Source organism: Humulus lupulus, chromosome 8, assembly GCF_963169125.1.
Source record: "Humulus lupulus chromosome 8, drHumLupu1.1, whole genome shotgun sequence".
NCBI classification, from domain to species: Eukaryota; Viridiplantae; Streptophyta; class Magnoliopsida; order Rosales; family Cannabaceae; genus Humulus; species Humulus lupulus.
In genome coordinates, this window is record NC_084800.1 from 28,159,940 (window position 1) to 28,232,028 (window position 72,089).

At 35.9% G+C, this 72,089-nt stretch overlaps 5 protein-coding genes and 1 non-coding gene across 6 annotated transcripts; 4 read left to right on the forward strand and 2 right to left on the reverse strand.

The window, feature by feature from the left end:
- The first annotated feature begins 405 nt into the window (after nucleotides 1-405).
- Nucleotides 406-2,046, forward strand: LOC133796537 (endochitinase EP3-like). The gene is made up of 2 exons (XM_062234091.1): nucleotides 406-882; nucleotides 1,401-2,046. Exons 1-2 carry the CDS (start codon nucleotides 450-452, stop codon nucleotides 1,811-1,813), a joined length of 846 nt encoding a protein of 281 aa, XP_062090075.1. The 5' UTR covers nucleotides 406-449; the 3' UTR covers nucleotides 1,814-2,046.
- Nucleotides 2,047-11,374: 9,328 nt separating this feature from the next.
- On the reverse strand, nucleotides 11,375-12,518 carry LOC133796538 (endochitinase PR4-like). Its single transcript, XM_062234092.1, has 2 exons — nucleotides 12,053-12,518; nucleotides 11,375-11,951 (listed from the first exon to the last, which is right to left on the reverse strand). Exons 1-2 carry the CDS (start codon nucleotides 12,462-12,464, stop codon nucleotides 11,545-11,547), a joined length of 819 nt encoding a protein of 272 aa, XP_062090076.1. The 5' UTR covers nucleotides 12,465-12,518; the 3' UTR covers nucleotides 11,375-11,544.
- Nucleotides 12,519-18,990: 6,472 nt separating this feature from the next.
- On the reverse strand, nucleotides 18,991-25,325 carry LOC133793621 (endochitinase PR4-like). Its single transcript, XM_062230934.1, has 3 exons — nucleotides 24,896-25,325; nucleotides 24,575-24,800; nucleotides 18,991-19,329 (listed from the first exon to the last, which is right to left on the reverse strand). Exons 1-3 carry the CDS (start codon nucleotides 25,311-25,313, stop codon nucleotides 19,149-19,151), a joined length of 825 nt encoding a protein of 274 aa, XP_062086918.1. The 5' UTR covers nucleotides 25,314-25,325; the 3' UTR covers nucleotides 18,991-19,148.
- Nucleotides 25,326-38,931: 13,606 nt separating this feature from the next.
- LOC133798829 (small nucleolar RNA R71) lies at nucleotides 38,932-39,038 on the forward strand. The gene has a single exon (XR_009876047.1). It is a non-coding gene; the product is annotated as a small nucleolar RNA R71 (small nucleolar RNA).
- Nucleotides 39,039-52,047: 13,009 nt separating this feature from the next.
- LOC133796539 (uncharacterized) lies at nucleotides 52,048-54,345 on the forward strand. Its single transcript, XM_062234094.1, has 2 exons — nucleotides 52,048-52,503; nucleotides 52,944-54,345. The coding sequence occupies exons 1-2, from the start codon at nucleotides 52,336-52,338 to the stop codon at nucleotides 53,151-53,153; spliced, it is 378 nt and encodes a 125-aa protein (XP_062090078.1). The 5' UTR covers nucleotides 52,048-52,335; the 3' UTR covers nucleotides 53,154-54,345.
- Nucleotides 54,346-55,353: 1,008 nt separating this feature from the next.
- On the forward strand, nucleotides 55,354-56,841 carry LOC133796540 (uncharacterized). The gene is made up of 2 exons (XM_062234095.1): nucleotides 55,354-55,935; nucleotides 56,650-56,841. Exons 1-2 carry the CDS (start codon nucleotides 55,579-55,581, stop codon nucleotides 56,677-56,679), a joined length of 387 nt encoding a protein of 128 aa, XP_062090079.1. The 5' UTR covers nucleotides 55,354-55,578; the 3' UTR covers nucleotides 56,680-56,841.
- Nucleotides 56,842-72,089: the final 15,248 nt, after the last annotated feature.

Genomic DNA, 72,089 nt, shown 5'->3' on the forward strand with positions numbered 1-72,089 from the left:
ACTACATTAATATCTTGTAGATTATACTTATGCATGTTTGCATAGCGATTCAGCTAACAACCAATTTGTTTAGAGATATACTAAAAGGCGTCATACTTAAAAAAAAAAAATGTGACATATTATTATTGATGTAATTTAATATCAAATCTTATATATTTAAATTTAATAAATATTATAAATTATCAGTAATAAATAGCACTTATGATTTATTTATCACAATTTCAGAGATTTTAAGTAACCCAAAAGTCACGCAACGTAACTAATGCATTAATTAGAGACGACAATATTTGAACATCGTGAAAACGTAGTCAAGAAGAAACCGTGTGTTGACTCTTGACTCGTGACTCTTGACAAGTCGGAGTACAAATCAGAGAGTACTATATAAATAATATTAATTAGCTCACGTTCATGATCATGATCAGCCACTTTATTCATTAATCTCTGCTAAGATGGCTTCTCTCAAAGCACAAAACAATGTAACATTAACCTTGTTGTTGTTGGGAATCATAGGCTTATTAGGCCTCTCCAAAACTTGCAAGGCTCAAACACCCTGCGGATCAAGCACATGCGCCGCAAACGAATGTTGCAGCAAAAGTGGCTTCTGCGGCACAGATGAAGCCTACTGCGGCGCCGACTGCCGAGGAGGTGCTTGTTCCACGAACGGCTTCTCCGTGGGCGATATAGTGACCCCAGAATTCTTCAGTGACATATTGAACAATGGAATAGCTAACAATCAAGCGTGCCCTGGCCAGAGCTTCTACTCTCGGGACATTTTTCTCGAAGCTCTCAACTCTTACCCTCCCTTTGGCAAAAGTGGCTCTGTCGATGACTCCAAACGTGAGATTGCAGCCTTCTTTGCTCATGTCACCCACGAGACTGGCTGTAAGTAACATCCATTCTACTTGTTAAGTATTTTTTGTTTGTTCCACTTATTGAAGAAAGAGAGATTTATAGTATTTAAATTTTATGTTTCTATTTAAAGATTTTGTTTTTGTTGAACTCTTGGAAAAATGATATTTAGAACCGCTGCAATCGATAATTATTGAAAATTTGATATTTTTCAATTTGTATTTCATATATTTCTATATATGCATATACTTGATGATAACTTTATATATACATATATATATCTCAATTATTAATGAATTTTAATAGCATAAATTTTATACATTTCAATAGATTTCGATGTATTTTTTTTTAAATCCATGCTCAATGATTTTGGATAAATCTCGGCAATCTTCAAAATTTTAAAGCATATTAGGTGTAAGAAATAATATTATTTAGCGTGTTTGATGGATTTTGATGATAACATTTCTTCATCATTTTATTTCTACTAATTAAGCATTTATTTATTTCCATTAAAGAAATGACTAACATTGCATGCGTGCATGCATGTGCAGCTTTATGCTTTATAGAAGAGACTGATAACCAAGCAAAAGTCTACTGTGATGAAGAGAGAGCAGCAGAGTATCCATGCAACCCAAGTAAAAGATACTACGGACGTGGCCCTCTGCAACTCACATGGAATTACAACTATGGAGCAGCTGGTAAAGCTAACGGCTTCAATGGCCTAGAATTCCCTGAGACTGTGGCCACTGACCCTCTTACTTCGTTTAAAGCCTCCTTGTGGTACTGGATGGACAATGTTCATTCTGTCTTGGACCAAGGCTTTGGAGAAACCATTCGGAAAATTAATGGCGATCGCGAGTGTGGTGGTAAAGAGCCTGAGAAAGTTCAAAGTCGCATCCAATTCTACCAAAACTATTGTCAGAGATTCAATGTTGATGTTGGAAATCCTAATCTCTCTTGCTAATTAAGAATAATCAGTTCCAATAACAATGTTGTTGTTGTTTAGTTTTATAAATTCCAATCTATTTATTCTAGTGATCAGCTATTGCTGGTCAATGTTGGTGAGAAGAAATAAGTGAATCAATGTATGTTACTTTTTTCATTTATCTTTATAAAATCATTGGATTTAAATCAAGTTTCGTGTAAAATCCTGATTTGATCTAAATCATTTATTAAACATGCTTATTATTGGCACTACGGATTGATACTTCATTACTAATTAACCTAGTAATTATTGTATTATTATTGAGATGTGTTGCAGGACGAGTAGGCTAAATAGTCTATTATCATTGGATTTTGTTAAAAAAAAATACTGTCATTCAATCAGTCCACTACAAAGTACAAAAAAATGCCACTTCAACCCTGTATTAAAAAATTTATCAAGACATAAAACAATTTTCATAATTATTTTGTCTTGTAATTATTAACCTACTAATTACACTGTATTTTAAATTAGAGAAATTTACATAAATATGGGAAAAATAAACATAATTTCTATATTCATGGAGAAAAAAATAATTATACAAAATATGGTAAGTTTTGAAAAAAAATAGTTTAAAATATGGTAATTCCATAGAATATAAAAAATAGAATTACCATAATCATAAATACATAAAACTCTTTCAATCTCTCATTTCTCTCCCTCACGACATATCTTTCTCTCTTTTCTCATTTCTTCCTCTCTCCTCTCCCATTGGGTTCTCTCTCAGCCCTCCGCCGACGATGCTACCTCCGCCCCCGCCCCTAACGACGACGACGTACCTCCACCCCCGCCCCTGATTGCGACGTACCTCCGCCCCTCTTCTTCTTCATATCTAGTTTTATTTTTATTCTCTTTGTTCTTGTTCTTCTTTTCACATTTGGTTTTGCCATTTCAAATATGATTTTCCACTTCATATTTTTTTTTTACTTCTAATCATAATTGTAACCGGTTACAGTCACGATCTGTTACAATTTCTGGGTTTTCTTTTTCCAAATCTATTTAAGTAACCGAGTACAATGGCGTCTAATTATTTTTATTCATATCTAATTTTTTTTAGATCTAGCTGTAACTAGTTACAATAACGATTAATTTAGATTTGTTTGTTTAGATTTGATTTTTTTTTTCACACCTGACTAAGTAACCATGTACCATGATGATTGATTCTTTTTTTTAGATCTGAACATGTAATAAGTTACGATTATGACAAGTTTATCTTTTTGGTTTGTGATCCTCTTTGTTTTCAGGTCTGGCTAAGTAATTGATTACCATCTCAACTGGTTCTTTTTTTTTTTATATCTATTTTGTTTTTCAGACCTAACTGTAACCAGTTATCTTCACGAACAATTTAGTTTATTTTTTACATATCAGTTTTTTTTTTCCAAATCTCACTAAGTAACTAGTTACAATTCAGTTGATATTTTGATAATGGTACATTACTAAAAAATCAAAATTATTTTTATAGTTGTAACTAGTTAATACAACACCACTTAAAAATAAAACTGATTTTTATTGTTATAACCAGCTACCACACATTACTAAAAAAAATTAACAGTGGCATAGGATTACTATCAAAAAAAAAAATCAAAATTGTTTTGATAGTGGTAACCAGTTACTGCAGATAAAATGTTGATTGAGAAAGATAAAAAATGAAAGAAAAGAAGAAGAAATGATAATAAAATATATGGTGATGAAAGTCTCAGATTTTTTTCTTCAAAGAATTATGTAAAAATATATTTTATAAAATATGAATGATAAAAAATAATACAAATAGATTAAAATTATAAAAATAATCTCAAAAACATATCAAAACTATTTTCTAAAAATGTATAAAAGATAAAATATGGTATACAAATAAAATTTTATAAATATATGGGAAAAAACTCTCAAAAACATGTAAACAAAAAAAATATACCATAAAAAAAACTGTCATATTTTCCAAAGTTTAACAATAAATAACATATATGGTGTAATTTCCTCAATAAAATTACACCTTAAATGATACGGGTTCGGAGAAAGAAGGTAAAAATGGATCTAAAATTAGGCCCAAAACTATTGGTTTTCGAAGAGGGTGACATAGTCCATAGTTCAGGCCCATCTAAAGATGGTCTACTTGGGCCGAGGGATCCAATACAGGCAAAGCCACAGCCAGCCAGCCATCCATTCCGCTCCTTTTCTGAAATTTTCGGCCAGAGAATCAAATTGTGAGATGTGAGTTCTCTGTCACATTTTTCTTCGGAATCTGAGGATTTATATGAATACATGCATATTTATGTTAGAATTGAGTGGTTAGAATTCTGTTAGGTTGATAGAAAAGTTAGTTTGTTTCAGTTACTTATAACTAAGTGAGCTGGTTTTAGTAACTGTTGGTTACTGAAATTATGGACTCTATTAACATTGTTTCATTGTAATTGTTCAAGGCTGATGAATAAGAATTTCCTCTCTTACATTCTCTAAAACTAATATGGTATCAAAGCGCAGTGATTCGTAAGTCCCTTGTTGTTCGTTCATTTTTTTTCTCTGTTCTTTTACTCTTACTGCCATGGCCAGAGGTGGAGGAGTTCAGACACGACGCAATGCTGCTCGATCAAATTCAACTGACGACAACTTAAATGAAGATTCTAATCTGTTTTCTGTTCTTGATGATCATTCTCGATCTCACACTGACGATCCTCGGAGCCCTTATTATCTTTCCCATGGCGATCATCCTGGTGCCACTCTGGTTCCCAAAATCCTTACAGGCAGTACAAATTACAGTTCTTGGAGAATATCGATGATGGTGGCATTACTTGCTAGAAACAAAGTGCAATTCGTCAATGGAAAGCTTCCTCCACTAGATGAAGACAATGAAGACTTCGACATGTGGAATCGATGTAATAGTCTTGCGATTTCTTAGATACTCCATGTTGTCACACCTGATATTGCTAATAGTATCATGTACATGGAGAATGCCTCTGCCATTTGGGATGAACTTCAAGAAAGATTTCATCAAAAGAATGCTCCAAGAATCTTTGAAGCTAAACGGTGTATGCAAATTCTTACTCAGGGATCGAATGATGTTACCACTTACTACACTCGTCGAAAAGCTTTATGGGATCAGATCCAATAATATAGACCTACACCTGTTTGTATATGTGGGGCAATGAAGACTATTCTGGCTTATCAAGAAGAAGATCGTGTTCTTGAATTTCTGGTTGGTTTGAATGAGTCCTATACTAATGCCAGATCTCAGATTCTTTTACAAGATCCCTTACCTAGCATTAACAAGGTTTATGCATCGATTATCCAAGAAGAGAGACAACGTGGCATTACACATACTCACACTGAAGTTACCCAGTCTGTTTCAGCTCTTCAAGGTTCGTTTACCCTTGGACAATTTGCTAGATCTAGTCACTACAACAGACCTCGCCTAACTTGTACTCATTGTGGCATGACTGGTCACACTGTGGCAAAATGTTATAAGATACATGGATATCCACCAGGACATAAATTTCATGGAAGATTACCAAATAAACACAATGGTAATGCTGGTCCTCCTATTTCTAAGCCTACTGCCAATTTCTCAGGATGTCCTGATGCTTCTGGCCCCAGATTGGCACATGATCAGGAGCTGATATCCAACTTGACTGCTCAATGTCAAAGGTTGATGGAGTTGTTTAGACAGAAAGGTCAAGAGTCATCACTTACCTCATCCAATTCTTCTAATTCTGATCCTCCCATTGTGTCTCATTTCTCTGGTAAGGATTTCCCTATTCCCAAGTCTTGATGGATAATTGATACAGGAGCAACACATCATGTGTGCCCTGATATTTCTTTATTTCATCACACCTGTCCCAGCTTGAATATGACATATGTTCATTTACCTAATGGGTCTAGAGCAAAAATCACTTGTCTTGGTACTGTTTATGTTTCATCATATATCATCTTGACAGATATGCTTTGTGTCCCTGAATTTCAATATAATTTGCTCTCTGTCAATTCACTAATCCAATCTGCTTCATGTTCCTTTCATTTTTTCCCTGATTCTTGTATTATTCAAGATCCTATGAAGACACAGCAGATTGGGACGGCTGACAGATTAGGGAATCTATACTATTTGAATGCTTCTTGCAATTCTAGTACTCTCCACCATTCTGCTCAAATTTTTTCTTTTTCTGAGTCAAAAATCAGTGATAACATTGTATGACACTACATACTAGGCCATCCTTCTTGTATAAAAGAACATCCTCTGAATAAAGATTTGCAATTCAGACATTATTCTTGTCCTCATTTTCATTGCATTGTCTGTCATTATGCCAAACAAAAGAAATTGCCTTTTATTTCTTTGCTGAACATTGTTTTGACCTTATTCATATTGACATTTGGGGCCCTTTTCATACTTTAACAACCGAAGGATATAAATATTTCATCACTATTGTAGATGATTGTTCTAGATTTACTTGGGTCCATCTTATTAAACAAAAGTCTGAAGCACAAACTGTTATTCCAACTTTTATTCAGCTCATTAAAACTCAGTTTGGTGCTCAAATCAAAGGCATTCGGTCTGATAATGCCAAAGAGTTACAGTTTCCAGAATTATTTCACACTCTTGGTATTGTCCACTATCATTCCTGTGTTCAAAGGCCACAACAAAATTCTGTTGTGGAGCAAAAACATCAGCACTTGCTTAACGTAGCCAGAGCTCTTCTATTTCAGTCTTATATTCCCTTATGCTATTGGGGTGACTGTATATCCACTGCTGCCTATTTGATTAATCGGATTCCTAGTCCTAATTTGAAACACAAAAGTTCTTTTGAGGTTATTTATTCTAAGGTCCCTAGCTATGAGCATTTGAAAGCTTTTGGTTATTTAGCTTATGCTTCTACATTATCTGCATCCCGAACAAAATTTTCCCCTAGAGTTGTTCCTTGTGTTTTCTTAGGATATCCTGTAGGCATGAAAGCTTACAAAGTGTTAGATCTCAACACCAATAAAAAAAATTCTTCTAGAGATGTGCATTTTCATGAACATATCTTTCCTTTTGTTCAAAATGCTGAGTTACCAAATGGATATCATGAATTTTTCTCTAATGTGCCATTTCCCTCTCTGTCATCTCCATCCCAATTGTCAGCTCCCAAATCTGCAGCTCCTGCTCCCACTTCTCTATCCCCCAGTGGCAGACCAGCTCGAGTTTCACAAAAACCTTCTTATTTGAATGCTTATCATTGTTTTTTGTCCACTAATCCTTCTCTTGCTATACCACACGTGTCACTCTCAATTACTTCACATCCTTTGTCTCATGTTATTGACTATAGCAGATTTTCACCTTCATTTCGAGCTACTGTTTTGTCTATTTCTAGTCATCAGGAACCTGAATTTTTCAGTCAGGCTCATGGGATTCCAAAATGGGATGCGGCTATGGCATCTGAAATAGCAGCTTTGGAAGCCAACAATACTTGGTCTATTGTTAGTTTGCCTCCTAATCATCATGCCATAGGATGCAAATGGGTGTACAAGATCAAGTATCATGCCGATGGCACCATTGAAAGACACAAGGCCAGATTAGTTGCCAAAGGCTATAGTCAACAAGATGGGATTGATTACACAAACACTTTTGCTCCTGTGACAAAACTGGTTACTGTCAAACTAGTTTTAGCTTTGGCTACTGTTCGAGGATGGCATTTGCATCAATTAGATGTTAATAATGTTTTCCTCCATGGTGATTTGCATGAGGAAGTGTTTATGACTATACCTCAAGGGTATTGTCCTAAGGGGGAGATACCAGTCAATGCTGTTTGTAAACTTCAGAAATCCTTATACGGTCTCAAGCAGGCTTCTAGGCAATGGTTTGCCAAATTTTCAAGTGCTTTAGTTGATGAAGGATTCCATCATTCTGCTACTGATCATTCTCTTTTTATGCGACAGTTTGGCAACAGTTTCATCATCTTGTTAGTTTATGTAGATGATGTGATTTTGGCAAGTAATGATCTGGAAGAGTTAGATACTTTAAAGGCAAGATTGAATAACAAGTTTAAGTTGAAAGACTTGGGAAAACTAAAATATTTTCTTGGGTTAGAGATTGCTAGATCTGACAGAGGAATTTTTGTATCTCAAAGGCCATATGCTCTTCAGGTTCTTGAAGATTTAGGGTATCTTGGGTGCAAACCACTAAGTACTCCTATGGAAGCAAATCTGAAACTTAGTCAAGATGGCAACCAAGATGGGAAAGATAATCTGGCAAATCCTACTTTGTATAGAAGAATAGTTGGGAAACTACAATATTTGACTATAACCAGACCTGATTTATCTTATTCAGTCAATAGGTTAAGTCAATTTTTAGCTAGTCCAAGAAACAGTCACATGAAAGCAGCTCAGAGAGTCCTACATTATGTTAAAGGATGCCCAGGTCAAGGTATTTTCATGTCAGCTAATTCTCAGATCAAATTGGAAGCCTATACAGACTCGAATTGGGCAGCTTGTCCTGATACTAGAAGATCAACAACATGTTTTTGTATTTTCCTTGGAGAATCTATTATCTCTTGGAAAAGTAAGAAACAACATACTGTTTCTAGGTCCTCTGTTGAGGCCGAATACAGGGCCATGGCCAACACAACCTGTGAATTGATTTGGATTCTTTCTGTATTAGAGGAGTTGAAGATCAAACATGAAGGCCCTGCAATTCTGCATTGTGACAACAAAGCTGCTCAACACATAGCAGCAAATCCTATTTTTCATGAGAGTACTAAACACATTGAAATTGACTGCCATTTGGTTAGAGAGAAAGTTCAGAAAGGGATCATCCAAACCAGTCATATTTCAAGCAAGGAACAACTTGCAGATATTCTAACAAAGCCATTGTTTCCAAATCAGTTCAAGCTTCTCAAAGACAAGATGAAATTGGAAAACATATATATTTCATCTTGAGGGGGAGTGTTAGAATTGAGTGGTTAGAATTCTGTTAGGTTGTTAGAAAAGTTAGTTTGTTTCAATTACTTGTAACTAAGTGAGCTGGTTTTAGTAACTGTTGGTTACTAAAATTATGAACTCTATTAATACTGTTTGTTGATCCCAAAAGAGGGTGTTTTAATATTTAAACTCGCAAGTGCACGAATCGTTTCGGAATATAATGTTCATGTAAGTACGAGGTCGAACCCATGGGAGTTGACTAACATCAAAAGAAACTATTTCAAACAAAGCAATAATATTCTAACCTAGTTCCAAATATTTGATGAGATTTTGTTTTAGAAAAATAAAAGACAAGTAATAAAAAGATTTAAGATCAAATAGAAAATTGGTTTTCAAATGATATATGTAAAATAAGATTATTAAGATGTTAGAATCCACAAAATGCAAGTTCAATAGTATTTATAAGTATATTGATTCCCAAGTTTAGATATAGTTGAAAAAAATCACACTATATGTTTTTCAAGATACATTTTCTATTCAAGCACAAATTACTTTCAAAAAGGTAGGATTTTTCTTCACTTATAAAAGATATAATTTCTAAGCATTAGTTGTGTTACAACCTAATGAAACTACAATAAATCAAAGAGATTATGTTTAGGCAAAATATGATACTTATGCTCTAAGAATTAGATGTGAACAATTTAATGAAAAACATTTAATCAAAGAATATCATATTTTTGCATAATGAAGAACTAAGTGTAATATGCTTTAACACTCAATAATAGATTAAAAATGCATATCTTTGATAGAAAAATCCATAAACAATGTTGTACAAATGGGAAATCAACATACAACAAAAAAAATACTATCTAGTTACATTTTGCTTCATCATCATCTTAATAACCTTTGAAAAAGATTAGAAGCTCATAACTAGATAAAAATTACAAAATAACATACTTGACATGCTCTTCAAAAGATGAAAATGGTAGAGAAAATAGTGAAAAGAAGAGAGAAAAATATGTGTAGAAGATGTTGAAAAGATGAAAAAGAAGAGCTCCCCAAATGGTCTTACAAGACTCTATTTATAGGCAAAATATGGAGATTAAATTAATCAAATTAAAATAAATAAATTGATTAATTTAATTGTGTTGGGAAGTGGTAGGATAAATAGAGTAAGTGTAAGAGTATTGGAAAGATGAAATGTTTGGTTGGGTAAAATATTAGTGAAAAGCTAGGGTAAAAAAAATGAATTATGAATGTTTATTTATGTAAGAAAAATAGGAAAGAGTAAATTGATATTTGAGTGAAAAATATTGGGAATAAAAATGTAAGTTTTGGTCTTATTTTTGTGGCTGGGTTGACTTGGGGGCAGTTGGTGTGTGATTGGGCCATGCGGCAATGTGGTGTTTGGAGCAGCTGCTGGCTCTTGGAGATGCATCTTGGGCCTTGGCTTCATGCGTGGAGGAGCTTTGGAGGCTGGTTCATTATGTGAAGGCTGGTTAAGCTTCAGGATGATGCATATGGGACAGTTGGCGGCATGATATGCTGAAGGAAGCTGATTGACTAAAGATGAGGAAGTGGCATTGGGCCTGAGGTGGAGGAAGGCAGCACTTGGGCCTTTGAAAAATGCCATAATCTTCTTGTCTTTCTCACAAAATTATCACTTTTCTCTTCTTTTCTCTTCTTTATTTTCAAGCATAAAAATTTCCCTACAAAATAAATTATAATAAAATATTTTCAATTACAAAATAAATCATAATAAAATATTTTCAATTATAAAATAAATCAAATTAATTCTTTGAAAATATTAATTATAACTTAATTTATATTTAATATTTAAGCTCAACATTACATCTTTTTACTCCTAACTTAACAATATTAATTTTAAATAATTTAAACTATAACATTTTACAATAATATAACTATAAAAATACACAAAAATCTATAAAATTAAAATAAACCTAATAAATTCAAAATTACTTAAAAAAACTTAATAAATCAATTAAGAACTCAAGAACTAAGCAACAATTAACACATAAAAAGTAGTAAAATAACTCTATTTTGTTGAATTATCACTGTTTCATTGTAATTGTTCAAGGTTGATGAATAAGAATTTCCTCTCTTACATTCTCTAAAACTAATAATTTATATTTATATATATATATATATATACACACTAGGTACGTAGAAGCAACATGTGGAAACATGTATTTCCGGTACAGTTCAGGTATTTCCGACATCTTTGCTCCTTTTGTTCGAGTTTAAATAGGTTTGTTTGATGCATGTGGAAACATGGCTGAGATTGTCATTGTTTTTGCAGCATTATTATCCTCTATGTGATGTAAAAGGCAGTTATGAATCTCAGTTTGAACATACAATCTTACTCAAAGGGATTAAATTTGCCCTTGCATGGCGGCTGTACAACATATTGCCTTACCTGAAATAAAATTTGAACTTTATCCTTTAAAATTTTATATTTTATTTATGTTTGTTTCAAATTGAGTTTTGGTAAAATACTCTTTCTTCCAGTAATGGAAATGTTTAATTATTTCTGATTGGAGGAGTTTACAGATTTTCTGACAAATTGATTCATCTGTTCTTCATTGCATATTGAAAAAAAAAAAAAAAAAAAGCATGATAATAATAGAAGTAACTGGTGAGTAATGGGAATATATAAGCTCTTTATTTCCTTCTTAGGTAGATAGAAGCGATCAGTACTCCTAGCTTATTAGTAGAGTACTAAGACTATAACAATTTATAGTAAGAAACCATATTCTAACAATTTTGTTTTCCCTTCTTTATATATCTAGCAGTCTCAACACAAGGAGATCCTAGCAGAAGAGATTTCTTCCAGTACCAACACCGAATTGGCGGCAATAGTTGCGGTACAAGTCGACCCGAGCTTTGACTTTGGTAGGCTGTTTACCACCACATTCAAATTCACCATTGATTTTTTTAATGGTTGCTCCAAAGCCTTGGTCTATGACCGGACTAACATTCTCCACCCAGAACCACAAAGCTGCTTTAAACGAAATAACAGGGTCATTGGCCACTGTTTCAGGGGAGTTTAACCCATCAAAGTTGTTGGCTTTCCCAGCTCCTCCATAGTTGTAGTTCCATGACAGTTGGAGCGGACCACGCCCATTGTACCTCTTCTTGGGGTTGCATGGATACTGTTTATAACTCGTATCACAGTACTTTTCATTTTGGTTTCCAGTCTCTTCCTTGAAGCAAAAATCTGCCCACAAAGTAAAAATGACTTGATCAGTAAGTATTTCAATACACAGAAAGAGGAGGAAGTAAGGAAGAGAAGAAGAAGAAGAAGAAGAAGTTTCTTACATCCAGTCTCATGAGTGACATGGGCAAAGAAGGCTGCAATCTCACGTTTGGAGTCATCGACAGAGCCGGTCTTGGCGAAACGACGGTATGAGTTTAGAGCGTTGAGAAAAGCCTGTCGAGTGTAGAAGTCCTTGCCGGGACAGTTTGGATTAGTGGCCTTATTCTTTATCCCATTGAAGAATTGTGGTGTCACAATGTTAGCAACTGAAACTCCATTTGTTGTACAGGCGCCTGCTTTGCAATTTGCACCGCAGTAGTCATTCCCTGTGCCGCAGAAGCCGTATTTGCTGCAACACTCGCCGGTGGCACATGTGTTTGATCCACATGGTGTTTGAGCCATCACACTTGCAGCTTCAATTGCCAACAGGGTTAGGCTTAGTAGTAGTATATTTCTCACTTTTAGGATAGCCATTTTAGAGACTGTGTAGTGATGAAACTTAGCTTCTGTTGAGCTGATATTTATAGCAGGAATTGAAATAAATGCTCAATGGAAATTTGAAATTCTATACCCTGTTTGTCATATAATTTCTAATTTTTTTCTATGAATTTTAAATATATGAAATTTTTATGGTACTATCATTTTTATACGAGGTTATATTTGTTTGGACGATATATTTGGTTATACTACCGATTCCTGTGTTTTAATAATTATTTTTTTGTATTTTATTATTTGTAAAATTATTCAATTAGACCAAAACAAAAAATTGAATATTACAATATAACGGTCAAACAGAATATATGAATTTTTGTTCTAAGTTGTTAATTCGCTTAATTATTTGTAATTTAAGTTCAAATTTTTTTAATTAAAATCGAATTTATAATCTATTTAAATCATTTTACAAATCAAAAAATAATTTATCAAAATATAAAATTCAAATAAATAATGAGACAAAATACAATGTGTGTAAAATGATATAATCTTTTTTATATTAACAAATTTGTATTCTCTTATACTTTTATTTTTGTAAAATAATATCACATAAGATATTAAAATACTGTGAAATATTTACAATTGTATTCAAGGTTATTGATGTAATGTTACATACTTTTATTACTTTTATTTTCTTTCTCCTTCTTCTCTTTTAACAATATTCTGCAAAATATATATCTAATGAGAGTATTGTCGATAATGTTCTGGTGATGCGATTTAATAACAGATCTTATACACTCTAATTTAACTTAAGTTAAATTATATATTAAAATATACAAAACTCAATATTATATGTAGAAGTAGTTTTGGAAACCCATAGATAGCAACATTCGTATAAATAAGTTTAGGAATAACACACCTAATTATAGAGTGAGTAATTAATTTGTCTTTTTTGAAATATAATATTCAATCCGTAATTATATCAAAAAAATTATATTTTTCACAAAAAAAAAATTAGAGAGAATGATGGAATAAAATTGGATAATGTTTTTTTTTAATTAAATAGCATATTAAAAAAATTAATCCAATAACCTAAATAATTTTTAGTATGGATAATTTAATTATATTGAAAAATTTAAGATAATTTGATCCTATAAAATCCATACAAACTGATTAGGGAGAGAGTAACAAACTTTTCAATCACATTCAATAAAGGGTTTTTTGCTCCACAACTCGTAAAGAAAATGGGAAACACAGACACTTGGTTGAAAAGCGAAACTGCCTCATCTCTTCTTGCTCAAGCTAATAAGAATTAGGCTTAAGACTAATTATTCCTCCCCCAATATAAAGTTCTAGAAAAACTCTCATTAAAGTCCGCCACCAAAGTCCACGGAGAGATCAAGACGATCTATCGTCGTAAGGTGCAGTGACTTTGTTTTTTTTTTTTTGTCATGAGAATATGAGAATAGAGTTGGTAAAATATCTAATTATTTATAATATAAAAAAAATTATTAAATAGTTTTTTAATGAGTGATGTAAAATTATATTTTTTACTTAATTGAATAATATTTTTCTATATGTAGTGAAACACTATTCATCAAGCTATAAATATATATATTTTTTTATAAACTTTTGTATATATATGAGTGTGATATTATTATATTTAATTATTTTATTTTTTAAAATGAATAAAATATTTTTTAAAAATATAATATTTAAATGATGTAGAGAAAAACTAGAGAAGCTGATGTAAAGTATAATGTAAAAGTTTGAGGTAAAATATAAAAAAAATATGTTTTGGTAGTGTATTTTGTAATACACTTTCTCTATAATATTTAGCTAAAACTCACAAAAACATCTTCCATCAGCTCATTTATACATATATTTATAATAGTTATGCACAAACTTCAATTAATCAATATCTACATTTACATTTTCTTTAAATAATATTTTAATATTATTATTTTTCTTTATAAGCTTTCTCTCTCTTATTTAGTATATATATTTATTATTTCTTTTTTCTTTTTTAATTATTTTATTTTATTTTACTTTAATTAATAAAATATGTTCAAAGATATAATATTTAAATGATGTAGAGAAATATATAGAGAAGCTGATGTATGTTATAATAATGTAAAACTTAAAGGTAAAATAGAAAAATGTATGTTTTGGAGAAATATTTTAAAAAATGGAATAAAGTATCCATTCGAATGCTCTTAGAGCAGTGATGGTAGACTTGACTAAGTAAAATAACTAATTAGCTAAAATAAAAATAGCTAAGAAAATTCTAAAAAAATCTAAAAATAATCATGCATCAGATGAGGTCAAATGCATATGTATTTTACATATGTACTTTTTTATTTAATTTCTCACTCTTCTCTCATCTCTTTCTTATATTATATGTTTTGTTTTTTTATTTTATGAATAAAAAATGGGAAAATACCAAGTTGGTGCCAGTATTTTTTTCGAATATTCGATTGGCCCATATATTTTATTAAATGACAATTCAGACTTTTTAGTTTACAAAATAGTATCATTGACCTGATTTTGATCAAAATATTTTCAAATATAACATTTCTTTCTTAGCTCCTCGACCACTTTCTCTGCTACTGTGAACTCATCGCATCTCTAACGATCCAAAAATTGATCTTATAATTGAAAATATTTTGACAAAAATTAATTGGGTTTATGGTACTATTTTGTTCAATTTTGTAAAATACGGTGTCTAAATTGTCATTTAATAAAATAGAGGGGTTGTTTGCGCATTCAGAAAAAATATATAATATTTAAATGATGTAGAGAAAAAAAATAGAGAATATAATGTATTGTAAAATGTTGAGGTAAAATAAATATAAAAGAGTAAATTTTTGTAAAGTAATTTAAAAAATAGAATAGAAAAACTAGTCAGTGCTCTTTGATTTAATATCTAAAATTTAGCTAAGAGTTATGTTTTTTTTTAGCTAAAAGTAAAAGTAAAATGTAAATTTTCCACAAAAGAAATAGACTTGACTTAGACTTTTGAAACGCATGCTATCAGGTGAATTGAATTGACTTGGTAGAAATTAGGATTGTGCAGAAACAATTCGATCCAATAATAAACTGATCGATCTAATGTCAACCGACCGCTAAAAATTGGATATCCAATCATGATTGGATTGGATCGGATGACATTTTTAAAAATCCAATATTGGATCGGTCGATTCTTGGATGACATGTGAATCCAATGGATCCAACCGACCGATCAAATCCAATAATGATCCAATACCATCCAATTAATATTTAAATAATATTTATATTATATATTTTTTTTAAAAATCAAGTTTAACTAAAAATAAGGATCGGATTGGATGGATCCAATCAATCCAATTAATATTGGATGGATCCAATCCGATCTAATAAATATTGGATCAAAAATATTGGATGGATCCGATCCAATACAGGGATTCATATCCATTGGATGGAACCGATCCAATCCAATAACTTATTGGATCGGTTCGGTTCGGTTGAGCATACAGTATTGGATTGGATCGGTTGGAGAAATCCAACATCCAATATATAATTTGATTGAATCTGAATTGGTCCAAAAATATTGGATATGATCCAATAAACAGCCCTACCCAAAATCATGGCCATTGACAACAATATTTTTCTTAATAGATTGAGTGGAGAACGCAGTAATAAATCTTTGGTTTTCCAATCAAAAAGGGCAGGCAGTGCATATTTTCCACAATCACAGCTAATTAATTAGACTTGTCAACAAAAAAAAAATAATGGTAACGTTTGTCAAGTTTCTCAATCATGCCATCGGGCTAATTTTTTTATTTAAATCAAATCAGCATATTACATGAATATTTTGACTTATAATATAATTACTACACTCATTTGTAGTATTTGTTTCTTCTTCTCTCTCACCAAGCAAAATGAGGAGACTAACATATATCCACTTATTTATTTTCACCAACCAACAACAATAATGATCATTACTAGTGCCAATCGTTGTAAAACTAAATATTCAGTAATTCATTTTATTTATTAAACACTATTCATCTTCTAAACACTTTTAATTAATATCTTTCTCTTTTTCATCAGCCCTTTAAAAATATTATATTTAAAATGAATAAGAAAGATAAAAATATATATATTTAAATGATTCAAAAATAAATAAATAAATCTAAGTAATTAAATTGATTTTATAGTGATGTAGTTTAAATAATATAATAAATGAGTCATTGTGAGTATTCTTAAAAGTAAAACATTCTTAACGTTATTATGTATAAAAGGATAAACTCTATTTTTCCCAAAATTATAATATTTGTAGATTTTTGCCATTTGAATTTGTTTGTTTGGCAAAAATACTCCTCGAATTATAATATTTGTAAACTTTTTCTCATTCCGTCCAAAATAATAATGGTTTGGTGAAAGTTAAAAAAAATATTTAAAAAATTATTTTTTTATTAATTAATTGATTTTAAAAATAAAAACGCATTTTTAAATTTATTAAATTATATAAAATCCAATAAATAAAAAATCAATAAGCATAAATAATTTTTAATCTAAATATCATTTTCGAAAAATTAAACATAATATTTCTAAACTGAATTAAATTAAAATCTTTAATTTTTTACTTGATTATTTTCTAAATGTTTAATCATCTACATTTGGTTGAGATTTTAATTTAATTTACTTTAAATTATTTAAGGGATATTTGTAGCATAAATACCTAATATGTACACTTATTACAGTTAAATACCCAATATTTTATTTTTACGGCAAAAATATTAAATGTTCAATATATGTTAAAGATAAATACTTTTTTTTTTTTTATTTGTGGCAAAAATACATAAAGTTGATAAATATTACTTTTTTCAGTACCTCCTCTGTTGGAGTTGTTAACTGTTGACTCATCAAATATGTATCACTTGGTAATTTAGATATTTTTGTCATCAAAATATGTATTTTTTAAAATTTGTATTAATTTAAAATGTCTTTTTAATTAATTTTTCTATTTTAAAATGAAATTGACCAATTAAAGAATGACAAATATATGCTTAGTCAACATGCTTAACTGTCCCAACATAGGAGATGCAGACAAAAATAATGTTTTAGCAACTTTAGGTATTTTTGCGGCAAAGAAAAAATAATTAGGTATTTATCTTTAACATATATTGAACATTGAGTATTTTTGCCGTAAAAATAAAAGATTAGGTATTTAACTATAACAAGTGTGAAACATTAGGTATTTATGGCGCAAATACCTCATTATTTAATTTTAGTTTAGAAATATTAATTTTATATTTTTTTAAAATTATATTTGAATAAAAAAATATATGTTTATTGATTTTTTATTATTGGATTTTATATAATTTAATAAATTTTAAAAATAAGTTCTTATTGATTTTTATTCTTAAAATAATTTTTATTTATTGTTTCTAATTTAAAATAAATAAATTAATTAAAAAAATATTTTTTTAACAGCTATGTTAGCAAATTGTTACTATTTTGAGCAAAAGTCTATGAGTGCTATAGTTTGGGGGTATTTTTGCCAGCAAAAAAAAATTAAGGGGCAAAAGTCTTAAGTACTATAATTTGAGAGAGAAAAAAATTGTCATATAAAAATAATTCTCCTGTAGTCATAAAAAAGATCAAATCTTACATAATAAATTCCGTTTTGTAATAAATTAAAAAAAATTTAAATCTTATGTTAATAACTTACCTTCAAAAGTTACAATTATCTGAAGATTAGAAAATATATATAACTTTAACACCGACATTACACCAGTATATGAAACTGGACTTAATAAATAACTGTATCTACTCAACTTATTCCATCATATTATCATAGGGACACCTTCATCATGGGAGATCATTTTATACATTATATTTTACATCAGCTTTACTCCCTTGGATCAAAAACAACAAAAACAAAAAAGTCTTCTCTCTTAACTTGTTGACTCTGCATATACTTCGAGATGTTGAACTAAAAAAAAGTAGTTTTGTAATATTTTTAGGTAAAAGGTATTTTAAACTCTAAAAGCGGATTCGAATCCAATTTCCATATCCAAATCTTGGGCCCAAAACTATTGGGTTTATTAAGAGGGCTCCATAGTCCATAATGTAAGCCCAATGATGGTCTGTCTAATTGGGTCAAGCAACCCAATATAGCCACAGCCACTAGCCTAGCGAGTCACTCCAACAAGAAAAGAAAGAGTAGTGGAACTGCAAAAACCTTTTCCTTCTCTACAATCGAACTGTGAGTTCTCTGTTCTCTGACAAGTTTATAAAAGTGTTGGGCCACGATGTATATTTTTAGGCATATTTTGTTTTTTTATCTTCATTAGAAAACAAGTAAAAGGTACTAATAAAGATAACATGTTTGCTGTAAGATATTATCAAGTAAACTATATATATATTTGGCATTAAAATGGTATTGATTTTTGGATAACAATGGTTTTGAACAGTCTATATTTGTGAAGATCCATGTACGATCCATCTGTTCTTCGTTGCATATTTTTCTTTTAAAAGCAAAGCATGATATGATAGAAGCAACTGGTGAATAGTGGGAATATATATATAAGCTCCTTATTTCCTCCGTAGGTTGATAAAAGCAATCAGTACAACTAGCTGATCGGAGAAGTACAATGATTATAACAAGTTAAACTAAAAAGCCATCAATTTTGTTCTTTTCTCTTTTTGTATCAAGCAGTCCCAACACAAGGAGATGAGAGCTTAGCAGAAGAGATTTCTTCCAGTACTAACACCGAATTGGCGGCAATAGTTGCGGTACAAGGTAACCCGAGCTTTAACTTTGGCAGGCTGCTTACCACCACATTCAAATTCACCATTGATTTTTTTAATGGTTGCTCCAAAACCTTGGTCTATGACAGGACTAACATTCTCCACCCAGAACCTAATGCACGGCTCTCTTCGAGACAGAGCTAGTCTCCACCAACACAAAGCTATTTCATTAATCAACTTGAAAAATCCCATTGTTTACAATTAACTATTTATACTCTTATTACAATAATCTTTCCCCTAACCGAATCGGTTACTTCTCTCTCTCCTCTCAACGCTCCAAGAACATCACGTAGTCCCTCATCCACCTTGGCTTCACGCGTGCTCTTCCCTTGCTGCGTTCAACCTCCTTGTTTCCTTCTTCAATGCTGGTAACCTCTTGGTTGGGCTGCTTCTCTATTGTTCCTTGGGTTGTGGCCCATTCACAGTTCGGGTCCAGAGCAATTGGGCTTACTAGTTGGGCTGGTGTATCACTGTCCCCTTCTCTGAAAACAACCTTGTCCTCAAGGTTGGTCAGATTGTATAGCTTCACGAATTTGGAAAAGTCTTCCCAAGTGGCGTCTTCAAGTGAGCTCAAAGTCCACTGCACCAAGACCTGCCGGACCTCCTTGTCATTCATCCTTATAGTTCTAGCAGCCAAGATTGCCGAGGGAATCATAAGGGGGTGGTTTGCCACGCTCAATTCTGGTAAAGGAAAGTATCGCCGAGGTGTGTCTCCAATGTATGGTTTGAGCAGTGAAACGTGGAATGTTGGGTGAATGCGACTACCCGTTGGTAGTTTGAGCGTGTATGCTACTGGACCTGCTTTGCCGATTACTTCAAATGGTCCAAATTACCTGCGGCACAACTTCGAATTCAAGCGGTGAGCAACTGTAGTCTGTCGATATGGCTGCAACTTGACAAGCACCAAATCCCTTATGTTAAACTCAATATTGGTTCTTTTCCTATCAGCTTTCTGTTTCATGCAATTTTGGGCTTGCTGCAAATTAATGCGCAGCTGCTGGAGGATGTCATCACGTGAAAGGAGGTCTTCCTCTACCGCTTGGATGGACGTCGCTCCCCATGTATAAGCCGAAATCGTTGGAGGCAGGCAACCGTAAACTGCTTGGAAAGGTGTCATGCCAATTGATGAATGGAAACTAGTATTGTAGTGATATTCTGCCCAAGACAGAAACTGACTCCACTTCTTGGGATTCTCCGCTGTGAAAGCTCTGAGATACTGTTCTAAGTAACGGTTAGTGACCTCCGTTTGTCCATCTGTTTGCGGGTGATATGTGGAGCTCATTTTGAGTTTAGTGCCCATCAACTCAAATAACTTCTGCCAAAAGGCACTTGTAAAAATTGGATCCCGGTCTGAAACAATTGTGCGAGGTAATCCATGTAAACGAATCACCATATTTGTGAAGAGTTCTGCAACTTTCGTGGCTGTATAGTGGTTAGGCAAAGCACCGAAATGAGCGTATTTCATCAAACGATCAATGACAACCAGAATGTTTGTGACCCCGTTGGAATTTGGCAGCCCAACAATGAAGTCCATTGCCAAATCCTCCCAGACTCGCTCGGGCAGCTCTAGTGGTTGTAGTAGTCTGTATGGGGCAGCTGGGGAATACTTCACCGTCTGGCAAACAAAACAAGCCTGAACAAATTGGCCTACCTCCTTACGCATACCCACCCTGTAAAAATTTGCTCCCAGCCGTCGGTATGTTCTTTCAACACCTGCGTGCCCTCCACTCAAAGATGCATGAAATTCTTGTAGTAATTGAGGTTTCAAACTATAGTGTGCGCTTATGAAGAATTTGTGTCTGAAATACAGTATTCTGTCGCATATGGTGTACAATCCCCTCTCCAATTCGCCCTTGTCCCACTGGTCGTGTATCCTCCTCAAATCTGGGCAAATTATATTTTCCTGTTTCAGTGTATCCAGAAAGTCGAAACAGCCCGAACTTACTGCCATGTAAACAGTTGACTGTACCCCTTCATGCCTTCGAGACAAGGCGTCTGCCGCTGAGTTCGCGCTACCTGCCTTATACTCAATAGAGAACTAGAAACCCAACAATTTACAGAGGAATTGCTGCTGCTTGGGGGTTTGAATCACTTGTGTAAGCAGCTTCCTCAAGCTTTTATGATCCGTGCGGATGGTGAAATGTCGACCCAATAGGTATTGTCTCCATTTAGTCACAGCCTCAACAATGGCCCTCATTTCCCGACTGTACGCTGAAGCCCCTGCGAACCGTGGTCCCAACTTCTTACTGAAAAACACGACTGGATGTCCCTCTTGCATCAATACTCCGCCAATTCTGACATTTGATGCATCGGTCTCAATGATAAACTCCTTGGAAAAGTCTGGAAGCCGTAAAATGGGTATCTCTGTCATCTTCGACTTAAGAGTATAGAAGGCCATAGCAGCTTCGGTTGTCCATTTGAAGTTGTCTTTCTTTAACATCTCCGTGAGGGGGGCGGCAATGGCGGCGTATTGTGTGACAAATCTGCGGTAGTGCCCTGTGAGCCCAAGAAATCCCCTCAGTTGCTTAACTGTTTTCGGTACCGGCCATTCTATCATGGCTGTGATCTTGGCCGGATCGGCTCTCACACCTCGTGATGATACCAAATGCCCCAGATATTCAATAGTTGTCTGAAAGAATTGACACTTATTGCCTTTGACGAAATAGTTGTGATCTTTTAATAACTGCAGCACCAATCGAAGGTGGTCAATATGCTCCTGAACTGTGTTACTGTAAACCAGAATGTCGTAAAAAAAAACAATAACAAAGTGCCGAAGGTGAGGTCTGAACAACTGATTCATCGCTGCCTAAAATGTTGAGGGGCATTTGTGAGACCGAAGGGCATGACAATGAACTCATAGTGGCCTTCGTGGGTACGAAAGGCGGTCTTGTGGATGTCGTTGCGATTCATTCGAATCTGGTGGTACCCGGCTCTAAGATCCAGTTTTGAGAAAATTTCTGCAGCTCCCAATTCATCGAGCAATTCATCTATTGTTGGTATGGGAAATCTGTCTTTGACTGTAATCTCATTAAGTGCTCGGTAGTCTATGCAAAATCGCCATGATCCGTCTTTTTTCTTAACCAACAATACCGGGGACGAGTAAGGACTGGTGCTTGGCCTAATAAACCTCAAATCACTCATTTCCTTGACGAGCTTTTCTATTATGTCCTTTTGAAAATATGGGTAACGGTAGGGCCTCACGTTGACTTGTTTTGAACCGGGTTGTAAGAAAATTCGATGATCGATTCCTCGATAAGGAGGCAGCTGTGTTGGCTCGGCAAAGACCTCCGAAAACTCACTGAGTAATCCCTTTCCTTGTGCTGGAAAGTGAGTCTCCAATTCCCCCAATTCCTCACCCCCACAAGTCGGTTTCTCTGACAATGGGGCCAACTTATACACATCTTGAACCTCGTCGTCCCGTAGCAAGGCGTGAAACTTCGTGTAAGAGAGTCGCTGTGGGGAGGTATCGGTTGAGCCAGCCAACTTCACTATCTTCCCCTGCCAAGAGAATTCCATTGTCAGCGCCTTGTGATCGTGTATACAGGGTCCTAGCGTTTGTAACCATTGCATCCCCAAGACTACATCCAACCCGCAAATGGGCAACACAAACAAATCAACCTCAAAACGATGCCCTTGGAGAATCAACTCAGCTCCCTTACAAACTTTGGAACACAGTAAAAAGTTCCCGTTACCCATATACACCCGAAACCGTTTAGTATCCTCACAAGGCAGGTTCAACTTAGCTACCAAGGCCTCCTGAATGAAGTTGTTGTTGCTGCCTGTGTCAATAAGGACCTCCAATACTTCGAAACCATGTTTTGCCATAATACGGAAGAACCTCGGGTTCATTGAATTCGAAAGGGAGTTGAGGCTCACTTCTTCCTCAGTTATCTCTTCTATCTCCTGCAATTCGGCCTCCATATCTGTCTCGCAGTCATCGTCTTCTTGTCCACACAAAATGAGCATTCGATTTTTACATTTATGCCCGAAATTGAATTTCTCGTCACAAGTGAAGCAAAGTCCTCTATCTCTACGATCCTTAATCTCAGCAGGAGACAGTCGTTTGATGGGCAATTGTTGATTACCTGGGCTACTGGATTTTGAGGAAATGCCTCCTGTGGAAACTGGGTTGTGTTTTACCGTTGATGGTGAGGCAGCTACTAGTTCGTGGAATGTTGCTCCCGTGCGTTGTGTCCACCCCGAGCGGCTGAAATCAACACGTCCCCGACCCGTCAAATCATCATGTCGATCCTCAAACAATTGGGCCTTAGCCATAGTATCAGCAAGATCAAGTGGTTTGGCCATCAAGAGCTCCCGCCTAATCTCCAACTTTAGTCCCCAAATAAAAAAATTCAGAAACATAGATTCTTAGACTCCTGTAATCCTTGGCATAAGTGATTCAAACTCCGCACGGTAATCCGACACTCTACCAATCTGAGTTAGTTTGGAAATTCGACCCAAGGGGTCATCATAAATAGATGTTCCAAAACGCAGCTGTAATGCTCGAAGAAAGGTCTCCCAGTCGACAAATGATCCTCTCTTTTCCATCCACTGAAACCAGGTTGATGGTGCCCCATAAAAGTGAAAGGTGACCACAGATAGCCGCATCGCAGGTTCCACACGATGGAGATCAAAAAACTTGTTGATCTTATAGACCCAATCATCCACACCCGAACCATCAAACCGAGGTATCTTGACTCGCAGAGTTTTGAGAATGGAGTTCACATCCCTTGTATCTGTTTCAGTGTCCGAACAGCGTCCCCCCACACGCCCCGATTCCCGACCTATACTCCTCTCCCGACCAGAGCTTGGAGAAGAAGATTGAGATACCTGAGCGATCTTCTCCTCTGTTTTCGCGGTGTGTTGCTCCAGAAGAAGTTTGAAATTCTCCATTTGGGATTCCGACCGTTGCTCTCATTTGAGGTCCAATGCTTGCAGAAGAGCTGCAATTTCGTCGTTCTTCATGGTAAGGCAAATCAATGAAAGCACCAGTAATGCACGGCTCTCTTTGAGACAAAGCTAGTCTCCACCAGCACAAAGCTATTTCATTAATCAACTTGAAAAATCCCATTGTTTACAATTAACTATTTATACTCTTATTACAATAATCTCTCCCCTAACCGAATCGGTTACTTCTCTCTCTCTCTCCTCTCAACGCTCCAAGAACATCACGTAGCCCCTCATCCACCTTGGCTTCACGCGTGCTCTTCCCTTGTTGCGTTCAACCTCCTTGTTTCCTTCTTCAATGCCGGTAACCTCTTGGTTGGGTGGCTCCTCTATTGTTCCTTGGGTTGTGGCCCATTCACAGTTCGGGTCCAGAGCAATTGGGCTTACTAGGTGGGCTGGTGTATAAGAACCACAAGGCTGTTTTAAACGAAATGACAGGGTCATTGGCCACTGTTTCAGGGGAGTTTAACCCATCGAAGTTGTTGGCTTTCCCAGCTCCTCCATAGTTGTAGTTCCATGTCAGTTGAAGTGGGCCACGCCCATTGTACCTCTTCTTGGAGTTGCATGGAAATTGTTTGTAGCTTGTATCACAGTACTTTTCATTTTGGTTTCCAGTCTCTTCCTTGAAGCAAAAATCTGCCCACAAAGTGAAAATGACTTGATCAGTAAGTATTTCAATTAATACACATAAAGAGGAAGAAGTGAGAAGAGAAGAAGAAGGAGTTTCTTACAGCCAGTCTCATGAGTGACATGAGCAAAGAAGGCTGCAATCTCACGTTTGGAATCATCGACAGAGCCACTTTTGGTGAAACGACGGTATGAGTTTAGAGCATTGAGAAAAGCCTGTCGAGTGTAGAAGTTCTTTCCTGGACAGTTTCGATTAGTGATCTGATTCTTTATCCCATTGAAGAATTGGGGTGTCACAATGTTAGCAACTGAAACACCATTTGTTGTATAGGCGCCTACTTTGCAATTTGCGCCACAGTAGTCTTTTCCTTTGCCGCAGAAGCCGAATTTGCTGCAACACTCGCCGGAGGCACATGTCGTTGAGCCACATGGTGTTTTAGCCACCAGAGTTGCAGCTAGAGTTGCCAACAAGGTTAGGCTTAGTAGTAGTACTAGTATGTTTCTCACTTTTAGGATTGCCATTTTTTTGGGAGGGAATTTAAGAGAATGAGTAGTGATGAAACTTTAGTGTTGTTTAACGCCCAAAATGTGACTACACTAAGCGGTAGTTGTAGTAAAATCGGGCGGTCGATCCACAATGAGGCAACCTAAAATCAAAAGGTTAGTAGAAAATAACACAAAAAGTTAGTAACAAGAAGTAAATAAATTGTAAATGGAAAGAGGTTTGAGATTTTGGTATTGTATTTTTTTGATGAAATGATAAAGTGAGATAGGTGAGATAAATGTAAGATGTAATCAAGAGTTTGAGAAATGGAAAGGTTTCAAGAATCATCCATATGCTTGCTTAGTTACTTGATTTACAAAAATACACAAGTAAATAGTTCACATCCCAACATTTACTTGGAAAATCTAACATTAAAGTCCATAGTTTTTCTAACAAAAGTTCATTTGAGTTATAAAGTTCTTTACTTTAAAAGCACAATGTTAATCTTATGAAAAATCTCAAAATGACAAAATACCCAAGGGCAATAATGCAATAGAAGATTAGACATAAAATTATGTATCAATATTACTTTTACTAATTAGAAGCACATAGAAAGAGCATGACTAATCCTATATACTATTAGCATAAGTAAATAAAGATAACAAAATAAAGATAGAGATGAAAGAACATAAATAACTCAAATATATTACATTAAGAACATAGTAAATCAAAGTAGCAAAATAACATCACTTGCATATGGAATCATCCTTAATCTTCCTATGAAGATTAGGCCATTATGCTCATGATTCTCACAAAATTCTAAGAAGAAAATATGAGAAGAAAGTGAGTGGAAATTTTGCTATAGTTTCTCTACTCTAAAAATTACATACCAAATATGAAGAAAGTGTCTCTATTTATAGATGGGGAAAAAGATTAAAAAGAAATTAAACAACAAAATGAAGTTTACAAAATAAATCTGAAATATTAATAATAAAATATGATTTTGAAAAATCAAATCTTATTATTAATATACCCTAGTTATTTTTGTGTATAGTCAAAATGTTCTTTTTCTAAAATACCACAAAAACATGATCTATAAAGCTCAAAATAGCAATTTACAAAGCCCAATATCCACAAAACATGGCTGGTGACACAAGAGGATTTTGACCCATTTTCAACCAATGAGAGAGTGTCACGTAGGCAGCCTTGGCTGAATAATTAGGCTGCTTCAAATGGGCCTGCGTTGGGAGCTTGCTGAAGGAGCTTGGTGTGTTGGGCTTTCATATGCATTTGGGCCTTTGTTGGGAATGGTCACATTGTACATGCTGGAGGAAATATGCATATATGTGCAAGGCTGGGTCAATGCATTTGGGCCTTTGTTGGCTTTCAGCTTTCTTGGGCCAATGGTGATGAATGGCTGATGGTCACTTGCATTGCTGAGGATTGCTAATTGATGGAGGCTGCTGAAGGAGGCATTGGGCTGGTGGAGATCACATTGCTGAAGGGAGAGCAGGTGGAGAGAAGGACGCGTGGCGCAAAGAGATTCGGACAGCTGGCGGCTGGACAAGGAAAGAAAAAAAATGGCAGTGGCCATATTTGGGCTTGGGCCAAATGGGCTGAACCTCATTTCTTCAAAAATGTCATTTTTTTCATTTTCTTTTTTCAGTTTTAACTATTTCTCTATTCTCCATTTTTATTAGTGTCCAAATGCAATTTATTTTCTGAAAATTAAATTAAAATTAATATTTTTAATTATAAAATATATTACAATAAATTCATGAAAATATTAATTAAAACTTAATTTATTTTACACTTTAGAACTAATAAATTTACATTTTTGAGCATTAATCAAGTGTCTCTTGAGCTGATAATTATAGGAGGAAATGAAATAAATGTTCAATGGAAATTTGTAATCCAATGGCCTAACTTTGAAAACTCTTTTTACTTATTAGAGCTTGAAAATTGTAAGTTTTTTTTTTTTTTTTGACAAAATGTTTATAAATATGTTAATTCTTTTTTAGATTTATAATATATTTATAAATTTTTTATATAAAAAAAATATATTTATCATGGTGAAAATGTATAATTTTGAACAAATTTACAATATGCAATATATTAAAATAGTATCAAGTAAACCAAAGGTATTAAGTTGGTTCTAATACAAACAAATACAAAAATATTATATTTTATTTATTTATATTCCACTAATAAAATTTTATTTTTATTTTTCTTGTAATTAAAAAATAAAAAAATATTATTATGATTAAATAGAATGTTTTTAAAATATAACATCTTAAATTTAGCTGAAAAAATTTATATTCTTACTTTTTTTGAAGTGGTTAAAAAATAAAGTAAAAATTAAATTTTCTACAAAAAAGATTTGACTTAGACTTTTGTAAGGGATGTGCCATAAGCTCAATTGACTTGGCAAAGAGAAACTCGTCTGTCTCCACTCTGATAGTCCTATAATCAGTGCTATTGAGTGGAGAACACAGTGATAAAACTATGGTTTCTTAATAAAAAAAGGGCAGTCTGTATATTTTCCACAACCACCACTAATTAATGGACTTTTCAAAAATTAATGCCACTGTCATAATGGTGTAAGTCTAGTTTCACAATCATGCCCTTTTTTTTAACAATGCTATTAGTACTAGTGCTCATAATAAGTGGGCTCAATTTTTTTTATTTAAAATTTTAAATCAAAATAGCATATTACATGAGTATTTGGCTTAGAATATTATCTCTATACTCTTACGGGATGTTTGGGATGAGGTTTGGGTTTGGAGAGTAGAATTAGAAAGCGTTTAGATTAAGGGAATGTGAAACTCAAATGTTTAAAGGGGTTAAGATTACTCTCAAATAAAACTAAAAAATAGGACCCACTTAGAAACACAAACCCCCAAATCATTAAAAATAAATTTACCAAACATGAATTAGATTTGACAATCTCATTCCCACCAAAACAAACCACCATACCAAACACACCTTAAGCAAAATGAGAAGACTATACATATATTGACTTATTCCTCCTCACCAGCAATGATCAATACTAGTACTAGTTGATCACAACAACGAATAGATTGATTCAAGCAGTTATAAAACTAAACAATCAGAAAATATTCTTGTGGTCTAATTAATGCATTAGTTTCAGTTTGTTAGAGTACTCCCAATAATTTCTGTATAATTAAGTTTTCTTCAAAATATCAAGAAATAATGTTAAGATATTATTTTGTAAATTATAAAATAGTTACGTTTTTACTACTAATCATTGCTATCATTTTCAAAACACCTTTAGTTAGTATCTCTATCATTTTTTTTCCTCTTTATTTGGATTATTACCCCTTAAATGATTACATAAATATTTTCGTTTGTTACTAATTTGATTAAGTTTTAACCCATTTTTATATAAACTTATCAAACTATTTTTCTCCAATTCATAAAAAAATTCATCATATTCTTATACAAACAAGTGAAACCAACAAAATTTGAATACTTATGAATCGAAAAGAGAAATTTTACTTGAAATAAAGCAAAAGGAGTTAAATTATGAATCAAGTTAAGGGTATAATAAGAATGTTGAACCATGATAAATATTTTTGTAATAGTTTCGGGCAAAAGATATTCTTCAACTATGAACTCTAATAAGAGCAGCTCCAGTGTTATTGCTTAAATAAATGCTTGTGGACTGAAGTCTGACAGCCAACGTAGCTAACCCATTTGAGAGTTTGATTGTCATAACAAAATTAAGGCACCATTGCATCTAAAGCAACAATGTTTCCCTTTATTTTATTATACACATATAAATATAGGGCATTGCTCAAGTGGAGACTCTAAAAACGTCTCCACCGGTGGGGACGTTTATTTTGCACCCTTTGATCAAATAAAGGGCTGTGATTTTCCTAATATTTGGTCTATCTCTCTCATAACTATTCTCTCTCTCTTTCCCTCACAATCGAACCCATTCACATTCACAACTATTCTCTCTCTCTTCCGAATCTGTTTCTTTTCGACTTTCCTGCTCTTGTTAGGCTAGTAAGACGAATCTATTTACTTCAAACTAGTTCGGCCATTGATCTCTAGTCCGGCCATTGATCTCTGCTGTACCTGGAATCCAAGTAATCCATCCGCTTGTGATTGCTTTTATTGAATCACTGTATATAAGGCCTGCAAACTATTACCTCGTATCGCCTAGGGAACACTATAGCTTTCAAACTTCCTTGCCTTATCCTATTGAAGTCCATTTAGCTTTCACGAACCTGCCCATCTCATAAGATCAGGTATATACAAAGTTTCTCTGTAGCCTGCAATTTGTATTATTTTTCAGTGAATCTCTCCAATCTTTGATATTTTCTTACCCACAGATACTCAAGGTGGGTTATGAAGATTTTGGCTTAAATTATTGTTAGCTAGACTATCTTTGCCTGTTTATGGATTGAACCCATTACTAATTCATTGAACCCATTAGAAGATTTTTCAATGAATGATGTTTATGCAAGGAAGGTGTCATTTATGGTATTAGGTTGATGAAGAGGTACCGTTTATGTAGTTGAGTAGATTGAACTTTTGCTAAGGATTTGTTAAGTATTAAAGCATTTCTATTATTTTATACATATATACATGATTTCATGACTTCCCTTCGGTTTGTTGGTTTTTTCTGAAGTAGTCTGTGAAAACTTATTTGAAATATATTCCCATGAATTGGAAGGTTGTGGTGGTTATAGCTATGTATAATATTGTTATATATAAAACTAGGGACAACATATTCCAACATATTCCATATAAAACTAAAGTTTAACAGTAGACTGCAATTCGTTTTGATTGGGAATTAAAGTCATTTAAAATTAGTGTTTTTACTGTTGTTAATATATTACCCATTTTTGGGGGTTTCTCCAATATGTTAGGCGAAGCTGATATTTTGGTGAAGCAATTATTATTTTAATGTGACACCATTGATGATGTGTAAATGTCGATAACCAATTTAAATTATTATATAATAATTATAATTATGGAAAGAAATTCTTTGTTATTGTAGGCAACTATGGATAGGGAAAAGTTAGGGGACATCTTGTTGGCATTGAATTCACATGAGAGTGAAGTGAAGGAATTGAAGCAGGAAATTGCATCTCTTAGACATGGTGTTTCCCAGCTTCATTTGTCTGAGGTTAGAGAAGGAGAAGAGGGCAATTCTTTTGAAGTTTTTTTGGAGAAGGCATCTTTGGTAATGAGTGAATGTAACATTGTGAGTGAGAAATTGAGTAAATTGGATGGTGCAAATGTAGATATGGTGGAGGTGGGTCGTTTGGAAGATAAATTTAGTGTAGGAACACCGTCGATGAATTTGGGAAAGGTTGAGTTATCTAAATCCAAAACATTACAAGTGGAATTGGAGTTGCGAAAACTTGATCCCGTTGATGGGGGGGTTAAAAATGTTCAACTTGAGTCGGAGGAGGTTCGTTTGGTTGACTTAAATGAGATAAGCGAAGTTGATAAGTTGCCTAGTGTGCTTGGTTGCGATGAGTTGGGTGTAGAAATTGGAGAGGGGCCTTCCAATATTGGTACTTTTACTGTAGAAATGAATGATTTAGAGGTTGATGGTAATAGTTTGAATGATAAGATTTTATTTGATCCTGAAGTGGGTAGGGAGAAGAAGAGTGGTGTATCTAATCATAGTGAGAAAGTGTGGTCTAGTTGTGTAGAAGGGAATGATTTATGTATGGAACTGGAAAAATTTACAGATATTGTTAGTGAGAGCAAACATTGTGATAGGATTTCATTGTCGACGACTGAAGAAAAAATAAAATGGCACTTTGAGGATGAAAGGAAATTAGTTTTGAAATTTGGAGGTAGTGGTTTTGATTGTGATATGTATGACATTGAAGATAGCGAAGTTGATAAAATTGTTGGGAAGGTATTGTTGATTATATTTTTTTGATTTTGGTGTACTAAATCCAATACAAATACATGTAGTTGGAATGATCTTAGAATCTACTTAACTTGTGGTGTTTGAATTTAGTATACTTTTGATCGTTGTTGCATTAGTGGAGACCTCTTAAGCCGAACAAAGTGGTCAAATTTGGAGTTGTTGAACGATTCTGAGGAAAAGTTGTTGAACTATGTGATGGACTCGAAATTACCTCCGGAGTAAGCTTTTGAATGCTTTGTATTTAAATATTTGGCCATGTTATATTTAAACAGATGATATAATTATTTGAACTAATTTTTTCATTTACAAGGGAGATAGTTTTCTTGGGAGACAAAGTAGTTGGGCGGAGGTCTGATTTTTTGAGTTTGGGAGATAAAGAACTATGCAGCGCAAGAGTGAGGATGTTAAATAAATTTGTAATTTTGAGGTTGGTCAATGAAGACTTATACTCACATTAACTAATATGTGACAAGTTTTTTAATGTTGAAGGTTGTGAACTGTATGATTGATATTTTATCAACAGTTGAAGTGGAAAAGAATAGGAAAAATATGAGATTCTGGTGGATCCCGACAGCTTTATCGGTTTGTATTAGTTAAAAGAATTTTGTTGTTCTTTTTGTATGCCATGTTGATGACAATATTGTTTGGTTTTTTTAATTTTCTTTTTGTAGCGGCCAGACAGTTTATGTTATAGTACTATAAGTAATAAAAAGACATGGTTTGAATGGTGTGGAGAGGTTGATCAGTTGGAAAAGGTTAAATTGATTACTTTTATGAATATAATTTATGGTTTCCTATTTTATTGTTATGAGATTTTAGTAATTCTTATTGATGAGTATCTGCCAGGTTTACGTGCCTGTGCTTGCTAAAAGACATTGGTTTCTAGCCGTAATCAATATATTTGAGAAGAAAGTTAATGTGTTCGATAACTTCAGCATTCCTTCGTATTTATTATGTGGTGGCATAATTATGTCGATGGTTTGTATATATTGTGTAGTTTTTTTATTCACATTATAATTTTATTTTTTAGAAATGTTTCAAAATTTATGAACTATCATTTTTTTACACATTTTGAATATTTTTTGTGTCTTTTGTGAACAGCTATGCTCCATGGACAATGCATTCAGTGAACAATTCAAAAAAATTTACGGATCCGATTTTTCTTTTACACAATTTAGTATAAGTGAACCTATTTCCCATCGATACAAATGCGTTGATTATGATTGCAGTGTGTATGTCACAAGAATGCTTCTACAAGAATATGTGAAGGGAGTGTTAGGTGATGAAGCAGATGATGTGGTTGATGACTATGTTCCTGGAATACCTATTCGAATAGGACCATTATATGTTAGTGTATCTGAATGTTTAAAAAAAATTGTGTGAAAATATAATTTTACTAATAATTAATGTTTGAATTGTATTAGGTACCGCGGGAGTTTGATTGGAAGGTTATAGGGGCACTAATTTTGACATCTTCACTGAACAAAAGAAGAGATTTTATAATAGAGAAAGCGTCCTGCGTTTGTTAACTTTGTTTTGTAATTTTGTGAGTAATGTGAATAGGCACAGAATTATGAAATGCAAGGATTGCATTAGTTAGAAAGGTACGCTAAGGAAGAAGAAAAAGAAGATATTGAAGTGTATTGGAATCAATGAATGTGTTGATTTAAGTTTTGTAATATATTGCAATTTATCAATGATTTTATAGTTAATATACCTTATTTTGGATTTCTTTGTCCAGTCTACAATCTTTGGAGTAGCTATTTTTTTTTAGAAATAATAGTGATTTCAATTGACAAAATTAGGGAAAAGCTTGGTGTTGTTCAGGCTATAAATTGTTGAAAAATAAAGATGTTTGAACTTAACCAATGAGCCACACGCGTGGCTGATATTTCAACCATGAAACTGTTAAACAACTATAGGAAGCAGTCACTAATTTTGGATGTTACTTGGATTCAAAAACTGGTTATTATACAAAACTTCAGCACAAGTGGTCCTATTAATTAATAATACAGAACTTGGGCAACAATAGTTGTTTTTAAAGTAGACATATAAATGTTCATTAATAAACAACAACCTGATTATTGTAATTATGTTCTAAAAGTGAAGGAAGAACAAGTATTAATTTAATTTTATTGTTGCTGTTGCCCCATGGGCCCAGTATATGAATTGTTGATGGAGTCCTTTTAATCTCCTTAGTTGTCCCTTTTGAAATCACTTTCGCTGTCTTCACCTGTCCATTGAACCTGCAATTTGATTAATTTCAATTAGTTTTGATTTAAATATAATTCCTATTCTTGTGGATTGTTATTTGATTTAAGGTACCATTTCCTCGTGGACATTTTCAAGTATGGACTTGTAATTATTCAAGGCAGTCGTTGTTGTAATCATTTGCCGCATTAACTCTCTTTGAACCGCATCTATTTTTCGTATAAGTGTTTTTGGTGTTGACTGTGTTACCTAATATTGAATTTGAAAAAAATATATAAGATTGCTCTAAGTATTCAGAAAGAGTTTATGGAATGCTAGAATGAAGGATGCAGCTGAGACATAGATGTGTCTTTTTGTACTATAATTAAAATAAATAATGTTTGGAGTTCGTGGCATAGCGAGATAAAGTGAGATTAAATTTTTTTAATACAAAAATACACAGTTCACATACCAAGTGATTTATAATATTGAAGTTAACTTTCATCATCAAATTGAATAACATACCTTGTGGTGTGTTATTGTACACAAAACTTCTCTTTTGTACTTTTCACAGTTCTCCTTTGTTTGTTCTTCCCAGAATTCTGATGCCGATTTACCAGACAAACACCATGGCTTTGTAATTATGACCAGTTTTTCTCGAACAAGCATTGACTTGGGTGGTAGTTGTGGTATTCGGTTGGGAACAATTCCACAACTTTGCATTGAAACTCGCTCCCCCAAATACCACTCTGCTCCGTTCGGGCCAACCAGTAAGATTCGACTGGAGTTGGCTACCTCACTTAGGGCAACATAGTAAGGTTGAATTTCTTCATCTCCCCATGGACAGAGGTCAACCTGGTTAAATTAGAAATTTAGTGAATTTGGTTTCATAATTACAGTCTATACGCTAGCATAGCGTACATTTGATTTTACCTCGTCCAATGTTAGATTTGTTAGTTTTTCCCTATAGTACTTCAACAGGGCCGCAATCCCCATTGTTGGTGGAGGGCAATTACTCCACAGAAGGCTTCGTGGAAAGACTTTTGATGATATCGATTGTGGTGTAACACGCACACATGGTAGGTATTCCCTTGCCCAAACTTGTTATAAGAATAAAATTGTTTGTTAAGTTTCAATAATATATTAAAAATTAATGTTTTATACAACATTCTATGATGACTAGAAAAATGGCAACACAAACATGCCTCATACAGAGATTTTGTATTACCTCCCATGCTTTCCAAAGGCCTCCCATGCAGTGTGTGTTGTGTCTACATAAGTCATCCATTTGCTGGTACATAAAAGCCAATGCAGCTCCCCCCCAATCGAAAGATCCTATATCTCCTATACTAGCCAAACACGGTAAGTAGTACAAGTGCACCATCTTATTAGAACGTGCAAACAAAGTGCACCCAAGTAGTGCGAGTATGAAGACCCTAGTTAAAATATCATGGTCTTCAATATTTCTTAGTTGCATATTGCGATAAGCTGTGTATAGCCAACTCAATTTCACCCTTCTTCTGCCAATGGTTGCTAGTGGTTGTCCTACTAACTTTGTTAGTTGTTCTATATTTTTGTGGATGCGTCTATCCATTTTCAATGGGTTACCATGCACTGGTATTCCAGAAATTGAACTAAAATCCTTGGGGGTCAATGTCATCTCTCCTAATTTCTCAAATATGAATGTATGTGTTGTGTCCCACCACTTCTCCCCAAGTACTTGTAATAGTGCAACATCCATTTCTGATTGGTTTATGCCGTCCACTAAAGGTTGTAATCCTGTCACTCTAACTCTATCTTTTACTGAATTTGGGAGCTTAGCATACCATTCGATGATTAGTTCACAATCTCCTGCCCCGTCAATATCAATCTCTTTCTCCTGACATGGTATATTAATTAATTTTGTACTCATAATAATACAAATTTTCAATTTTAAGATAATTTAAATAACCCACACCGACCTTCCCAATACAAATGAGCAAATTTATGCTGTATGCATAAAAATAGAAACAAGTAAAACCAAACGAGAGGTGTAAGGACTAGGAATGACTTTTAATAATACGTTGGAATAAGTGTTTGGGATACAAGGCACTGAATATGCTGCAAAGCTTTATGCAGACAAGGAGAAGTGGGCTGAAACATTTCTGAGAGGGAATTTCTTCTGTGGAATGACAACTACTCAACGAAGTGAAGGTATTAATGCGGTGTTGAAGAAAAAAGTGAATCAAAAGTTGAAGTTGTACGAGTTCGTCAGGGGGGTCAACATGACCTTATCTTTAATTAGACAACGTGAAGCAAAGGATGAGTACATTACACTTCACACTAGTCCCCAGCTCGGGAAGACAAATTTGCCACAAATAGAGGATGAATTAGCAAATCTTTACACACGAAACATGTTTTACAAGGTACGACACCAGATGTTGAAAGAAGGTAGGTACATGGTGAAAACCCTATTGGAGGAAGAGGATGCAATCATTTTGAAGCTTCACAAGTATGCTGCTGAACAAGTGAAGAGGCATGTATATGTAACACCGGAGCGTGATCTCTTTGTTTGTGAATGCCAATATTTTTTGTCATATGGGATACCATGCCGACATATATTTGCTTTAATAAAACGACTACACATTACTTCAATGCCTCGAGCACTAATACTATCTCGGTGGATGGTTGAGACTAAACAGACTCACAATTTTCCAATTGGCAATATGGATGCTACCTTAGACAAACGAGAGGTGGAGAGTGCAAGATTTGGTGCAATTAGTAGCCAGTTGGGTGAACTTGCGTATCTTGGATCGAGGAATCAGTCGACATACCATATTGCAAAAAGTGAGATTGACAGATTATGCGGTAAGCTTAAAGCAGTTGTGGACATGGGAGACAAGGAGATTAGCCATAACCTGCCTCTACACAGGGAGTTTCAATTCCCAGTGTTGGATCCATACTTCACAAAAAGTAAGGGTACAGCAAAGGTACCTGGCTCGAAAAAAGGTACTCGCCGCAAGTGTAGTATTTGCCAGAAAAGTGGACATAACAAGTTGACTTGCCCGATAAAATGGAAGAAGGATCACCGGATTGGAGAGTCAGATGAATATGAAGATGCAGAAGAAGATGACCAATGCTATGGAATGGGATTGAATGATGAATGGGCTGGGCAAAACTCAATGGACTACACACAACATGAGAATGAGACAGAAAATGATGTTGTTGACGATTTAGGCAGTGAACTACAAAATGATAAAGTGAATAAAGTGGGAACACAGGTTGAGGAGGGAAACAATTGGTGGAAAAGTCCTTTCTGATTTCGTTATGATATTTTGTCATTTTCAACAACTGTGATCCCAGACTTCTTAGGCACAACTTGAACTGGACTAACCCATTGACTATCAGAAATAGGGTAAATGATACCTACGTCTAACAATTTTATGACCTCTTCTCTAACTACTTCTTTCATATTTGGATTTAATCTTCTTTGACATTCCCGAGAGGTTTTAGCATTCTCTTCTAGATGGATTCTATGCATACATATGGATGGGCTAATTCCTTTAATGTCTCCAATGGTCCAACCTATGGCTTCTTTATGTTTTCTAAGGACATCTAACAATTTACCTTCTTGTTCTTTATCTAAAGCGGATGCTATGATAACAGGTAAGGTTTCAGACTCTCCTAGAAAAGCATATTTTAAATTTTCTGGCAAAGGTTTAAGGTCTAACTTTGGAGACTCAGAAATTGATTGAACATGACCTAAGGGTGAAAAAGGTTCAACTTTGGTTTCATTTAAGGGTATAGGCTCTACCGAAGAATTCACATCATCATTAGAGTCATCAACATGCAAGTTCATACCAAAGTATTTTTCACAAAAATCAAATAAGTCATTTCCATCATTTTCACAAATACTATCTATCATGTTAACTTCATGCACTTCTTCACACTCAACAGATTTAACCACATTAAAAACATTCAATTCAACAGTCATATTTCCAAAAGATAATTTCAAAACACCATTACGACAATTTATGATTGCATTAGATGTAGCTAAGAATGGTCTACCTAAAATGATAGGAATTTGAGCATGCATATTTTCCACAGGTTGAGTATCAAGAACAATGAAGTCAACAGGAAAATAAAATTTATCAACTTTTATCAAAACATCCTCTATAATGCCTCTAGGAATTTTTACAGAACGATCGGCTAATTGAAGAGTTATAGAGGTAGGTTTTAGCTCACCAAGACCAAGTTGCTTATAAACAGAATAAGGCAATAAATTTACACTAGCACCCAAATCAAGTAAAGCTTTGTTAATAAAATGATCACCAATAATGCATGAAATTGTGGGACACCCAGGATCTTTATATTTAACAAGACTCTTATATTGAATAATGGAACTAGCTTGTTCAGTTAAAAACGCCTTTTTAGGAACATTAGTGTTTCTTTTAACAGTACAAAGATCCTTTAAAAATTTAGAGTAGGCAGGAATTTGTTTAATGGCATCTAAGAAAGGGATATTGATACTAACTTGTTTAAAAACTTCTAAGATGTCATTATATTGGCTACCTTTTTTAATTGGAAGTAATCTTTGTGGGAATGGGGCTTTTGGAATGAAAGGATGGATTGGAGTTTCTTTGTTTGATGAGTCATTGAGATTAGAACTAGGAGGCTGACTCTTTTCTTTTTCTTTTTCATTTTCAACCTCGGGTATGTAATCGGGTTTGACAATTTTCTTTCCAGACCTAAGAGTTGAAATTGATTTGACTTCTCCATTATGACTAGACTTTCCTATCTCATATTGACCTTTTGGATTAGGGATAGGTTGACTAGGGAATGTTCCTTTTTCTCTATCAGCTAAAGCAGTGGCGAGTTGTCCTACTTGTGTCTCGAGTTTGGTAATAGATTGAGATTGATTTTGTAGGATTTGTTGGGTGGATTGCATAAATTGTTGTAAAGTATCTTCTAAGGAAGGTTTTCTTTGTTGCGGATATGGTTGATTTTGTGGGGCATGAGCTTGGTTTTGTGTGTTGTATTGGTGCCCTTGATTCATTTGGGGTTGGTTTTGTCTCCATGAAAAGTTCGGATGGTTTCTCCAATTTGGATTGTAGGTGGATGAAAATGGGCTATCATTTGGTTTCCCATAAGTATGAAGTGCATTGGCCTCCTCGGAAAAGGCTTCTTGGTAGGAAGGACATGATTGGGCATTATGGCAAGGACTAGAACATATAGAACAAACATCTTTTCTTGGTTGTATTGGAGAATTTATAGTTTGGCTTATGGCTAAAGCTTCTACTTTTCTCGCTAATTTGTCTAAGGATGTTCTTAAGTCTAATTCTTCTTTTACTTCATACCTTCCTCCTCTTTTTGGTGAATTAGTTGACCTAGACCTAGGATCAAAATAATTCCATTGTTGCGAATTGACAGATAAATCTTCAAGGGGGTCCCACGCCTCTTGTCCTTGAAATTTTAAAATTTTTCCAGTATGCATAGATTGAATCATTTGACGATTAGAGGGAGTCAAACCATCATAAAAATATTTTACAAGTCTCCATTTTTCAAAACCATGATGAGGACATTTTAATAATAAATCTTTAAATCTTTCCCAACATTCATAAAACTCTTCATTATCTTTTTGAAAAAACTCGGAGATTTCTCTCCTTAGACTATCAGTTTTAGACATAGGAAAAAATTTCAGTAAGAATTTATTATAAAGTTGATCCCATGTAGTTATAGACCCCGTGGGAAGGGAATTTAACCAAGCTTTTGATTTGTCTTTTAATGAAAAAGGGAACAATCTTAGTTTGACCGACTCATCAGAAAAATTTTGAAATTTAAATGTTGAGCAAATTTCTAAGAAATCTTTGACATGCATGTAAGGATCCTCTCTATCTAACCCATAAAAAGATGGCAATAATTGAATGATTGCGGGTTTAAGCTCAAAATGAGTAGCAGAAGTAGTAGGTAAAACAATGCATGACGGAGCATTAGATGAAATAGGTGCAAAATATTCAAGCAAAGTTTTTTCAGGCACAACATTTTCATCAAGAGGATTAGCAATAGGTTCCATGATGCTCAAATTTTTACTAACACTTTCAATTTCAAACAAAGATAAACGTCTTTTTACTAATCGTTTTTTAGAGTTACGTTCCCAATGATGCATACAATTTTTCACAAACAAGGCAACAAGGATAATCTCAAACAAGCAATTTTCTGATGTGGAAGATCAGTTAAAACCGCAACCACAGAGCATACTTAGAATTTTTAGAGATTTCACAACAATATAATTCTTATGGTTTACTTGTCCCCAGGCCTATTTGATTCCACTTACTCGCGCACTACTAACAACTCCCCGAGGTTAATTAGTAGAGGCGGATGGGAATTTTGGTCAAATTTCCTTTAAGCAAGAATTGCTTATGGTGAAAGGACAAGATTTATGTTTTTTTTTTTTTTTTTTTTTCAAGTATTTTTCACAATATTACACTAAAATATTAAAGAAGACAAAAAAAAATAAGGCAAAAATTAAATAAGACTAAAATTTAGGCAAGAGTAGGGAGGCATAGCATGCCATCAACCATAACAAAATTAAGGTAAAAACTAGGAGGCACAAGTGCCATCAACTTAAACATAAGATAGAGGACTAGGAGGCAAAAATTGCCATCAACTAGCTAGGAGGCAAAATTGCCATCAACTAGTAATTTGCGGAATTTAAATAAAATAAAAATACAACAAAATAAATAAAGAAAATTACACAAAGGTTAGGAGGCACAAGTGCCGTCAACTAACAAAGATATAAAATAAATAAAATTACAACAAAATTAGGAGGCACAAGTGCCATCGACTATAAAAATTTAAAAGGATAGATAGGAGGCACAAGTGCCGTCACTAAAAAAAAAACAATAAATATAGAAATATAAGTATATTTTTTTTATGGGTGGTTGAACCGTCCCAAATTTTCTTTTTATCTTTTTTTTTTTTTTAGTTTTTTATAGATATATATTTTTTTTAGTTTTTTTTTTAAAGTGCAAAAAAAAATTAAAATAACTAGTAGAAGAATCCACTAACCTTGAGATAAATTTCGTTTCTTTTCTCTTGCAACTCCCCGGCAACGGCGCCAAAAACTTGATGGACCCAAAACGGGTATGTTTAAAAATTTATATATCGCAAGCGCACGAATCGTCCATAAAGAATAGTGATCGTGTAAGCAAGGATGTCGAACCCAAGGGAGTTGTCTAAAATCGAAAATGAAACTATTTTAAATCAAAAATAATAAATTCTAACCTAGCTCCAAAGATTGATGAGTTTTAATATTATGAACATAAAATAAAAGATTGAAAAATAAAGCTATTTAAGAGAATAAAAATAAAGCAATAATGAGTAGAAAATAAGTGTTAAAAGAAAAGATTATTAAGATACTAGAATCCACAAAATGTAAGTTTAATAATATTTATTAGTATATTGATTCCCAAGTTTTAGTGATAGTTAAAATATTTTAAACTATCATTTTCCAAAAAGATTTATAATTTTAAGCACAAATTTCTTATAAAAAGATAGGATTTTTCTTCACTTTTCAAAATTATAATTTCAAAGCATTTAGTGTAAATCAATCTAATGAAATAACAAATAAATCAATGAACATTATTTATAAGGCAAAACATAATATTTTTGTTCTAAGCATGGATGTGTACAATTTAATGACACATCTTACACAAAAAATATTATGTTTATGCACTAATGAAGAACAAAGTGTAAATATGTTCTAACAATCTAAAATACAAGATATTTAAGATGAAAGAAATATATGTAGAAGAAAAATCCATAGACTTTGTTGCATTACAAGGGAAATCAACATACAACATAAATATTACCTAGTTACAAGTTGCTTCATCATGATCTTAATAATCTTATGAAAAAGATTAGAAGCACATAACTAGAATAGAAATTACAAAATAAATGACATACATACTTGCAAAATGCTCTTGAAAAACCCAAATGGAAGAGAGAATGGTAGAGAGAAAATGAGAGAAAAAGATGGTAACCAAAAAATTAAGCACACCAAAAATGGTCTTGAAAGTCCATATTTATAGCCAAAGTGAGTTTATTAAAATAATCAATTTAAATTAATTAAATTGATTAGATTAATTAAATAAAATAAATATGGTATGTAGAGGTAAATTATAGGGTGTAATGATGATGTTGTGGTGAAAATGTGTAGGAAAAATGGTAAAAAGTTGGCATTTTTGTCATAGGGGACAAAGGGACAAAATGCATTTTTGTTGGGCTCAATAAGGGAAATGGCAGCAATGTGGTGGTTGGGTGTTGGAGGGGGGGCCACGGGTTGGGCCTAGAGTGGGCCTCACGTGGTTGGGCTTTTGGAGAAACACCATTTTTCTTGTTACTTTCTTTCAAAATTACCATCTTTCCTTTGATTTTCTTGCTTTTCAAGGGCAATAATTTTCCTACACAATAAATTATAAACTAAATTAAAATTAAATATTTTCATTAATAAAATATATCATATAACTCCCATGAAAACATTAATTAAAATTTAATTTACATAACATTTAATTTCAATAAAATCATATTTTTAGCATTCAAACTAACAATACTAATTTTAAATAATTAAACTACAACATATTATAATAACATATCTATAAAAACATATAAAAATCTAGAAAACTACAATAAGACTAATAAATTAAAAATTACATAAAAACTTAATAAGTTAATTAAAAACTCATGAACTAAGCAACAATTAGCATGTAAAACATGGTAAAATAACTCTATTTTGTAGAGTTATCAGGAGTAATGCCATTAATTTATAAATTTAAATTTACGCAAAAATGGTCATTAGTGTATAAAAGCTTTGCTCGAATATCATTGCATCAGATTCATTAATTGCGCGTGCCTTTGGCTTGTGGAGTGGCATCACTCTTTGTTTGTGGGCATTGTTAATGGGTTCCATCCATACTTGTTATTATTTACATGGTTGTTTTAATGGTTGTTTTAATGTTCATAAGATACAAGTTTAAGATGAATAAATCGTTATGGTACTTTCTGCATTACTTATGGGAAGCCTCAATAATTATAATTTTCATATGCTATGTCTAAGCACAATCTATAAAATTGCTTTGCTCCTATTTGGTACCTTTAATGGTATGTAGAACAACTATATTTTCCACCAAAATAATAAAAAACATACATTATTTTGAAGACGTTACCTTCATATAGTTGCAGGTGTTATAAGGCAACTCCACCTAGTAATTAAAGTGGGACATCATATACCAAAATTTTCATAACAACTAACAACCACCACTGCTGTACAACCAGCCACTGCTATGCTATACCATGATTCTTGTCTTCAGTATAAAACCTTGAAATAGGACAGGGTGGTGTTTATAAATGTTTATTCTTAATTAAAGTGGGACAAATATATCAAGCTCTATAATAGAAAATGCTTAATATGCCATGGTAGTTTTTATAATATATTTTATTTGTCTTCAATATATGCAAGTAGGGCTGATTCATCATTGTTCATTTTAATAATACATCACACCTATATACAAAGAATTCATCACCCCCACACAATAAACACCCTGTCATTCACAAATAGAAAGGGGCAACAAGATCAAATTAAAAAGTATATGACAATACATAAATTAGCTCAAAAGGATATGCGGAGCACCCATGACAATAGACCCACACCCCATTAAACATATTTTTCATGAAACACCTCACTCACAATTACTAATCATCAAACCTATTTCCCTACACATGGAGTGGAATTCTTCTTTGTCCTCGCTGAAGCCATTATTTGATCCCTAACTTTGTTGTGTACTGATGTCACTAAACCAACAGCGACACGAGCCCTTTCATCATCCGAGTTATACTTTAACAAAAATTGTGAATTGTGAAAGAAATACAAAAACAAATTTCAATTACTTAATATAAACATTATTCAACTACTAAGAAACTCAATAGTTTTAAAAATTAATACAGTACAACATAAAAACTTACACCCTTTAGTTTGAAGTCAGAAGGATTGCGTTGTGCCATCCAATTTATCACATGAATACCACAGTCATATCCATTTGATTGTTGGACAACTTCATTATTAGTGAAAGCCTTGAAACATGTGAATGACTTCACAGGTCCCTTCCACCGTGATAACTCATCTCGGAGAACTAAATTAAGCTGTTGCAACTATAGTGTGGACAAAACAAGATAACATCAACTGTAATGATAGTCAAATACTACACCTTTAGTTTAGAAATAGAAAACCTTCTCTAGTTAATTAATAACCCACCTCAGTTTTACTCCCAACAATGAAAAAGGTTAAAACTTCCCCAAAAAAATTAAAAACTCACCACCACTGGAACAAGAGAATGTGATAATGATTCTTTGCGCCCTAGCAGCATCGAATCACATATTTCGACAACCCCATTACCTACATGAACTATAAAGAGAACCCAGTGTTGCATTTCCTCGTTGTGAACTGGAATCTTAATCTGCAAAATAATGAAATATTCAACTAATAAAATAAACCCAAAAATACAAAAAAATACCACACATAAATATACCTTCCCACATAAATTCAAATCTCCAATAAATAGTTTACGAGCTGAATCAGATCGACCACTTTGAGGAAACAAGTTCTGAATACTAATTCCAGTACACTGTCACTCAAAAATATTCACAATTAATTCCATATCTCTTATATTGAGTTGAATTTTGCTACAGGAACAGTACTCACCGTCATTCTAGTATTCAAATACCATGACGAACGACTCTCTGTTGAAACTTGCTGCTCCCTACGTGTGTTCATCTCACATACTACATTCAACACCTGCGGTCAAAACAAGAAAAAAACATTGGAAACCTACCCTTACCGTCCATGAATATTAGTTTAGATGGGGAAATATAAATAAAGTGACTACTTCTAACTAAACAGTCCAACATTATCAATCCATACCTCTCCATTAATAAAAACCCCAGGACACAGTGTTCGAACCAAACCACGCGTGAGATGATTAAACCCCGTGTCTACCAGTGTCTCACTGTGCCACAATTATAAAACAAATTTATAATAATATTGGGTATCGGATAGAAATTTTTTATTGTTAACTAATGGAAAAAATATACTTACTCATGATTCAAACTATCATCAAATATGTATTCTATTAATTTCCCTATATCATCGTCAATTATGGGGGTGCGAATTTTAAAGGGCCCTATGCTTTGGCTCTGCCCAGTTGTAACATTAGAAACATAAACTCCACGTGGAGTTGTCTGCGATTTACTCTTCACCTGATTAAATAAACTAGTAAATTATAAAACAAGGTACAATAACAAATAAATATAAAACGTACTCAATTACACATTTACCATTTTTTTCCTCCGTTCAACAGGCCCACCAATGCTACTAGACATTGACTGGATTCCTACTTTTACATTCGACAACTTTGAACATTTTTGGTTAATCGTACAAATTCTAGGCTTCTACAATCTCAAGATTAACAACCAATTAGGTTCAACAAGTAAAATAAAAAAATACCAAAAAAAAATTAATAATAAACTTTTAACCTACCAAAAGATACCATTACTTACTTTCATCGACATTTCACGCTGCAATAATGTTTCTCCAAATTGGGATGAAATCCTGAAAACAGTATCATCAAAGTTCTCGAAGTTTCCCCCCAAACATTTATCCTCTCCATTACCAACACATGTCTTCCTTTTGCATTCTATATTAGTTGAGCTATCATCTAACCCCTGAATATCTCCTACACACTTATTCAACTCACCGTTACTTAAATCGTCCATTTTGCTTTCAACCCCACTACATTTAAGGACACCATCTTTCTGTCTATCAAAATCATTTGCTTTGTCTTTACCTGAAGGATTTACAAAAGCAACATCTTCCTTCCTCCCAATTAATTTTTCAACCATTTTGCGCTCAAAGATTTTCGCCTCACTATGTCTATGTTTCCCATGTTCAGTTATTGCACGTAATTCATCTTTAATTACTCTCAAATCATCTTTCAACCCAGCATAATCATTACGCAGCCTCTGAATTGATTCCATTATAGAATTCAGCAATAAAACTTCCATCCTAAATCACCAAATCAACAGTACCATAAAATGGGGAAATATATTAACAACCATACAATAATCATTTTACTACAAATTTCATTCCTTCTAGAAAAAAGAAACATCACATAAATACAAATATTTTCCCTCTAGCTAATAGTACAGAATAAATCAGCCTTCTGCAACATTAACAAAAAATATTAACAAAAAAATGATCTCAATAAAATTAACAAAACTCAATACTATTGCAACTTTCAATACTAGTGAAGTTATATATAGCTCGCCTAAGCCAACTCACACCATTTTGGAAAGAAGAAACTGTCATAATCATTTTGAAGGGGGTATGAGATTATAAGAAGAAAGAGGCTTAATAGTTATTTCTGGAATTCTCTCCAAACTTTTTACCTAATGTGGTCTTACAACATATATACAAACTACCACACGAGTCCACCTTCCAAAGCACACATTAATACCCATATATATTCAACAGATAGCATATACCTATATAAGCACAAAACATATATATATATATCATCATCATCATTTTTTATCCAGACGAAAAGCACACCTCTAAAGTGGTCCAAGTGCAGCTCTAAACAATGTATACCCATGAATACCCAAATACAGAGAGATGGAGAAAGAGGCTTAATAGTTATTTCTGGAATTCTCTCCAAACTTTTTACCTAATGTGGTCTTACAACATATATACAAACTACCACACGAGTCCACCTTCCAAACTATATAAGCACACATTAATACCCATATATATTCAACAAATAGCATATATTAATACCCATATATACATCTTATCTTTCTCTATATTAATACCCATATATACATTGAAAGCTAAATTAATGGCAAAAAAATGAAAACTTACCCATGTGAAGAAACAGAGAAGTCTGTTTCGGAAGAGAGAGACAGAGAATAGTTCTGTGAATGGATTCGGACTTGTGAGGGAAAGAGAGAGAGTTAGAACAAATATTTGGATAGATATCAGTGGAGGTATCAATGGGCATCGGCTGAAAGAGATTCGGAAGAGAGAGAGAGAGAGAGAGCGAAGGGTTCGTACTTGTGAGGGGAAAGAGAGAGAGAGAATAATTCTGAGAGATACACCAAATATTTTTAAACCAAATATTTTTTTAAAAAGATCACAGCCGTTGATGTGAGCCGTTGATGTGATGAAATGGTGAAAATAAAAGTCCACACCGGTGGAGACGTTTTTTCCGTCTCCACATAAGAAATTGCCTATAAATATATAGGTAACTTTTCACATATATAAAAAGTATTTTAATTTATTACCCATTTTTATACCCGTTTGGCACACAATTTTTTTGTTATTATTTTTTCCTATAAATACTCATTTATTTTTCATTCAATTTTCACATCATTGTATACACTTTTCTTCTAAATTATCAATATCATAAAATTTCTTTTATTACCAACGAATTTCCAAAATTCTTCAAATTTCAACTCCCAAAATCCAAAATTTTAATTCTCAAATTTTTCAAAATTCATCATTTTCTCCCCATATCAATTCTCAAAATTCAAATTTTCAATATTCTCAATTTAGTATGACAATATTTATAATTACAAAATAATATATGAGAACATAGTTGACAATTTTCTGAGTGGCTTAGCATTGAGTATTTTTACAGAAAAAGTTATCAAAAGTAACGGGAACAAGAGAGAAAATAAAAAATTATATTTTTATATAATTTTGACATTTTAGGCCCCCAATAAATAACAACCATTGAAGTTGCTCAGAACTGTCTAAATGCCATTTCCTCCTAAAAAAAAACTTTGAGCCCAAAAGTATCAGGCATATTATGAGATGGGCTCCATAGTCCATAACAGAAGCCCATCAAATGATTGTCTGTCTAACTGGGCCAAGTAACCCAATGTGGCCCCAGCCAGCCATTCGCCCACTTCGAACAAGAAAGTGCAATGGAGCTGTATTACCTCTCCCTTCTCTGGAATTTTCGGGCAGAGAATCAAACTGTAAGCTCTCTTTTATTTGACATGCTCTTCTTTTTCTTCAGAATCTGAGTATTTACATAAATATATATATGTATATATATCCTCTTTGACGCTACCTTGTGGTTTTTCAAAGATTGGTAATTGGTTGGTTTGGTATATAGAATATCGACAAGGTTTTCAATTCACGTTCACAAATTCAAATGTTTTTTTTCCTTCAAAATACAAAAATTTCTTTCAGAAAACAATTCAGGGTGTTTGTCCACAATGTATATTTTTAGGCATATGTTGTTGCATTTTCTTTAGAAAACAACTAACAGGTATTCATAACATATTTGTTGTAAGATATCATCGTAATATATGATCAAGTAAACTATTTTTCTTTACGATTTTGTTTTTGGAATTGAAATGATGTTTATTTTGTGTTTATGGTTAATGGGTTAAGAATGTTGGAGATTCATGCTAATGAGTGAGTGGAGATGTACGCGGCTCAAATTAATGTCTGCCAGAGGCCCACTGTTTATCTCGGTGGCTTATCTGCATCTCATCGCCGAGTCTTAAAGCCCAGTAATTTATCTTTCCATGGCGCTCAAGTGCCATGGAAGTCATTAAAGCTAAGCTCCTCTGCTCTCCCACGTTTAGGCATGCCTCTCTTGAAGCCCCGTCGTTCTGTATCTGTCTGCTTGTCAAACACCGTAGCTGGAGGTGACAATGAGGTATATATGCTAGTGGGGTTCTTCTTCTTTGCTTAGTCGACTTTTTTGTGAATCTTTGAAGATTTTGAGTTTTATGGGTTAAGAAAGAAATTCTTCCTCACTTGTCTAAATCGAAGGTTTATTATATAGTTTGGAAAGGATTCTTCATTTCTATTTTTGATATGGTTATGATTTTTGCTTGCTATTATGTTTTATTATCTGCGCTCTTTGCATTTTAGAGGCGTATAAGGGATGCTCCCATGGTCTATATTGTTCTCAATGCAATGTAAAATAATGGGATTATGAAATGCTAACTGCAGACCATCTGACTGGACTTGGTTACACGATACAGGGTTCTCCTCCATGGAAAGCTTTTGAACAAGTCGTGGGAAACTTTACCAAGGGAAGTTCTGTAGAAGACGTGTTACAGAAACAGATTGAAAAGGAGTTCTATCCAGATAGAGAGGGCAGTGGTAAGCGCCCACCTGGTGGTCGCTAAACGCACATAAGTTCGTGTAACTCCTGCATGACCCCCAACTGGTGAAGCATGAAATTCTAACAGCAACTTTGTTTTTAGATTCGAGTGGATACTGACCATAATCTTATGATGAAAACGCAGCAAGCCTTCGTGGACTGAATAGACCGTTGTATCCAATTTTCCCTGCTGAAAGTCACTGTGTAATAAGCGAAGATCCGGGCAAGTTGTGTTCTCTTGCCGCAGTTCCTCCAAAAATTCGAAGCACCCTGTACTTACAGCCAATTGCAACAACGAAGGAGCACCTTCGTATTTTCTGGATAATGCATCTGCCACTGTATTTTCTCGGCCAGTTTTGTATTCAATGGTGAAAGTAAAACCCAGCAACTTGCGCAGAAAGTGTTGTTGTTCAGGCGTTTGTATCACTTGTGTCCACAACTCCTTGAGACTTCTATGATCTGTGCGAATAATGAAAGGTCTGCCCAACAGATATTGGCGCCACTTTGTCACTGCCTCCATAATGGCTCTCATCTCTCTGCTGTACGCCGAAGCCCCTGCAAACTGTGGTCCCAATTTTTTACTAAAGAATACAATTGGGTGGCCGTTCTGCATCAAAACCCCACCGATGCCAATGTTGGAAGCATCTGTCTCCACAATAAAATCCTGGGAAAAATCTGGTAGCTGTAACACCGGTGTTGAGGTCATGGCCGCTTTGAGCTTCTCAAATGCTTGGGAGGCTTCTGAGGACCACTGGAAGCTGTCTTTCTTTAGCAAATCTGTCAGAGGCGCTGCAACAGATGCGTAATGAGCGACAAACTTGCGTTAATAGACAGTCAAGCCTAAAAACCCACGCAGCTGTTTAACCGAAGTTTGTGTAGGCCAGTTGCACATTGCTGCTATTTTAGAAGGATCCACGCTAACTCCTTTTGCCGAGACCAAGTGACCCAGATAGTCTATAGTGGACTGAAAAAAACTGCATTTGGTAACTTTGGCATAGAAGCTATTATCCTGTAAAAGTTGTAAGACCATTCGAAAATGGAAAACATGATCTAAAATGTTATGGCTGTATATAAGAATATCATAAAAAAAAACGATGACAAACCGTCGCAGAAAGGGACTGAATAGCCGATTCATTGTGGCCTGAAATGTGGACGGGGCATTTGTAAGCCCAAACGGCATCACGACGAACTCGTAGTGTCCTTCATGGGTGCGGAAGGCGGTCTTGTGGATATCTCTAGGGTCCATCCGGATTTGGTGGTAGCCCGCCCGGAGATCTAGTTTTGAGAATACCTTTGCGTGACCCAATTCATCTAATAGCTCATCGATAGTCGGAATGGGAAATCGATCTTTGATTGTTATGCCGTTGAGAGCTCGGTAATCCACACAAAACCTCCACGTACCATCTTTCTTCTTGACCAATAGGACCTTAGATGAATATGGGCTGGTGCTTGGGCGTATGAAACCAAACGAAATCATCTCCTTAACCAACTGCTCCATAACGTCTTTCTGAAAGTGGGGGTATCTGTATGGCCGCACCTTCACTGGGTTCGAACCGTGTTGCAAAAAAATACGATGGTCGATGCTTTTATATGGCGGAAGAGATGTGGGCTCGGCGAACACAGCTTGAAACTCGGTAAGAAGGCTGAAACCTTCGCTAGGAAATTGTGATTCCACGGTTTGGAGGTCTGTTAAAGCTGGCGGATCTTCCTTCTGTAATGCCATCAGTCTGTATACATCTTTAATGTCACCTTCTCTAATGAGGGCATGAAATTGTGTAAATGTAAGCTGATTTGGAGCAGCTGTTTTGGACCCCTCCAACTTAACCGTGCTGCCTTGCCACTGAAACTCCATGGTTAAGTTCTTATGGTCATGAAGACACGGTCCCAAGGATTGCAACCACTGCATTCCTAAAACAATATCCAGCCCACAAATTGGTAGAACGTACAAATCTACCACGAATTGGTGTCCCTGCATAAGCAATTCCACTCCAATACAGATCTTCGAACACACTAAGAAATTGCCATTGCCCATGTAAACTTTGAAACGAGTTGTGTCTTCCCACTTCAAAGCCAACCGCTCGGCCAAGGATGCTTGTATGAAATTGTTGTTGCTACCGGTGTCTATAAGGACCTCCAATGTTTCAGTGCCGTGTTTGGCCATAATACGGAAGATCCGCGGGTTCAATGAATTAGATAAAGTGTTTAGACTTACTTCAGCCTCCTCGGATTGATGCCCGTCCTGGTCTGTACTTTCAGTTTCCAAATTCGTTTCCTCCTCATCCTGAGCACACAAAATCAGCATCCTATTTTTACACTTATGCCCATAACTGAATTTCTCATCGCACGTGAAACATAATCCTTTGTCTCTGCGTTCTTTAAGTTCTGCTGGGGATAATCGCTTGATCGGTAGGGAAGGCGTACTCGCTGGGGGTTGAGAACCCGAGCCAAATGTGTTTGGATATGGGGCGATTGTTTTCGAAGCATATGTTGGCGTGGTGTGTTGCGTTGGTTGAGTGCTGTATGTTCGTGGTTGCCATCCCTGTTTGCTCATCTCCGGACGCTGACGAAAACCCAGATCATCATGGCGATCTTCGAATAGTTGAGCCTTAGCCATTGCATCGGCTAAGTCCACCGGTTTAGCAAGGAGAAGTTCCCTGCGAATTTCCAGCTTCAGACCCCACACAAAGAAGTTGAGAAACATCGCATCAGCTACCCCCGTAATACGTGGCATCAATGCTTCAAACTCAGCTCGGTACTGTGATACTCGGCCCGTCTGAGTCAATTTCGAGATACGCCCCAAAGGATCGTCGTAGATCGAAGTGCCAAAGCGCTGAACCAAAGCTTGGAAAAAAGAATCCCAATCGGTGATTGAACCCCCCTTTTCCACCCATTGAAACCTAGTGGATGGTGCTCCATCTAAATGGAAAGGGACAACAGCCAGCCTCATCTCATTGTCCACCTTATGCAAGTCAAAAAACTTAGTGATCTTGTAAATCCAGTCCTCCACGTTCGAACCGTCGAAACGTGGAACCTTCACCCTTAGAGTTTTGAGAATGGAATGCATGTCTCCGTGACTTTGCGCCACTGTGAATCGCTCACTTGACCCCTTCGTGCCGTCCCCCCGAATACTGCTAGTTCCTTCCAACGGTGGTCCATGCGGAGATGGAATGGCGGCGAAACGTTCTTCAGTCTGGGTTGCATGTTGATTCAACAGAGTGGAAAATTTCTGAAACTGTTTCTCCATTTGTTCATCTGAGTACTGCTTGAAGCTAAGCTCCATGGATTGAAGCAGAGCAGCGATTTCTTCATTCTTCATGATGAGTAGAAGCAATGAAAGCACCAATAATACAGTAAAATTAAGCACTCTTCGAGTCAGTGCAAAACTCCCAGCAGCTAAAAGCTTTGATTTCTCAATAATAAGTCCCATTGTCTCAATACAATTAACATATACCCAAATGATTAACAGAATCAGAAATTACAAGAAATCTCAACAATTCCTCACTCCTCTCCAAGGCCTCACTGCCGCTCCATCCTAACAAACTCGTCCAGCCATCGAGGTCTCACTCGCTTCCTTCTCTCACGCGCCCGCTGCTCTTCAATGGGTTCGTTTTCTCCTGAAGGGTCCTTCGACTGTTCGTGTACTTCACTGCCCTCTCCTTCTCGTATTGTGGCTTGATCTATCCATTCCTGGGCTTTGTCTTTTAGCAACCGTTCAATCAGCGCTATTGGGCTATGCTTCTGGGCCGCAACCACCTGGGCTTGCTGAGAGCCCGTAATAGTCGTGGTGGAGGAGGCGGTGGTGGTCCAGATGGCTCTGGTGGTTCAAAGGATGAAGGTTTTTCTGGAATCCTTGATGAAACTCTTCAAGTTGTTTTGGCAACTGTCGGCTTCATTTTTCTGGTAAGCATAATTCCTTTTCCCAAATTATTACATTGAGGAATTCCACACTTGTTGATCCCATTTTTATTTTGTCAAAATGTTGTTTCCAAACTTTATAATGTAATGAAATATAAGATGGGAAATGGGAAATGGAAATTGAAATTGAAAAGAAATAAAAAATACAAGGTATGTCTCAAGATCTGTATATATTTAGTCTGAAAACCGTTTTGCCTGCATCTGCTTGGATAACAGTGGTTTTGACCAATCAATATTTTGTCAAGAGCTGTATATGTTGTTTAGTCACGTTATAGTTGGCTTGAATAGGTATTGTCTATCTCCAAAGGGGATGAATTAAAGATTGTCATCACTTTTTGAGAGGCAGCCTGGCCTCATTTCACTTTATTTAAGTGAAAGAGCAAGTATCCTTGTAGTAATATACCTGTCTTTATGGATTTACTCAGTACATTTACATCATCAGTGGTGAGGAGTTGATCAAGTTGGCAAAGGACTACATCAAGTATGTCTTCAAAGGAACTGAGAGTGTTCGCTTGAAGCGAGTCCTGAACCAATGGAGAAGGTTCTTCAGGAGGGTAACTGAGAAAAAAGTATTTGATAAGCATTGGTTGGAAAGGAAAATTATCAACACCCCAACCTGGTGGGATAATCCTTAAAAGTACCGTCACTTACTTAGGGATGACTCAGAAACAAAACAGCTTAGGCCTTATGGGGAATCGACTTCTTAAGACCCTCGTGGAGAATCAACTTCTAAAGGGTCATATGAGGAATCATATCAGGAGGAGGATGACTGTTGAGCTGTAAATTTGGTGAAAGTATTGGTCAAGGTTTGGTAGTTTTGGCCATAATTGAGTATAGAGGAGATCAAAGTTCTTATTTTTCTGAACTTTTGATGAAACCAGTAGCAATGGTTTGTTAAGAGTATATAGAAATATGCATGTGTTTATTGATGGAGTATTACTGCACTATCTACCTTTTTTCCTTTCATGGTTTTGAGCTACTTGAATGGATGGTAAGTAATAACTAATTCTCAGTTTGAGATATGAAATTGTCTCAGAGTTTATTCTAAGCCATAAATCCCTTTAGACTTGTACATAGACAAAAGTTCGAATGAAGAAATGAAGAAAGAGACAATATTTTTCAGAACACAAAACAATGTCAAAAGCTATTATAAATTTGTAAGTACAAGAATACATTGACACATCAAAAAACAATAGCCAAGCATTAATCTATATTGGCAAAAGAGGAATTCAGGTTAACCTTCTCTACATTTGCAGCAACAGTAGAGTTCATTAATTTCTGTCAAGGAAGTGAAGGCGACATGTCACTTTTAGGATTTCTATTATTTTTACTTTTAACGCAAAAGACATGTCGTTTCTTCTTATTTTCCTAACCACAGAGAAGATGATTCAGTTCAGAAAATGGCTATGGCGTCCACACACAATAACGACGAGAACAGTTATCTCTATATCCCAAGTAATTATATAACATTTTAATAATAGAATGATTTAAATTTATGTATAAAAATTGAAATTGTACATAGTTTATTACGTAAGTTTATGCTTTGCTTAAACATGTTTGAGTCTTCTTCGGATTGATCAGTCTAATTCATTTAAATTTAATATGATTTGCCGCTGCTTTCTTTTAAGGAAATTGAAAAAAGAGAAGAAGAAGAAAGTTTTATTTTCTTTAGTTGGTTCTAGGATTTTCTTAGTGGGATTTTCTCGGAAATTCATAACGATTGGTTGGGATGAATAAGTGTGGGGTTTGGCGATTCTTTCTCGTCTGCTTTTTGGTATGTTTGTTTCTCTGACAAGTTCTGGGATGGTGATGGATTCAGAATTACAGCAAAGTCAGGGATAGAACAATGTGGAGTCTTTCACTCCTTTAAAAAGATCTTATGTTCTGTATTTTGTTGTTTTGTTATGTTATATCATGTTCTGTTAGTTTTGTTGTGTAAGTCAATTACAATTTAGCATCTTTTAAAGCAGTCAGATGAAGGAATTACAATTACAGATAAGTTTTCTTTTCATTTGTTTCAGTTAACTTTTAATTATTTTCATTTAGTTGTTGATTTATGTTTGATATTAATATTGAAAAAAAAATCAACTGTCTGTCTTTAATGTTCAGTAGGTTTTTTTTGTATGTCTTGAGTCTTCAACTTTCTTTTCTTGTTTATAGTTAGGATCAGGTTTTTATGTTATTTATATTTCACTTTTATTTTTTAATGTCTATTAATTTATTACTTCTTTGGTTATAATTTTGTATGCTCTTATGAGTGCTTAATTTTTTCTGGAGGAAGTTTTTCTATTATTCTAGCAGATGTTGTAGTAGTGATGGTGACTTTAGATTGATTTTTTTTGTTTGGGCTACTTTTACACTTCATAGAGTTTATGCTTGCCTTAAGAGATTTTTGTATACTAATGAGTTAAGATATTTGTTAGATGATACAGCAAGTCTATTATCCAATTTTCTTGAGACATTCTTAATTCATGTTCATCTTTCAGTTAGTAAGACTGCTCATGAATTAGTTGTGCATGCACTTAATGTGGACAGTGAATTTACATGGCTAATAATTTTTCATCTTTTCTATTTAATGTGTTGCACTCTAATTATTTTCAATGAAATATTTCATTGTTAAAAAAAAATGTTGAGAGGTTAACTAAATCTAAAATGTTCCAATCTAGTATGATTTTTTTTAATCAGATACAAATATTCGTCATTTTTTTAAATCGTAAAAATAATTAAATACACTTAAAAAAATATCCTTTAATTTTTTCATTTGGGATGCCTTTGTATTTTATGGGCCCAAGTACAACCCAAACTAATAGCCATTTTCTTCCTATTCTCATTCATCACTTTCGTTTTTTTCTTTCTTTCAGTCTCTCAAGTCTGAAGCCGCAACCGCCGTTCTTTCATTAACTATCAACCCAAACTAGCTTTTTGAAGCTGATGATGTCGTTCGCTTGAATGTGCTGTCGTTTCTTGTAATTCCATTTTAATTTTCCATAAATTAATTTAATTTTACTTAGACCGAAGTGTAGACTGTAGACAGTAAACCTTCGGAGCCGGAGCCCAAAAATGCTGAAGTTCCTATCAAAAGTGAGGATCGAATTCAATGCTTTGGACCCTCGCACAGCCTCGTGCTTGGAGTTTCTGGCGCAGTGCAATGCCCGCAAGGCCAAGGAGTCCAACCCCGCTTGTCAGGTTCTTGTCAAGCGCCGTACCGACGATGAGCCACCGAAGATCGCCGTAACCTTCGTTAATGGTGTCGAGGAGGTCTTTGATGCCACTTCCACGCCAGCCCAGAACATTAGGAACATGATTCTCGAAAAGGGTCAGCACCTCGAGACCGAGCAGATGTTCCGCGAAGCAGGGGAGTCCTGGCCCGTTATCATCCCTGAGGAAGAGATTCGTCAATACGCCCCCGGAACCAAGGTACCTTCTCATTTCCCTTTATTTTTTTGAGCTTGTAGTTGCGTTTTTGGAGCATTTTGTCGAACAGTTGGTGTGGGTTGGGGTATATGCTTTATGCTAATACCGTAGAGAGCTTTGTGAGATATGAATTGATTTTATTCAAGGACTATATTGGCTTAATAGTTAAACATGTATCTTTTGTGTATATTGTATTGTTTCTTTGATTGAAAAATCACCATATATCTCATGAGGGTATTTGCTAAAGTAACAAGGTCAGTGTTAGAAATTAACTAAATAACACAACTCATTTTGCAAAGAGCGAATAAATTTATGATCACTTAAGCAATCATGATGTTCGTATATAGTAACTCAGTACAAATTAATGGTCTCTTTGCATTGAGTATTGAACTGTTTTATGACTAAGTTGGTGTTTTTTGTGATAGTGATTATTGTTTTCATGTTCTCTTTTCTTGTGTATCGTTTTATTATTACATGTTCTAGTCATTCTAAGGAAAATATATGTAGAATAGGACTACAATGGTGCCAGTTTCTACACACTTGATATGAGATTGTTGACCATGAGGGTGCTTGAATTTTCTTGGCTCAACTACATATCATTAATAACCCCTTTATGTTAAGTGTTACTAAATTTCTCAGTTTTAGGTTGTAGCCACAACAATAAACATGCTATTAAGGGTTATTGTTTTCATTAATTTTTTATGTGCCTTTTGCCAGCCAAGGAAAGCAGAAGAAAAGAAGCAATAATTGTAGTTTTGGGATGATGAGAAGAGGGGTTTGGTATTAGTCAATGAGATTGGATTATATTATATATCATGCTTGTAGAATTGAACCTTGTTCCCTCTTCAAGTTATAGACAAATAAAACTGATTGAAAGGCAAAAGAGCTGAAGTTTTTTCTTTTTTGGTTTGACCACACTTGTGATATTTGCTATTTTTTTTTCTTTTCTCCTCTTATACTATTATGATATTTGCCAAAATAACAAGGTAGAAGTTAGAAATTAGCAAAATATCATAACCACACTTATTTTGTAATATAAATATTATTTTTCAAAAAAAAAAAACTTGTTTACTTCATTTATACAAATTAGCCAACTTCATTTATACAAATTAGCCAACGGTTTTTTTATCTGTGTATATATTCTTCTTCAGGACTATTTAACAAATTTCTGTTTTTTGATAATGTATTGGATTTTGAAACAAAGTTTGCATATTCATTTTATTAAACAAACTATTTTTCACTCAGAACTTAAACTAGTTCAAAAACAAAGGTTTCCATTCAGACATAATTGCTTGGAAACCATAGGCATGGCTTCTAAGTTCAAAAGATAGAGAAATAAGTAGAAAATCTTATATAGAAGTACAAGGTGGAAATGGTCAATAATTGGTATGGGACGAAGTTTTGTTTCTAATTTGCTTAATAAATAAAATTTGGTAATACATGTAACGCTCTGAATAGCCAAGACCGCTACACTGTGTATTTGTAAAGGTGCAGGACTTGTTAATCAAACCAACAGTTAAAAATGTGAATTCTAAAGTCATTAATGTGCTAGGGTTAAAAGGTTTTGGTCTCAAAAGATACTTTCCATATAATTAAACATTTACACATGAGATCCCAAAAGAAATAGCGTTTAAAAGTCTGTTTACAAAATTTTTAGAGTTCAGACAACCACCAGCCTTTCTAAAGGCAAAACAAAAGTTTTTGGTTTTCCTGTCCTTGTCTCCCCTCAACTATGGCGGCTAAGCAGCTGATCATTTACATTCTACTTTCAGAGCTCTCCAAATCAGGGCTGATCAAGCTTGCCCTTGCCTTTACCTGCACTACGAAGCACCCGTGAGCCAAGGCGCAAGAAAACATATCATATTATATAACAAGCAATAATAACATTTGGATAACCCTTTAAGCATGTTCATACACTCGACATACCACAATAATCACAAAGCATGAAGAATCAACCAAAGAATCAGCTAATCATCACCCAACTATACAACATAACAATCCACCAATCAATAATAACAAATAAATCACATAATAATCAGGGACGACACCTTAGGTCGCACCCTCTATTTACCCCACTGACTCCGACCCGCTTAAACCGAGTTCAGTGCATAATAAGCTGTCCTCAGCTACTAGTGGTCGAGCCGCGCCCTATGCGCTATTGTAAACTTCGGCACTCTTAGGCCGTTGGTTTACTGTTTACATGGCATAATACCATCCTTTACAAAACATACAAAATAGGAAACCCTTAGTCCCATTATAAATCTACAACCGAGTGCAGTTTTCTTACCTTTAATTTCCAAGTTTACTGATTACGAGCGACGCCTCTCGAGCACGATCCACTTCCCGAGCCCTAGCTCAATACCTAGTCACAACCAAGATAGGGAGTACCATTAATAATCGCATTAATATATTCAGATGGAGTTCTAGCTTCCAGGACATCAAGTTCCACCAAACGCGGTGGTGGAATCGATCCCGAGCACCCTAGGTTAGGTTTCCACGCTTAAAACCTCCAAAAGACCAAAAATATCCTTAAGGGCCGCGGTCCTTGAAACCCATGCCGCGGCCCGCCCCTGAAACAGAGGCTAGGCCTCCCTGAAGACAGACACGCGCCGTGGCCCTGCCCTGTGGTGTCGCGGCGCTTCCCCACTATAGAGCCTCTTTGGCTCTTCCTTAATTCGCAGGGTCGCGGCACTCTAGAACAGAGCTGCAACCTAGCCCTTCGTGCCCAGAAAATCCACCATTCTCATCATTCTAACCTTGCTCAAAGCCACCTCAAAACACCCTAATTCCAAAACCTATTGATCACAAGACTTTTAACATGATTCTAGCAACATAACCCAACAAAAACCTAGCTTAAAAACTCATTTGTTATCTCCAAAAATTGGAGATCGATGACGTGGCAATAGAGGTGACAAGTGGCAGTGCATGGTCCGTAAATGACACGTTAATAGTCAATAAATATATTGGCTCCTCAGAGTTGTGATAAAGTGATCTGGCTTAGGAGTGACCCGGTAGACCAATGAAGAGTTTTGACTGGCCAGTCAAGTGTCATGACTGACCAGGCATGACCTTGTCCGACCAGTCATATGATTGTCTGCCCAGTCATGACCATGTCCGACCAGTCATGATCATGTCCGACCAGTCATGACCTTGTCCGACCAGTCCTGACCTGTCTGCCCAGCCAAGTGCATGACTGCCCAGTAAAGGTGTGGCCGACCAGACTGAAGGTGATATGGATCAACTAGATAGAGCAGGACTACGTCAAGATTCCCAGAAACGGCTTCAACAAGAATCGGTCCTGGCATACGCGGGAGTCTCTCATTTATCCCACAAATTTAGTGTACTGTTACATTTTGAATATTATTGTAATTTAAATAAAATGTGAATAATAAAATATCCCGATTATGGGGGATATCATCTGTACGATCCTGAGCCTATAAATACAAGGCTTGTGGCATCATAAAGAGGACTTTTGGGAACTTTTGATTCGAATTCTAATTTTCTAGAGAGAGAGAGTACTTGTATTTGAGAGAATTCTTGTATTCTTGTAATCTGCACTGAAGAAACTCAGTTGACTCAGGTTCATCTGATCTTGAGTGCAGATCTATAATCACAACTCTAAGTGGATTAGGCTATTACCAACACATTGGGGCTGAACCACTATAAAAATCGTCTGTGTCATTTATTTTCTCTTGACGGTTTTATCCGTTTTGACGTTCACACGTCGTTGGCCAAAAACGCGGTTAACATTTTGGTGCTTTCATTGAGAGCCTGAAGAGAAAGACAGACGGTCCCTGAGATATTATGGTGCCTAAGAACACCAATGCGGCCTCCAAGAAGATAGGCTCCTCTAAAGAGCCTGTCAGATCAGAAGGTCCTAGCCTTCAAGATCGTGAAATTGAGCCTAGAGTCGTGCTCGAGGTCGTAACTCCAAAAGTTGAAGAGCTCCAGGAAGCCATGAGCGCCTTCCAGGAGGAGATGGCACAGTTCAACGCCAGACAGGAGGCATTCGCTGAAGAGGTGGCTAGGCAGAAGGCGGCGTTTGAGCAGCAGAGATAGGAGATGGAGGCTAGGAGCGAGGAGATCAAGCGACAGCAGGAGGAGGCCGATAGGCAACATCGCGTGGCTGCACTCGCTCTGGAGGCAGCTACGCAGTTGGCCCAAGCTGCAGCACGAGGAGCAGCCACCCCAGGAGCAAGGACTACAGATGCTGGTCGGAGGACCACTAACAGAGCCAATTCTCGTGGACCGGGCAAAAGCAGGAGTAACCCCCTGGTCAGGAAGATGATGGGGATAGATCTAAAACTGCCTCGACGCAAAGGGAGCACTCTAGAATCCCCTTCAGGAGCCACCGATCAGAAACTTCAAGATCAGGAAGTCACCGATCGGGTAGTAAGAAGACTCCACCTGGGCAGGAGCAAAATAGAGCTCCTCGAGATAAGAGGACTTCACAGTTCAAAGATGGGCATGGTCGGGATGAGGCTGATAGTCATCCCACCGACCAGTCAAAGGAAAAGGAGGGCCATGACCAACAAGGAGGAAAAGACTGTCCGGGACGTACCGAAAAGCCTCCACTGCACCCCGGCCAGCAGCGTAGTGGGAGAGAGCAAGTCCTGCATAGTAAGCCCTCTGGAAAGTCGAAGAGTACGGTGTTCGATCGGGCAGGAAAGCATGCTTCCCGGAAGGATCTAAGGGATGTTATCACCAACAAGAGGAGGACCATCCCGGTCGAAGGGCAAAATCTGGACCGCCTTGCCGGTCAAGTAGAAATACTTGACGATTGTAACGCCCTGGATAGCCAAGACCGTTACACTGTGTACTTATAAAGGTGCAAGACCCACTAAGCGAGTCATTAATTCAAAAACGTGTCACTAAACATGTAAGAGTTAGGGTTAAAAAGGTTTTGGTCTCAAAAGACTCATTTCATATATTTAAACTATAGTAAACATGGGATCCCATAAGAAAACAAAGTTAAGATAAGTTTACAGACTCCCAAAAGTACATGAGTATTTACTGGCCATACTAAGGCAAAACAAACAGACTTCAGGTTTCACGTCCTTGCCTAGACGTTAACCGCGGCCGAGCACCTGGCTATGTACATTCCGCTCGCTGAGCTCTCCAGTCAAGGCTGGTCCAATTTGCCCTTGCCTTTACCTGCACCACGTAGCACCCGTGAGCCAAGGCCCAGCAAGAAAACATCTTAAACAACTCAATCAATGATAACAGACAATTAACACATTAAGCATGTATTTCCATAAGATAATTCCCAACAGATATTCAGTGCATAAAATCATATTCAAGATACATTCTATCACACATAACACTCATATCACATAATATTCAGGGCCGACGACTTAGGCCGCACCCTCTGTTTAACCCACTGACTCCGGCCCGCTTAAACCGAGCTCAGTGCATAATAAGCTGTCCTCGGCTACCAGTGGTCGAGCCGCACCCTGTGCGCTAGTGAAACCCTAGGCACCCTTAGGCCGTTGGTTCACTAAATGGCTTGCATGGCATAATACCAACTCTTCAAGCATATACAATAGGGAGCCCTTAGTCCCGTCACATATATTCAACTAGGTACAGTTTTCTTACCTTTTGTCTGCGCAGTTATTGAATTACGAGCAACGCTTCACAAGCACGATCCGTTCCCGAGCCTAAGCCTTTATCACCTAGTCACAACCAAAGTATAGGGTTCCATTAATACTCCAATATAGGTTTCAAGTTACAAAACTAACTCTCGAGATTCCAAATTCCATCAAGCACGGTGGTGAAACTAAACCTGAGCACACTAGACCACTTTCCCGTGCCTAAGACCCTAAAAAACTCATGTGTGCAACCAAGGGCTGCGGCCCCTGAAGCCTAGCCGCGGCCCTTCCCCAAAACAGAACCAACACCCATGCTGAACCACACACGCGCCGCGGCCCTTGCCTTGGGCGCCGCGGCGCCCTCCCATGGTCGAGCCTTCTTGGCTCTTTTGCATGCCAGGGCCGCAGCGCTCTAGAACAGAGCCGCGGCCCTCCCCTTCGAACCCAGAATTTACACCATTTCAAAGCCTGAAACCTCACCTTAAACCATCCCAAAGCTCCCCAACTCCTAACCAATTAATCCCAACTCCTTTAGCATGATCTAAACAACATAATTCTACAGAAAACACAGCCTAGCACACACTAATCTTCTCTTTTCAATTTCTGAAACTCAAGAGTTATAAACACTCAAACCAGCTATTCCAACCCAATTTAAAACCTCCAAACCATGAATTGAAACTTACCTCTTCTGTTGAATCACCTCACCAAGCCAAAGCCAAGCTAAATCCCCAAGTTTCCTTCTTAATTCTGCCTTAAAACATCAAAACCATATTTGCTTCAACACTTAACCAAAACCCAGCTAGAACTCAGAATTCAACCACAAAAAAGAGGATTAGATGCTTACCTTAATCTCTGTTTTAGTTCTTGATTTACTCCTGAGCTAAACCTCCAAATCCTCACCACAAATCCCAGAAATTCCAGCTTACTTCCCTTAGTTTTCTGTGTTTCCTTCCTTCCCTTTGTTTTCCTTGAGCGTGAGAGAGAGCTGAGGTAAAAGTGTTTAGTTAGTTTGTATTTTCTAAAGGCTTCCTTATGTCTATCTCACACATTAAGTTAATCCCGAGGCTCGGGGTGCCGGAACCGTCCCCGAGGCCAAAATGGTAAAATCCCCCAATATTCCCGCCTATACATCCTAACCTCAAATATATCTTCATATATTTATTTTCATGACCCTATAGTCCAGATCACTACCCGCTATCTAAAAGTATCCCCCGACTTATCCAAAGTCATATCTTAAGTCCCGTTGTGACTTTCCCCGCTATGTGACCCTAGAATCGTCTCGAGTCGTGCTCTGCGAACCTGTCCACATAATAATGTGGTTCTCACATACATCACATATTTATTTCATATCACATTACCACATAATATCATCAATTATCATAATAGCATTACTAAACATATAATTACTCATTTAAATCACAATTATTCCATTAATGCCCTCCTGGCACACTAATCAAGGCCCTTAAGCCTTATTAGCGATTTTGGGTCGTTACAACGATGGCGCGCCAGATGGTAATGCCCGACCAGGCGGTCAAGACCTTGGAACCTCATCAGTTGCACCAACCATCCAAGCCCATCTTGACATGCTAACAGCTGTAGTGCAAGGTTTGTCAAAACGACCTTCCGAGATAGACGCAATAGACCACCGGAGTGGCAGGTCATTTTGTGCCCGAATTAGAGCAGCCCAGCCACCAGCGAAGTACAAAGCACCGGTTCTGCCAGTATATACAGAAAAGGCAGATCCCATCAGACATATGGGGAAGTTCGAGGACCAAATGAAATTGCTCGGAGTGAGTGACGATTATCGGTGTAGAGTTTTCCCGACTACATTGTCGGATACTGCCCAGGAATGGTATTGGAAGTTTAAGCTAAACTCCATTACCTCTTGGGAAGCATTCAGGAAGGAGTTTTGTAGACAATTCAACACTGCCCGAACTCCACCAGTTTATGCCAACCACTTGGCAGATATCAAACAAGGAAAAGATGAGTCTCTAAAGAACTATATACAGAGATTCATGAGAGAAGCCAATAGAGCAACTACCGTAGGAGACGAGGGGAAGATGGTTGCCATATCTGTTGGGATAACTTATCGGAGCCCTTTGTGGGATAGTATACATAGAAATCCAATTTCAACACTTCAACAATTTCTTGACCGGGCGGATAAGTATATGAAATTGGATGATGCAATAGAGAAAGAGGAGAATGGCATAAACAATCCGGGCGGATCAATTGACTCTGGTGGAAGGAAACGTGGAAATAATGGGTCTGACCACCATGAGGAAAAGAAAGCAAAGTTGAATTCAAGTGAAAAGCCAACCAAGTATGAGCCTCAATTCACTAACTACACCACTCTCTCGACCAGCCGAGTAGAAATATATCTTGCTAGTCATGAAGAGGTTCCCTACAAGAAGCCTCCCCCCATCAGGAAAGAGATGAGGAAGAGAGATATGAATAAGTTTTGTCGTTTCCATGGAGATTATGGTCATGACACGAATGAATGCAATCACCTCAAGGACGAGATAGAATTTCTTCTCCGGTCGGGCAAGTTGAGGAAGTACCGGGCAGAGACACCCCAAGGAGAAGGAGGCAGCAGCAATCCTGGTTTCAAGCGGCAAAGATCTCCACCCTTGCAGCCCGGACCTATGGACTTTACCTTAGACACTATATGTGGAGGTCCACACTTGGCAGAGGAAAGCAACGAAGCAAAGGAGAAGTATGCTGAGCGGGAGTGCTAGGATCAGAGACCACTGGAGTGGCGAGCATCAGAGGATATATTGTTTTTAAATACCGCTTTCAGAGTGGTAGCATGATTTCGAGTTGTTTGACTTATTATTTAAGTTTGGTTTATGAGCTGGTTATTTGCTAACCAGTCATTTTATTTTTGAACAATTTTGGTAGTTTAAGACTCGTTATTAGACATGTTTTGTCCTTTTTAATTTACGAGTAATAAAAGAGACTACGCGCGGCGTGGTCGATTCTTGCTACAAATATGCTGATAACTCTACAAAATAGAGTTATTTTACCATATTTTATATGCTAATTGTTGCTTAGTTCTTGAGTTTTTAATTAACTTATTAAGTTTTTTTGTAATTTTTAATTTATTAGTCTTATTGTAGTTTTATAGATTTTTATATGTTTTTATAGATATTTTATTATAATATGTTGTAATTTAATTATATGAAATTTGTATTGTTAAGTTAGAAGTTAAAAGTGTAATTCTTTTGAACTTAAATGCTATATTAAATTAAATTATAATCAATATTTTCAAATAATTAATATGATTTATTTATAATTGAAAAGATTTGATTGTTATTTAGTTTAATTTTTTATGGTGTAGGAATTATGTTGTATCTTTATTGTGTTTGAAAAATAAAGAGAAAGAAAGAAGTTTGGCATTTGTGAAGAAGAAATAGAAAAAATTGGCACAAGGCCTTTCTCCTTCAGCAGCCCACCAAGGCCCGAAGCCCAGGCCCACGCCAGCCTTCAGCCTGGCCCGCCTCCAACTCCTTCAGCCTTCAGCAGCTCCCCAAGGCGCCACCTGTCCACCGAAGCCTTCATCACCCAGCCTCTTCAAGATGCTCCTCCCAGCGTAAATGGCATAAAGCAGCTTCATTCCACCAGCGCCCATCACTCACCACTGTGGGCCTGCCCAGCTGCCGGCCCAAGTCCCCAGCAGCCTCCAACTGCCCAGCCGTACACTGCATTCACCAAAATCCTCTTGAGCCCATCAACATACTCTTTTGTCCCCTATGTCAAAAATGCCAACCTTTTTACCCTTTTGTCTACACACTTTTACCCCAAAATCATCATCACTCCTATAATTTACACCTATTTACCAAATTATTATTAATTTAATCAATTTACTTAATTTAAATTGATTATTTTAATAATGTCATTTTGGCTATAAATAAGGGTTTTGAAGACCATTTTTGGGGTGCTTAATTTTTGGTTACCATCTTTTTTCTCCCATTTTCTCTCTACCATTCTCTCTTCCATTTGGGTTTTTCAAGAGCATTTTGCAAGTATGTAAGTCATTTATTTTGTAATTTCTACTCTAGTTATGTGCTTCTAATCTTTTTCATAAGATTATTAAGATCATGATGAAGCAACTTGTAACTAGATAATATTTATGTTGTATGTTGATTTCCCTTGTAATACAACAAAGTTTATGGATTTTTCTTCTACATATATTTCTTTCATCTTAAATATCTTGTATTTTAGATTGTTAGAACATATTTACACTTTGTTTTTCATTAGTGCATAAACATAATATTCTTTGTGTAAGATGTGTCATTAAATTGTACACATCCATGCTTAGAACAAAAATATTATGTTTTGCCTTATAAATAATGTTCATTGATTTATTTGTTATTTCATTAGATTGATTTACACTAAATGCTTTGAAATTATAATTTTGAAAAGTGAAGAAAAATCCTATCTTTTTATAAGAAATTTGTGCTTAAAATTATAAATCTTTTTGGAAAATGATAGTTTAAATTATTTTAACTATCACTAAAACTTGGGAATCAATATATTAATAACTATTATTAAACTTACATTTTGTGGATTCTAGTATCTTAATAATCTTTTCTTTTAACACTTATTTTCAACTCATTATTGCTTTATTTTTATTCTCTTAAATAGCTTTATTTTTCAATCTTTTATTTTACGTTCATAATATTAAAACTCATCAATCTTTGGAGCTAGGTTAGAATTTATTATTTTTGATTTAAAATAGTTTCATTTTCGATTTTAGACAACTCATTTGGGTTCGACATCCTTGCTTACACGATCACTATTCTATATGGACGATTCGTGCGCTTGCGATTTATAAATTTTTAAACATACCCGTTTTGGGTCCATCATATGCATATGTGTTAGTTATCCGAGCAGTGTTCAACTGGTTGGAAAAATCAGACAGTGTTCAACTGGTCGATACATTCAAGCAGTGTTCAACTGCTCGAATATTTTCAAAATATTCTATGTGTTTCACGAGCAATTAACTGCTTGAACAGATTCGGTCTAGTAGCAAGTGACTAAGGATCTTTCAAACCTCGATCACCTGGGGGGCACATGGGGTATATTGGTATAAAATTTAACACAGGCAATAAGAGCACGAGTTAATATATCTGTTTTTAGGCTGACTTGTAAATTTTTGAAGTCCAAAAATGCCATTAAGCTAACTTGTTTGACAAAGCTTAAGTAACTTGGAATTTTTTTAAAATTTCAAGTTAGGAGCAGATATTTGTGTGACAATAAACATTATGCTCATAAAATATTAGAGCAATAAGAGTGTGAGAAAGTATACTTAGTATGGAATTATGAAATGTCTTGAATTTCTAAGTTAGAAAACTAAGTACTCATGCGAAAATATAAGGCATACACCAGAGTGACTTTACTATTCACAAAAAACTTATAAACTTTTTAAGTCTAAAAGAGACTTAGAATGTTTTAAGTTAGAAAAGAAAAGTAAAGTATAAATGCCAACATCTCAGTTATACAAGAATAAAGAGTAAGCTACTAGCCGGGTACAAGTTTAGCTGATCAGGTGCAAAGTTTTCCTGGTCGGGAGAGCAGATACAATTTCCCTGGTCGGCTAAGCATGTATCACCGATCGAGTAGGAAACTCTGTTGTTTAGCATAAATAACATCGATGAGTCTCTGGAGTGGATCAAACAAACACGAGCAAATGAATGCAAAGTGAAAATATTTACTACACAGTGAAAATATATCTTGGAGAAGAGAAGTCAATTTTTCCCCAAGATTGATTGAGAGAAATCAATCTCTCAACATACTTTTGAGAGATTCGAACAAGGTATTTTTATGGTGTTTGGAGAGTGATGGCCGAGCGGATTGGGCATGTTCGATCGGCTGGCTGTAGGAGTGCATCCGAGCGGTGTGTGCACGCGTCCAAGCAGATTGGTGGTGAGTGTCCGAGTGGATGGGGGGCATTCGTCTGAGCAGGAGGAGTTGCATCCGAGCAGCTGCCCTTGGTGTCCGAGCGGACCATGGCATTCGTCCGTGCAGCTGGGGTGCTAAGCCTTGGGCTGTGTCGAAGCATCTAAGGAGCCAAGACATGTACGTCCGAGCGGATGGCCCAGCGTGTCCAACGAGGAGCGTGCGTCCGAGGGGCTGCACCCGTGTCCGAGAAGCCAACCTACATCCGAGCATCTCGCCTATGTCTGAGGAGCCATGGTGCTGAGGTGTGTGACCAAGGCTGTCCGAGGGCCCTAGCCCTAGCATCCGATCGGATGCCCTTGGGACCGAGGGGATGTTGTGTGGTCCGATCAGACCATGTTTTCCATAAAAAATAAAAAAAACCAATGGCCATACCCCATGTCCCATACCCAAACCTCACCATAAACCTTAAGCCAAAAACAAAGCCTAAAATCTCTAGCACTAACACCATTTCTCATCCAAAACACATACTACAACAAGACTAAGATCAAAAAATAGAATTTGAAGAAATCACAAGACAAGTTCAGTCGTGGGAGTTTACGTGAAAGTTATCAACCGGATGGGAGCTTTTGAATGACCTCAAGAACATTTTGCTAGAAGAAAATTTTATCATACGAGAAAAATCGTATAATAAACTTGGGGGGCAAATGTTATCCCAAAAAATTGGAGATCGATGACGTGGCAATAGAGGTGACAAGTGGCAGAGCATGGTCCGTAAATGACACGTTAATAGTCAATAAATATATTGGCTTCTCAGAGTTGTGATAAAGTGATCAGGCTTAGGAGTGACCCAATAGACCAATGAAGAGTTTTGACTGACCAGTCAAGTGTCATGACCGACCAGGCATGACCTTGTCCGACCAGTCATATGATTGTCTGCCCAGGCATGACCTTGTCTGCCCAGTCATGACCATGTTTGACCAGTCATGATCATGTCCGACCAGTCATGACCTTGTCCGACCAGTCATGCCCTGTCTGCCCAGCCAAGTGCATGTCTGCCCAGTCAAGTGCATGACTGCCCAGTAAAGGTGTGGCCGACCAGACTGAAGGTGATTTGGATCAACTAGATAGAGCAGGACTACGTCAAGATTCCCAGAAACGGCTTCAACAAGAATCGGTCTTGGCATACGCGGAAGTCTCTCATTTATCCCACAAATTTAGTGTACTATTACATTTTGAATATTATTGTAATTTAAATAAAACGTGAATAATAAAATATCCCGATTATGTGGGATATCATATGTACGATCCTGAGCCTATAAATACAAGGCTTATGGCATCATAAAGAGGACTTTTGGGAACTTTTGATTCGAATTCTAATTTTCTAGAGAGAGAGAGAGTACTTGTATTTGAGAGAATTCTTGTATTCTTGTAATCTGCACTGAAGAAACTCAGTTGACTCAGGTTCATCTGATCTTGAGTGCAGATTTATAATCACAACTCTAAGTGGATTAGGCTATTACCAACACATTGGGGCTGAACCACTATAAAAATCGTCTGTGTCATTTATTTTATCTTGAAGGTTTTATCGTTTTTGACGTTCACACGTCGTTGGCCAAAAACGCGGTCAACATCATTAGAATCTCATTTTGATTTCTGAAACCCAACAGCTCAAGAACTCTAAAACCAGTCATGCAAACTCATAATTTAAACTCTAAATTACGAATTGAAGCTTACCTTCTTTGATGAACCACTTACTTAACAAATTCCTGAGCTAAAACCCAAGCTTTTCAGTTTCAATCCAGTCCTTAAACATCAAAACCATAAACACTTTTAATACTCAACCTGTAACGCCTTAGCTACCCCAGAACAGTTACGGTGAACAGTGAACCAGAAATTTGACTCGCTACCCGAGTCCTTTGGTTAAAAACGTGATCTAAGTGTTATTATTAGGTTAAGGTGAAAACCAGTAAAAGGAAAGGATACATTTCATTAAGTAAATAAACTGCTCATGAGCCTTTAAAAACGTTTACAAGTTGTTCATAATACAAAAGGGTCGCTACTGTCTCAAATTTACAACCCCCGCTGACCTAAGCGGCAAAAATAGGGTAAACCCCTAGTCCCTCTGAGAACTCCCTGACCGTGGTGGTCAAGCGGCCCGATATGTACACAGCATCGCCCAAGCTCTCCACTCAGGGTTGGGTGAGCTTCTCTTTCCCTTTACCTGCACCACGTAGCACCCATGAGCCAAGGCCCAGCAAGAAAACACAATAAAGCATGATATAATATCAACAATGATCATAATAATCACTCAGGACTATCAGTCCATAACAGATAGGTGACAGTAGCAAAAGTCACAAAAGTGGGTACAGCTCCCTTTAGCCATGTGACGATAGGGTCACCAGGGCTTAACTGATAAGTGGTTCTTTCATAAGTTTGTTCAGGATAGGTGTATGGTGATTGGTCACCAACATAACCTTCCTCCCGACTCTAGAGTCGTAACTATGGATAGCGTCCCCTAGCCACGTGACAAACAGTCACTGGGGTCATATGCCCTGGCTACAAACATCTGGTCTTAGACCAGGCAAGCGCTTATGAGTTCTTCGACCTTAGGGTTGGTCCATCATTAATGCCATAGAGCCATTCAATGCATGTTCATCGACTTTAGGGTCGGCCTCTGACTAGTCAGTGCCATAAACAAATAATCAGCATTTGCTAGCATTTAATTTGCAATCCATGTCCACATATATCAACCAACATGCTTTAATAACAAACCACGCATGTCATATACATATACAGGGTGCAACTGTATCCATACACTGTTTTCTTACCTCTGGTTCGAGTGAAAGTTATTATAAGAATAACCCCTGAGAACGATCAACCTTTAAATTCATTGACGGTCACCTGGTCATAACCAAAATATAGGATCCATCAATAAAAATGATAACAGAGGATTCCCAAACCAAAACCTAGCCTCCGAGACATCATACACTACCCCACCGGGTACTAGGTTCAGCCCCGAGGCCTAAGGCTTGAATCCCCAAGCTAAAAACATCATTCTGACCAAAATGACCCTAAGGGTCGCGGCCCTCTCCTGCTGCGCCGCGGCGCGCCCCTCTAACAGAGGCAGCCCTCTCTGACAGACGCCAAGGGCCGCGGCGCACCACAGCCATGCCGCGACGCCCAGCCCAGACCAGCCAAAATGACAGCTCGCAACACCAGACTTTCCCCTGCATTTTCCCTTGGAACCAAGCCCTCTAACCAGCTCCAAACCTCCTCCAAACACTCAATTTAACCTCTAAACATCACCCATAACTCACCCTCATCAAAACCCAAGCTAAACTTCAATCAAAACCTCTTCAAATCCAATCTTCCAACAAGAATTCATAAGCTGAAAAACCAAAAGAAAAACAGAGCACAACCAGAAACTAATAACTAAAACTCACCTCAAAACCAGATTTGAACCTTCTTCAATGGCTGAACCAAGTCCACCAACCCAGCCCTTGGATTTTCTAGCTTGAAACCCCACTTTGAACTCAAAAACACCAAAGGAAGAATGAAGGGAAGTGATGTACGGGAAAGAGGAAGAGAAACCCTGTTTTAGCTCTGTTTATTCTATACCCTTCTACAGCCAACTAAAGGGTGATATAAATCCATCCAAATGACTAAAATACCCTTAAGTCACTTAAAGCCTCTAAAACCATTTCAAGGGTAAAATTGGTACTTTCCACTTATACCGTTAATCATAATTAACGCTTCTCACTTCTCGCTAATCTCAATAATCTCAAACTCCAATAATTCATACCCTGTTACCCTAAAATCCCCGGTAACGCCCTAACCATTAAAAACACCCCGAGACTCACCCCGAGCCCCGAGCTCAAACCTGATATGACCAAACCGATAAACCACATTTAAAGATCGTCTCATGCCAAAATACTCGAACCAATCCACATTATAATGTGGTCTCACAATATATCATTGACATGCAAGCAAGTATACAATTATACCCTCAACGGGCCAAATTACCAACACACCCCTGTAAGAAAATGTGGACCCACATGCATGCATTTAACATCATATTATAATATAATTCTCATGAACATGCATAAACACATTTAATGGCATAATTAAACAGTTATGGCCCTCCCGGCCTACTAATCCAGCCATTAAACCATATTAGGGAATCTGGGGCATTACACAGCCAAAACTCATAATTCTATTGATCAAGAGTATAGTTCAGCTCTTACCTTAATCCTAGTTGAGTTGCCTTAGCTGAACACTGGACTAAACCTTAAAGTTTCCAGCCCAAACCACTGAATTCCCAGCTGGATTCCCTTAGATTTCAGTAGTTTTTCTTGAGAGAGAGAAGAGAAGGAAGAGAGGAGCAAAAAGGGTCGGTTTGGGTTTTTGTTCTACTCTTTTCTATTTACTTAGTCTAACCTTAGTTAATTACGTCAATCCTGAGGTTCGGGGTACCGGAAACGTCCCTGAAGGCAAAATGGTAAAATTCCCCAATATTCCCGCCTAGGCTTCCTAACCTCAAATATATCTCCATATATTTATTTTCATAATCCGATAACCCAAATAATCATCTAATACCCGAAATATCCCTCGACTTGCCCCAAGTCAAATATTAAGCCCCGTTGTGACTTTCCCGCTAACTAGCTCCCT

Excerpts from the sequence above, each read along its gene's own strand:
- LOC133793621 (XM_062230934.1), bottom strand. The coding sequence starts at position 25,313 with ATGGCAATCCTAAAAGTGAGAAACATACTAGTACTACTACTAAGCCTA. Across the intron at positions 24,801-24,895 it reads TGTCACTCATGAGACTGGCT|ATTTTTGCTTCAAGGAAGAG; the intron begins GTAAGAAACTCC and ends CTTTGTGGGCAG. Across the intron at positions 19,330-24,574 it reads TCGTTTAAAACAGCCTTGTG|GTTCTGGGTGGAGAATGTTA; the intron begins GTTCTTATACAC and ends GCCGTGCATTAG.
- LOC133796540 (XM_062234095.1), top strand. The coding sequence starts at position 55,579 with ATGCTGAAGTTCCTATCAAAAGTGAGGATCGAATTCAATGCTTTGGAC. Across the intron at positions 55,936-56,649 it reads AATACGCCCCCGGAACCAAG|CCAAGGAAAGCAGAAGAAAA; the intron begins GTACCTTCTCAT and ends GCCTTTTGCCAG.
- LOC133796539 (XM_062234094.1), top strand. The coding sequence starts at position 52,336 with ATGCTTCTGGGCCGCAACCACCTGGGCTTGCTGAGAGCCCGTAATAGT. Across the intron at positions 52,504-52,943 it reads CTGTCGGCTTCATTTTTCTG|TACATTTACATCATCAGTGG; the intron begins GTAAGCATAATT and ends GGATTTACTCAG.
- LOC133796537 (XM_062234091.1), top strand. The coding sequence starts at position 450 with ATGGCTTCTCTCAAAGCACAAAACAATGTAACATTAACCTTGTTGTTG. Across the intron at positions 883-1,400 it reads TGTCACCCACGAGACTGGCT|CTTTATGCTTTATAGAAGAG; the intron begins GTAAGTAACATC and ends ATGCATGTGCAG.
- LOC133796538 (XM_062234092.1), bottom strand. The coding sequence starts at position 12,464 with ATGGCTATCCTAAAAGTGAGAAATATACTACTACTAAGCCTAACCCTG. Across the intron at positions 11,952-12,052 it reads TGTCACTCATGAGACTGGAT|ATTTTTGCTTCAAGGAAGAG; the intron begins GTAAGAAACTTC and ends CTTTGTGGGCAG.